Source organism: Ostrinia furnacalis, unplaced genomic scaffold, assembly GCF_004193835.3.
Source record: "Ostrinia furnacalis isolate ACB-3 unplaced genomic scaffold, ASM419383v2 OfSCF7245, whole genome shotgun sequence".
NCBI lineage: Eukaryota > Metazoa > Arthropoda > Insecta > Lepidoptera > Crambidae > Ostrinia > Ostrinia furnacalis.
The window spans coordinates 496300-568388 of record NW_021137484.1 but is presented as its reverse complement, the minus strand read 5'-3'; the positions used below and the strand labels follow the sequence as shown (position 1 = coordinate 568388).

Here is a 72089-nt window from a genome sequence, read left to right as displayed (position 1 = left end):
CGCCTTACATAATTTTACTTCTTCCTTACTTACGCGTATAATGTGTAATGTAAGATTACGTGTACTATTACACGAATTTTAGGTATGTTCGACACTACGAGCATTACATGTAAAGTGCTGCCCATTTCCATTACACGACGATACATGCCATTACTCATCACACTCATCTGGACCCGGCTTAAGACTATACAGCGACAAGACAATCATAAGAGTCGCATCGCCGCGTTGCATCGTGTGCTTTGGCCCAAGGCAGTCTTTCCCAAAGTGGGCGATAAAGCCCCCTTGTGAGCGCTGCAGGCTTAAAGGGGGGGCGGTAAGAGACCCAGAAAAAAAATCGGGACGTTGTGTAGAGGCTTGGGAGGCGTCATTTACTAGGAGGACTCTTAGACTCGACTGAGCACTCGACACTCGACTACAAATGGGGGCGCTAAAAAGAATTTATCATCAAAGTGGGCAGTAGACAAAATAAGTTTGGGAACCGCTGGCCCAAGGTAAAGAAAAATTTGGCCCTTATGTCGCAGATATGAAGTGCATAATTCATCTGCTTGTTATAACATTGATTTCCTTGTGAAATCTGTTGACATGACCTCCAATATGCATCATATGCCAACAGCATTATGGCCCTTATTTCCTTGTCATTGGGTTAGAGGTATCCCAGCTTACGCTCAGCCTTATACAGACGGCAGCACATCAGCCCACACATTTTTGTAGCAAAAGCGCACCTATTACAACGGCAAAAGATGCCGCAGTGTGAAGCTTGATATGCCGTCTGTACCGAAGCCTACATTAATTAACAAACAAACCTCTACCGTTCGTTCCCAGTCGGTGTACTCGTTGACAATGGTGTAGAATATCTCGCTCAGGTGGTACGTGTATGCATTCCTCACGTAGGTCCTGAAAGAAAATGTATGATAAAAGAAAGACTCAAGACTTCAATGGTTTCAAGTGTAAAGACTCATAGATGCTTCTCATCCTTGACAATGGGAAGTAGGTATATTGTGTATTGTTAATGAAAATTATTTAAGGTAGATACTCTGGAATAGGGACTGGGTTTTTCTTTTCAAGTTGGTGAATAATGGTTCCAGATCCTAAACATATTTTTTCCAGGAATCTTTCCTAGTGTTAAAAAGATTCTTGGGCTGAGTTGTACCATCTTACTTTAATTTTGACAAACGTCAAAAATCTGTCAAACTCCATACAAAATACACCGGTTATCGTCAAAGTTACGGTCAAAGTTAGGTGGTGCAACTCAGCCTTAATCAATTAGGCCTTAGGGAAATAATAACACATTCACTTCAGAAATGGAATTTAATTGTTTTGATATCTATTTTGCAAACCTCGTCACAATCGTGTTTGTAATTGGTTTTTAAGCCAACTCGTAATTTTAAAAGTTTACTAAGTGCAGCTGTTGTGTTATTTGTTTGGCAGTCCAATTAAACTTATCAGCGATAATTACCTCAACATCCTGTCTCTTTTGTCAGGCTCGATTCCATTCTGAATGTCGTGAGCTGAGAACTTCCATAGCGCTTCGCTTGTCACAACTCCGAACAGCAGATCATACTTATTTTGGAACAACCTTCTCCCACTGTCACTTCTTTTCTTATGAATATTGAGATTCAAATTCATGTTATTTAGAGGCCCAAAACTAGGAAAGTCTCCTGTCGAATACATTGTGAGAAAGTCCTTCGCGAAGTCCGTTTTTATAACCACTCCGTCTACAGATGGACCGAATGCTGTCAAAAAGTTAGGAGGCGATATGTCTATTGACAGCAGTTCTTCTATCGTCGCTTCTCTCAGACAGTCTACTATGATCTCGTGGTCTTTTGTGAGGTCGTCTGGTATACTACAGTTCATGTGCTTGGCTAGTTTCAGGGAGTAGTAGACGGGGTCATCTACGATAGCCCAAGAGCTTAGTGCTGATCCTGATAGAAGTATTGCTCTATGGAACAACCCTGTGGAAAAAATATTGATTTTTTTTTCGATTATGATGCCAAAATCACATGATTTCAAAATTCGATTCCTTTAATTATGCTAGTTAAGGTTGTATGTGCTAAAAATATATCAGTGGAATTACTTTGCGAAAGATTATTTAGTATCTCGGAGCAATGAAACTACTTGTAAAAGATCACAATCAATAGGGTAATTACGAGTATGTAGTATTAATTTGACAAAAATAAGAGATCAGGCATTCAGACATTTTAAGGCTCACTTATTTACTAAGTGACGTTAAAACTAAAGCTCAGGTATAGATTATGATCTTTCTAATTTATTAATTAGTCTAAACAACATTAAAATTCAATCAATGAAAGGCTTGGAATCTATTGGAATTCCGAACGTTTATTCGAAATGCAGGCATTGAAGCAAAGGTATTAAAAACTTCGATGAACAACAACAATACACACCTGGCATCACAGTTGGCGATATCATAAGAAAATTTATACAAGCCGCACCAGACCCGTGGCCCATTAGCGTTATGTTCGTTGGATCGCCTCCAAAGAGAGCTATGTTCTGCTGCACCCAATGCAGCGCGGCTATCTGGTCCATCAGCCCGTAGTTGGCGACGCGCGCTTTTATGTTCGGCGCTGGATTTGCATTTAAAAATCCTGGAATGAACGGCATAATTAGCTTTGCTTTGATTTAAGCGGATTAAAGGGTTGGATATAGGCTGCTTGTTTATTGATGCGCTGTTAACTACAGCTGCCGGACTAGGATGCGCGCCGTCATAAAATCTTATCGATATTTTATCGCATAAAATCGATATAATGGTCCCGATAAAAGCTTCCTAAGCCAAGACTTGCAATTATTTTTCACTCACTAGATTTTGCATTCATGGAAAACTCTAACAACCATCTGAGCTCCCTCATAGGTCATGACTTTACCCTCTGATACCCTTTGATGTATTTGTATTGGAAACTTGAAACGTATAAACGTTCGTAATGATTCATGTTATAAGAGTAGTACCTATTTTTAGAGCTAAAACATTCTTATGATCTTGGAAAAAAGAAACCTTTTCCCTAAAATTTCTTCAGACCTAAATGCTATAGACCTACACAAGTAAACAGTAATAACTCCCAGCCCCAGCTCTCCGAGGTCCTTCGCAGTGCCTGTAAAATTATTTCCAGCGAAATATTTTTCTTTGATTGAATTCTCCGAAGCAAATAGGAATATCGGAAGAAATACTTTCTCAAATGTAAACAACTACAAGTTAAGCATTTGCAGAGGAACGATCATATTAGTTTTGAATTCCGTTTCCAATTTGTTTTTAAACCATCAGCTCAAGTGAGCTCTCTCAAGGGTCTATTTAATTCGAGTAGTGCATTTCTATTTAAATGAATCGGAAGGGAACAAAATACACCCTCGTGGATACAGTTGTTTCGTTGAAAGAGGAATGCTCATTACGAACGGCTGCCTTTTATAAAGTTTTTATGAGATTAATAAAATTTCGAGTCACTTTTATTGCCTATTGCAGAGTCTATTATTTTCGTCTTTTTTGTTTAGACTTCCAGTCGTGGTCTGATTGCATGATTTTCTTTTTTTGTTACTTAGTCTCAAATTTTTAGTATCAAACCTTTATGTATCACATAATATTGAACAGAATATTATCTTAATCCACTTATACAAGGTCTTTGAGCAAATTAAGGTTGAGCATTTCTCATCTTAGCTAATTTAGCTTTCTATACAAAGATAGCCCTTTTAACCAGTGACCTAAATCGATAGTTGCCTTTGAGTATAAATTGTTTCCACGTGCGAAACACACGCGTAGCATATCGCTCCAGGCGAGGCATTTTCTTTAGAAGCTGTCACAGGTTTATTAATATATTTAGAGCGTTCCCAAACTTTTTGGCTTTTGAAATATTTCGGAACGGGAATTATGGAAAAAGGGAGTTTCGGAAAGCGTTTTAATTGCATACCTCGAGTGGAGAACTCCAACTTTTCTGTTTGTGAAGATGATAAAGAGGGTTCCCGTAATTATTCATTAACCCTTAAATTGGCACTCATTGAACCCTTGCTTCAAAAATGGTCAAATTTGGGATTTAGGTATTGTTTTGATAGATTAAGAAAAAAATATTTACTTTTTGAAAAAATTTCAATTGGTATAGAAGTTATGACATGTCACTCAAAACGGACATTGCCAATTATTTAGCATTAGAACCATGTCACTTAGGGCGGACATTGCCAGTTTAGAAAAACAAACGTAAAACAACTTTTCTTAATAACAATACAGGAATCCCTGATAATCATCCTCTGGCTAATCCAGCGCCTTTTGCAATCCATCTGGACTATTTACTGTTTATTTTACATAAATTTATCAAATATACCCTGACATATAAAAACAGAAAGTGGCTGCCTGATTTATCAACCTAAATCCCAAACCGGTGGGTATAAAGACACAAAGTTTGGCATGTAGGTTCCTTATTAGGGTCTAGGGGTGTTATCAGAAAGGATTTTTTCAAAATTACCCCCTAAGGGGGTGAAATGGGGGTCCAAAATTTGTAGGGCGAAACAAAATTAGTTACACTATTTAATTCGAAACTTTACAGGATACATTCCTATCGATAAATGAATAAACACGTGTTTCAGGTTATTTCAGAATTCAACCCCTAAAAGGGGGAAATTGGGTAAAAATGTCTAAAAATCAGCATGAGTATTTATTACTGATACATGGCATTGTCCGTTTTAAGTGACATAACATTTGTAACCTTGAAATGAATGGAAAAAAAACGATATTTTTTTACATTTTTGGCAATAACCGTCAGTTTTATTCGTTAATATTCTAAAATCAATCAATAAAGCACAAGAACAAGTACAATACCTACAGTATTGCCACATTTATCAAGAGTGAAAACTTGACATTGCTATTGAATTTATTCAACTGTCTTTATTTTTAAAATTCGCGGCTTTTTATTGAACTACAGCCCCGTGTTTCACATAAAATATCATGCTTTTTATAAAATATCCCTTGAAAGTCGATAAATTGCTTTAATTTAGATTCTGTAAGCAATTATTTGACATGTCCTTTAAAACGGACAAAAACAATTTAAGGGTTAAACTCGCCCAAGTTAGCATCAGTAAAGTCGCATATTAAACGAAGTAAAAGAAAAATTTAGATCACACAAACTTATTATCAGATTAACTGGATACTTTTGTAATCCAATTTTGGAGCTGAGACCGAACAATGAACTGGTGTAAGCTGATTATGCTGTTTTGGTTTGCATTATTTACTATCAAAATATTGGTGATAGTTACTTTTTCGTTTTGTGTGTAACAGAACAGCAAGATTGTAACAGAAATATGTATGTGTAATTATATTTTTATTAATGCAGAAGATTATAGCAGCATTAATTTGTTTTTAATATGCTTGGTTACTTTGTAAAAAATTACCTAGGTAGGGAAGCACTTGTAAGTTTTAATTGCCTGTTACGGATCCTTAAAAACATCAAGTTATCAGATGTTAGATCATTTTGTTATTAGGTACAACATGAGTATACTTGGTAACAAGAAAACTGTATCCCTCTTATACTATTGGGAGCATTTCGTAGTTTAAAGTCAGTGCTATGAGGTTTATTTTAGAAAGACATAAATCTCCAGGAAAAATATTATGAGCACGCGGCGTCGTGACCTCTCTCCGTGGCCTGGATTTAGTATTTGCACTTGCGAATTGCACCGCTAGGAAAAGTAAATATTTACACTTAAAAAAAATGAGAAGTTGTATTCTTTTTTTAAACGCAAACGTGACTGGCAAGTTATGAGATTTCTACGTAATCGGCACAGAATTTAGTCAAAGAATTTTTTAATATTCTATGTCTATAAAATGTTTCTCTAATCTTAAAACTGTCTCTCAATTTGAAAAGGGTACGCAAAATCTTTTTAATTTTAGTCCTAGTTTAGAAGGATGGATGATAGCGAACAGCTTTGTTTAAATTTAGAAGGATAGGCGTACAGGTTTTCCAATGAAAACTTGTGTAAGTACCTACATGACATTATGATGTTGAATTGAGCGGATTCCTTGGCGCCCTTTCGACACAACTCTTATGTTTAGTTTTTGATTTATTCTTCATCATGAGACTGAACCAATGTCCAAGTATTGTTTGTATAAAATTCTTACCTAAAACACCTAGCCTAAAGTTCAAAGTGACAACGATCAAATCCGTGTAGCTGGCCAGAACCGCGCCATCGTAAGGGTTGCTGGAACTCCATGAATAGCTCTCTCCATGGATGTATACTAAGACTGGCAGTGCCAGCTTTGTTTCGTCCACTGAAAGGAAAGTAAACTTTCAAAGATGCAAAGTAAGTTAAAGCTATAGGTTAAAACAATAAGATTCGAAATAATGTGGAAAGTATACAATTTTAACAGAGTTGAATTAATTGAAGGAATGGCTTTGATATAATGTAACTGAAGCGTCATTAAAATTATATCAAATGTAGTTCAGCTATCGTATCGAAAATTAATTAGCTGACATTTTTAAAACCAATTACTAAACTAGTTTTCGCCATTCACAAAAATTACTATAAGGTGTCACAGTGCGCGTTTCTATTTAATGCTGTGCGTTCGATTTGCTGCTTCACATAAGCAAGCATCGTTTGTGAATACGTGCGTTTATTCCTTAAATAGAATGACAGTTACACGTTAAAGGAACATAGGTACAATTATAAGAGCTCATTTTTCCTATCGTAATTAATGTAAAATGTAAAGTGATTTGCTTTTTAAATTAGATGACAAAAACTTTGATGTTGATGACATTATGATTCGGCGATACTTAGAAGTCGACAAAATTTGCTCTTCGGTCTTACGAGGTTAAAAAATAAATATTCATTAATTCCCAAAGAATCCACTTACTTTGCAAAGGTGCGAATATGTTTAAATATAGACAATCTTCACTTTGATTCTTAAGATAAGGCATCAGTCTTTTTAAATACTCTAGTCTGCCTTTAGGCATTTTCTCTAACATGGTCCGCTCATCGTCTAGGTCGGGTAGTTTCTGCGGGCAAGCGGGACCTGGCCTGTCGGAGACCCTGACGCCGTCCCATGGGGAGGGCGTTCTTGTGGGGCTAAACCTAAAATTGCGAACATACATCTAAGACTTCATACAATAATAAAAATAAAAGACTAACAGGCATAGAGCATAACGGTAGGCAGTTGAGGTGACAGGAGTTCACATGTGACGTAAATAGCTGTCTGGGTATACGTTTGAAGTCTCATGGTTATTGACGTACTTAGGGTTAGTAGTAGTTTCGCACGAAATTCGATTGCACGAATGTGCGAAACGTCCCCTTTCAATATTTAATTTTTAGTAGGCGTTCCGCCCGGATGCATTAAAAGTATGAAAATCGCGTGCGAATTGACTCCTTTAAGAACTAGTAATCTCATACTAATAGTTCTCGAAAGAGTCGATTCGCACGCGATATTAATACATCCGGGCGGAACGCCTACTAAAAAAATATTATTCTTGAAAGGAGAAGTTTTGCACGTTCGTGCGAAACTACTACTAACCCAACAAAAACAGACCCCTCCAGCACCGCATTATTAGTGCCACAACCTAATTAATTATGCTATGCCTAATTGTTTTTTGAGTATATTTTCTGCTATAATTCTAAACTATGCTCTAACTAGCAGAGACGACGGCACATCAAGTTAAATATTCTGGTATCGTATGTACTCGTAGAATAACACTAGCCATTAAAAGGCTGTAAATGATCTTAACCTTTAACCAGTGACATGACTATTTTATAACACTATAAGGGACATGACGTCTCACAGGCTACTACTTCGAAATCAAAAAATTGACAAAATTGCATGTGGATTACTTTAAAATTGTATTTGTATATAACTATTGGTATGTCAATAAAACAAAATGTAAATGAATTCAATCATTTTTTTTATAATTACATAGAAAAAAACTATAATTACCAATTAGTGGTAATTTTCAGCCTCAATTGATATGAGCTCCTATTTTAGCATTTTAATAGACTTTATATAAATTCTATGTCAAATTTAATACTTTTTACTAAAAATCTAATAATACAGAAACCGAAAAAACATAAAAGCCACTTCTGAAAAATAAAAATAAAAATTCTGACACCCGCTCAATTTGGCATAAAATCAATGGCAATTTTTGCAGAAAAGGCGAGAACATTGCAAACATATGGGATTGCAACACCCCAACACAAGTGTACTGTGGCAGCGAAGCATGGCTTGGCACCCGGGGCGACCCCTTCCCCCCCCCCCCCCCCCCACCCCTCATAAGACTATAAGTTGGATGTTCATATTGCGGGGGGCTAAGGCACCCCAGAATGGTCTGGTGTCCCCCAGAATTTTCGGGTTACCGATTTGAAGCCGAAAGATTTCAGTACTAAGTCATGAGCTATATTATTATGATGAGATGATACCAATCGCATGCACCCCCTTATCATGACATATCAGATGCGCGATGCAGATGCACCTGTGGGCACTAATCTTCGCGACTGAGTTGTCACTCCGTTGTCACCCCCTGATGCTTGGCACCCTGGGCGGACCCCCCCCCCCCCACGCCGCCACTGTCCGCTGTGTACACTGTCATTTTGTGTAGTTTAGGCAGACAAATACTGCATGCCCTTTGCTTGGCTTGACTTGTTTCAGGATGGAACAGACGGTCCATCGTTTGAACCTTGACGAGGTTCAAAAGGTTCAAACGATTGACTGACCGTTCGTAATATTTTATTCTTTGATGAATTCGTGGGCTGGAGTTATCATTTCCTAGTCTTTTCTGCCATTTTGCACTTAAAATAAAAATTAGAGTGTAAAAGTTTTTGTATGACAACTAGGGACATGTAGCCTCACAGGCTACGATCGATTTTCTAATTCGTATAACTTACGTGCAAAACAACCGATAACACGTCTGCCTTCTTCTGTGGTCGTTTTAGCACTAAAACAAAAGCTACTAAGACGCTGGGTCGCTGCAAGCGAGGGGAAGTGGTCAATTCTAAGAATTTGAAAAACATGAGACGCCTGTGAGACTACGTGTCACTGGTTAAAGGTTAATTTTGAAAATCGTACCAGTCATGAGCATCTTCTAGAATAGAAACAAAAGATGTAATGAAAATAAAAAAGTTCAACAAAAAATGCTTACCTATTGGATCCGACTGGAGGCGTTGCGTATGGAACACCTAAAAAAACTTCTAGAGGACTCAAGTATCTGTGCTCGTCCATAGCCAAAACAATGCCCTGTAATTTCCCATATTTAGTCTGCACTATTCTACTACTAATTTTAAACTTAACACTCGATTTAGGAATTGGATTATTGGGATTCAAGTAAAAGTTTTTGTAGTCCTCGTAGTTACTGTACACATTGTTTTCACTGTTATAAAATTTATTGTGTATAAAATGCTCGCTATTGTAATAAGGATTGTGTTCGAAATTGACTTTTGTATAATCTACGTTTTCACTTCCATGTACTGGGTCATGATCTTCGTAATTATCTTCACTGGGCTGATCACTTTGATGAACATCAGTTATTGATTTGAAATCTTTGCCAGCAACGAATGTTTCACTCAAATGTCGATTCATGTTTGTAGTATTGGAATTAACTGCGCGCAGAGATAAAAATGTCACAACGATAAAACTGTACAAATTGAAACATACTATTTTTTGGGCGGGATATTTGGTTTTTGTATTGTTACGCGAACATTTTTCGTGAACATGCTGACACATGCTCGAATCACAGGGTTTAGTCCGCGCCTTGTGGAACTGTCCGTTTTGAAACATATTTCATCATGTTATCATTTTTAATTCACTGCCATCATTTCGCGCTTCATCATCTTCCGTTTTTCGTTGACTTTCGACTCGGCATCTGTAACAAAGAAAATTGCATTTTAGTTCTCAAGTTCTATTATCAAACTCGTAAATCTGAATGAATAAAAATTTCATCATCATCATCGTTTCAGCCATAGGACGTCCACTGCTGGCTGAATATAGGCCTCCCCCAATGTTATCCATGTTGATAGATTGGTAGCGGCCTGCGAATAAAAAATTACGTTATGTTAAAATATTCTTACAAAAAAGAAACTTAAGAAACACAAAAACTATCAATCCTTATCCAATAATTTTGAAACTAACGTTGACTGTTTTATCAATTGAATTTAAGATTCTAAGAATTCAACATTTACTAAGAATCAGCTTCGGAACTAATTCCAAAACTCTCTTGACTCTGGAAACTTCATTAGGACTGACTAACAAAGCCAATCCTTTGGACAAACATAATCCTATTACTTTTTTTTTTTTTTTTTTTTTTTTATCCACAACGAGGAAGCTCTTGGCCTGTATCTCACCTGATGGTAAGTGACGATCAGGCCGAAGACTGTGATACTATTCAAAGAATTCTAGACTTTTTACCTACTACATTTCCAGCTTACGTCCCTATACAAGCATTCCCTTTATTGAGGGCAGAGAAGGGATATTCCCGTGTAAAACATCGTAAAGTCGAATGTTACTGAATATGGCTGCTCGTTTGAAGGGTTCTAAGACCAAAGTTGCATGTAAAGGACTACTTAAATAAACAGAGTTCAACAAAACTTGAGGTTGGTTTTCTTGAAAAAATAAGCAGTGAATATAATGGGAATGATAATCACAATTTAAATGTACCTACTCTATGATTTTAACATAGCCTGCCTTGTATTCATACACTACGCGAAAAAATACTGCGTTGAGACCTGTGACTCTCTATTTTAATTATAAATATGTAGTAGGTCTTTTTGTAGTCAAATCATAGTTTTATCGATTGATAGCGACTATTTATACCGTATTTTTATCATCTAACTTTACCACAAACAATGGTACTTAATTCAGTAGCTACCTTTTCCATTTATTCAACAATATTTTGAAGCAAATTCTCTTTCAAATGGCATAAAACCTTTCATCTTTAGTCCACTGTCCCGGCCAGTTACATAATTAAGTAGGTATATTATAACATGTTGTTTGCTGACGTCATACCCCTAGCATCAAAGGCCGCTTATGAATTTTCTTGTTTTGGTACAATCAGCACATCAGACTGTACATTTTTTTGTCGCAAAATAGACCGTATTACAATGAGATAAGGTCTTGCTTTGTTATACTTGATGTGATCTCCGTTCACTGTTTTTGTAGAGCAAGGCTGTTTCGCTTAATGAATTATTGTTTGGTTTGGTTTTTCTTTTCTCGGGTAAATATTTTCGGGATTCAATAACGGCGGTGATTTATTGATAGTAATTGCTGAAGAAAATGCCATGCCCACAGCTGGATGTCGATTGGATATTGCCAATATTTTCCATTAAAATCCAAAGAAAATTGAATTATAAATTGTACTCTTGTATCTTTTTGTATTTCTTTCTTTCTTGTTTCGTGGTAAACAATAAAGTGTACATTTAGTATTATACAATTTTATTTATGTAGTGAAGTTTTAGAAAAAGTTTTTTAAGTATCAACTAACATGTCGTAGGTTTCTTCGTGAATAGAACCATTTGTTTTGTAAGATATTCTGGACTCATAAGAATAATAAAAAGCTCAGCAATATTCACATTAAAATGTTTTGCCAAAAGTTTTACTTGCTCTTTTTATTACAGGCCTGATTCGAATGGTACAATAATGTTATCAACGTCGTAAAAGTTTCTATTACGAAGTAGGGTAACTGGAGAAGGTGGGTAATTGTAAAAAAATATTTCGAAACGTATCTAATTTCATTAGAATAACGCCCGTATTCACAAACATTACTATGAGGTCTCATAGTGCACGTGGACGCACAGGTTGACACACGAACCTATCACAGAGCTTTCTCTATTCAACTCTGTGCGTTCGATTTGATGCCTCACTTAAGCAAGTATCGTATGTTAATACGGGCGTAAATGTTATATTTTTTAAGACCTTTAGACTTTTAGAGGCTTCAGATAGTGATTATACAAAAGAGAGATTTGGAAACAAGGCTTGTACCTACAAAAGAGCTGGTAACAGATATTTATCTTCTTACATACAACATGTCTTTCTTGTTTTAATTTTTTAGCAATACTTTAATTGCTTAAAATAGTTTTCTTATTATTTAAAACCGTAATCAAAAAGAAACATTTCATAAAATAGATTCTGTTGATATTGAAATTATATTATTTATTTTTCATCCAGCTTTTTATTTTTCATCCAGTTTAAAATAAAAGGTTACTGAAACCCTCATACACAACACATGTTACACTCCCAAACTCATAACAGTCACACAAAATAATTTTAAAACGTGAAATTTTATTAAGGCCGCAAAATAGAAACATTTGACTGCCTTATTATGACGTCATGATGTTACGGCTCCAACTTGGATGACGTCATTAACGGCATAAACTCAAATTACTGTCAATTTACGCACTCTAGTGCGGGCGCTTATCCGGGCAATTTTTACAAGTGCAAAATTAAGAAGCCAGCAGGGAAATTTTAAGTGGGCCTTTAAAAAATATGGAACGTAAAAGATCCAGTTTCTGTCTTCAGCGAGGGCTATTGCTTTGGTAATAAAAAACTTGAGATGGGTTGTAAAAAGGACTACGAAATTTTAATTATCCTTTTTCTTATTATCAACAAGATTCATAAAAAGTGTATGAGAACAGGCATTCTTAATATTTTACGTAACAATACGAAATGTAGAGGGTTTATAGGACAAGCTGGCTTTAGATAGAGTAAACAATTTTTCTTAATTAATTTTTGAGTCAAATGAATTTGTACATGAGGCGAACTTAATGCCATAAGGCATTCTTTACCAGTTGACTGTCGGAAAAAAACAGAAAAAGATGTGTTTGATAGAAATAGATAGATTTGATAGAAAATACCTACAGTCATCCACATACAGACAGAGTTGTTTTCTCATGAGGCTCCATAATATTAGTATAGTAAGAGTTAGTAGTAGTTAGTTTAGTAAGTAGGTAGATAACGAAATTATTGAAGGATACAAAATTAAATCTTTTCTTATCACGGAGTTGCCGTGGATGATAAATAATTGGAATAAAACAATGACGGTTATATTGCGACAAGGCATTTTGTATTTTGGGAGACATCAATACTTATGTCATCATTATTGCTTACAGTGGTCCGTTAATAAGAGTGACTAATGCCCGTTTTTACCATCAATCCCTAATTTTTAAGTGACCCCTATGAAAATAAAAGGATAAGTGTTACCATAGGGGTCACTTAAAAATTAGGGATTGATGGTGAAAATGGTCATCAAAACTCTAGATGTTTCATGTTCCAGAAACAACTCTAGCTTAAAACAAGACCTCTATCACAGAGTAAAGAAACGGTTTCTTTACACATGTGCCACTATTCCCTCCCCTATTTCTGACTCCCATGATCCCACCAGACATTGCGATCGAATGACTCCAACGCATTCCTATCACGGGCTCGTAATACGTGGAACGAATGCCATTGTTAACACGACACACAACTATCAACTTTAGAGTATGTTATTAGAATTGAGTATGGAAAAACAGGATCATACTTCTTAAAGGTACAAAGGATGTGCGTTCCATGGTTCTCAAAATATTATAAGTAGGTAGGTACGAAAATGCAATTTGCATGTAGTAGTTGTTTACATAGTGACTTTTTACTATTACTTTGTTTCGTATTTGGTCAGTCAGTGTTGGCCAAATCTTCCATTTTCTTTTGTTAAATTAGAGAGGGTCGTACTCCTGCACTGGAGTTTACATCACTTCAGAATATTATTGATGAGAGTAACGCCCGTAATCTCAAACGAAACTTGCTAAATAGAACTCTGTGATTGGTTCATGTGCCACCCTGTGCGTCCACGCGCACTGTGAGAGTCTGTGAGACCTCATAGTAATGTTTGTGAATTATTTTAAAAATCTCAGGTTCAATGTTGAGTCAAATATGGATCCAACAATCATAAAAAAATCACTACATCCTGGCAGATGCTGAATGTAAAAAAAAATAAACTGAAGAAAATAATTCACCTCCAATATTAGGTCGTCAATCTTGTCAGGAATTAAATATAGTAAAATTAATTCTCTCTGTTAGTGACAATTTGCAAACTGATAACATACAATCTCATACACATACCATATTCACAAATACCGACAACCTAAATAATTCTAAAATAATATAAAAAAGTTTGGAAACTAAAGTAAGATATCAAAGGAACTAAAATTGAAGATAAGTAAATGGCAAAATGGCAAGGAGTGCCATTAACGAATATGCATTGAAGATTCTATTCCACTTTGAATCGTTAGCTTTTATAATATTTTTCTACGTAGTCGAGCATAATGTCATGCTTTTCATGTTTATTTCATGAATTTCTCAAACGTTGTCGTTTTAGTAATGTTTCAGCTATACGTTTTCAGTGTGTATTTAAGTAGGTTTACCTGTTTTAGCCACCATAGACCATAATAATGCTTTGTTGTAGCTCACAATCAAGTGGAAACTTAAAATAATAGACAATTAAGTGGATAATAAAATAAAAGTTTTTTCATTTCACTTCACAAGAACCCATTCTGAAGTTCAGTTCGACCATTTCAAAAACCTATTTTCGAGTGCTAAAATAAACTTATAGTTCTCTACTTAACACTGTTTTAATTCTAGCCCAAATATTGTTTTTTTAAAGACAGTGTTTATAACTTGGTGGTCCGCCAATCTGGGTCGTGGCCAAATACTGATCTCTTAAGAATGTCAAGTGGAGCCTTGGAGCCGGATTAAGGACTTATGTTTAGCGCTCTGTGAGTAGTAATAAGTGGATCCAACCTTGAGACCAACTTTACTTTGGTCAGACTAATGTTGGTGCTGAATACGAGTATGTAATGTTTGTGTTTGCTTTGATCTAATCTTTGTTTTTCATTACTTTATTTCTAGCCCTTCAAGTACCAACAAATTGAGACTAGAAATTATTTTCTACCGCCGTGGTCTCATCTTCAGATTATAATATTAGTAGAAATACGGTACTTATGAATGGTTCTTAGCTAGAAATTAAAAATAAACAAACTAGTGTTACTAACATATGAGTAATTTTTACGTGATTTTTATCCCTGAAAATCGAGTTAGTATTCAATTAGAAAATAGAGTCAATCGCAACCTTGTGATGTCAAATGTTTATGAGAGTCACGGTTTTGACAGATCATATAATTTAAGTCAATTGACTGTAGTGTCTACTAATACCTAGTAGGGGGTTGTTGGATTCCGTGGAGGGTAGTTGAACGGGAAGCATGGTCGATCTGTTTTAATGGTTTCAATTTATTATTTAATGGACTTTAGTGTACAAATTTGGTGTTATTTTGTGTTCTAAAGTGCAGTGAAGTGATAAATTATAAAAACATTGAAATACTTTGAATTTGAGCGCGCATCGAGTGTCGAGTGGGTTGTCGTATGAACAACCCGCTTTGGACCCGGTGGCGTCTCGAAACCTGCTTACGGGCATACTTAACTCCACGGAATCCATGAAAAATCAATAGAACTGAAACACCCACGTTCTATTGATAACTATGTCAATATTTTTCACTCGACATTGGCAGAAATAAACCTCCCAGAGAGGTTTGGTTGCCACAAATTCAAAAAAAAAAAAAAAAGGGGGTTGTTAGTAAAACAACAGCTTCAGGTAATATTCAACTTAAATATCGTATATTACTTATCACAAAAACATAAACCTCCTTCTGGCGCAGTCGGGTAAAAACATCACTCGTATCCCTCTTGTATTAGTTCCCCTACAATTATTTTCGATTCACAAAACACGGATGAAAACAGAGCGTGCAAAATAGAAGTTAGCTCGGGTCCAATATAACAAATGCATTTCAATTCGCGCTGATACTTCCTAAGGTTAGAGTGCTATTTACATAGGACGATTTTCTTTCAAATGTGAATAAGTTTAAGAAATGTGATGCAATTGAACCTGAGAAAATAAGGAAATTGTTACTGTGAATATTTAACTTTGCTCAAGTAATAAAAGAAGAACCAACGACCTTTCACTTGCCAGAGCGACATCTAGTTTTTCTTTAAAGTCAATGTCAATCAAAAAGTTTATTTTGGAAGGTCAACTACAAGACCGTAGTCAATAACGACATCTCCTATCGGGCGCCAAGAAACACTGAGCCATTGGAGTAAGTAAGTAGTTAAGTACCTACGTAATGTCAATCAATAACCATAGTGACATGATCAATATGTTTTGAAAATTCCAACTATTCATCGTATAGTGTAAACGTCATTTCACACTAGACTATCTCAGCCACCACGACGAGTTCCGCCTCTTTACCAATTCAAATACACGTCAATTCCACAACAGAATAAATCGTCGGCGTCGTCGAACAACGACGTATCTGCAAAATGTTAAGTTTCCAGGAGAGCGTTTTGAAGTTTTGGAACCGGTTTTTTCTGTCTACAAAAAAAACTACTTGGCTGATCGGTTTCAAATTTGGGGATGTTATAAACATAAAGATGTTATTTTATATAAACTATGTACCCATTTCCAAAAATACTTAGTTTTTTGTAAAAATCACATGCGTCATTGTTCTATGGACAATTTGAGGATGTATGTGATAAACCGTCGTTGTTCTGCGAACTTTTTTAATCAAATATATGACGTATGTCACTTTTAGTCATTATTCTACGGAACTTCTGCCATGAGTACCCGTCGGATGATGAAAAATGTTGGAGGAAATAAATAAAAAACATTGTTTATTAGGTTTCATTATTAATTAATTTATAAATAAAGACAATAGGTATCAAAGAAAATTAACAAAAATCAAGGATAGATAAACCACATCCATATACTGCGGCAGGTTATGCAGAAGATCGAAGAGTATAACTTGCCACTATGCTTGGAGTTCGTGGACTATGAGAAGGCCTTCAATTTGATCGAGATTTAGGCAGTGCTGCAATCTCTCCCTGCACCGCAGCCGTATCGACTCTCGTTACATCGAGGTACTGAAGTACTTCTACATGAACGCACCAATCCGGCCCGAATACAGAAGCAGAGCACGAGCGCGATTCCACTACAGCGAGGCTTAAGGCTGGGAGATTTTATACCTATTTCCAAAACTGTTCACCTCCTGGAATGAAAGGATTTGGCATAAATATCAACGACGAGTACATCACTCACCTTAGGTATGCCGACGATAATATTTTGGTCATGGCAGAATCTTTGGAAGACCTCGACACAATATTAAAGACCTTAATCGAGTATCCCAACGGGGCCTTTGGATGAACATGGAAAAAATGAGCTTATGTCGAATGTCCATGTTGCACCCTACCCAACTTCGGTTAGGATCTCAATTCTTGAGATTGTTGACAAGTAGGATGTCTACCTTGGACAAAAGATTTAGCTAGGTAGGTCCAACTTCGAGAAAGAGGTCAATCGACGAATCTACCTCGACTGGGCAGTATCCATANTATGAAAAATAAAATTATGAAGAGAGATTATTATGAACACAAATCGGTAGTAAGACAAAGAATAGGATTTAGAATTTTATGTGAGCCAATATAGAACCACTTTTTCTATTTCAAAAGTATGTTTAGGCACTTACAGTAGATGCTAATAATGAGTACTAAAAGAGATTCTATCATTTACGATATTATATGACACAGTTTCTAATTGGCATTGGTTTTGCGTAATATTACTTTCTCGTACATTACTAAACCAACAAATAAACGTTGATCAAATTTTTAACTTTTTAACTCAAAGATTTTTTACACACTAGCACGACCAGCTCACAACAACCGCAAGAGTTATCCCAAAAAAAAACACTACATCCTTTTCACACCAACCAAACTTTTTATGTTTCCATCTCTGTCCTTATTAAATCTGAGTCCAATATAATCTGGGAGAAACGATTACTTTTTTCTCCTTTTGCTTCCCAATGTTAGTATTTTTCCTGCTTTAATTAAGAACTGCATTTATTAATTCGGAATTCATCTGACCAAACAGCATTTGTTTGTTCATTTAAGATTTTCGCATAACGGAATGTTGAAGATAAATAATATCGACGCTAATGAAAGTTATTGTATCGAAATGCGCGGGAAAACGTTCGTAAAATAATTGAAAAGCGCGCCAAATATTAAAACAAAGGAATAACGCCCGCAACATAACTTTGCAAGAATGTTCCAGATCTCCGCTTCATTTTAATGTTATGTAAGTCCGCATAATGTGGTCGATTTTTGCATTTAGTTGGTAACACATTGACCTTTATTGTAGTGTTTCTTCGACTGATTTTAAACTGTATATTAAGGATAAAAAGTGCAAATTCCACAAAGCATTTCGTAAAATTGACGTTAAGTCGACTGTAAACATTTTTATTTTTTCAGGATTTAATCCCAACTAATATTATAAATGTGAAAGTAACTCTGTCTGTCTGTCTGTCTGTCTGTCTGTCTGTCTGTCTGTTACGCTTTCCCGCTTAAACCTCGCAACCGATTTTGATGAAATTTGGCATAGAGATAGTTTGAGTCCCGGGAAAGAACATAGGATAGTTTTTATCCCGGTTTTTGAAACAGGGACGCGCGCGATAAAGTTTTTCTGTGACAGACAAAAATCCACGCGGGCGAAGCCGCGGGCGGAAAGCTAGTTAACTAATAAATAATTATGTTTTATGAATTTCCTAGCTTATGCAGTCTCCACCAGACTATACATTTACTGTAAAATAGAGGTAATACCTATTCAATACCGTTTCGGCAGTCCGGAATACTAAAAACGATACACACTGCCTAATTTTACCAGGAAAGTATTAATATCTCACGCGTGTCGCGCTAAGAAGGCAAATGTTTGGTAATTAGCAAGCTTACAGTAATTAGTTGCTTTCACTAATATAATTATCGTTGCAAGTCATGACTGCAAAATCATTTCAAATGAGTCTCTCAATTCCAAAACTAAAGCTGATTTTCCGAGAAAATAACTGGGAATTCGTAACGGTATACCAGTTGGACATCTACCTATTTTTTTTAAATATTTCAAGTAATGCACGTGATATTCAAAATTAATAATTATTCTCGCTAACCAGGGGTTATTAGATCAGGAGATCAGCGTGTAATAAACTTACAAGGCGTTTCAGATTTTTCAGCTTACTTTTCCAAAAATGTGAAACGATCTTCAAGTAAATTGTTGAGTATACTTTTCGTACTGTAAAAGTACAGTTGCAAACAAAACCTACCTACAAAAAAGTATACAATTTACAATGGCCAAATCACACCTACCCCGGGCCTAATCAAATGCAAACTTCACGCGGAAAGCCACAGAGCAGAGTGCGCTATAACTCCGTAATTTACAAGCCAATTAAAATAAAAAATGGGATGCACCCCGCCGCCACCCCTTTAATTATGATTTTTTGCATTTTTTAATGATAATAAATTCGCAGTGCAGCGACATTATGCCCGAGTGACTGTTAACACCTCACACCATGGTGGTTGCGATTACCATCGAAATTGACCCGGTGCGCTCATGGGTTTAGAATGTTGGCGGTGCAAACATTACAGGCTAATGTAAAAGTCAATTAGAAGACCGCAGACTAGTCTATGTTGATCCAGACGGGGGTTTGACAATGCTGTTGACAAATTGACACTGAAGGGGTGAAGTTGCTCTTATTCTGACACATGATTTTAGCAACTAGAATTTTAGGACAGTGAACAAAACGAACAATAGTATTGAGCTACTCGCACAATCTGTGCTTCTAGGGATTTATTTACTCATACAAAATAGAATACCTAATTTCATATCTATTTTTTTATTATGAAGCAAGGCCTTCATTTACTGGGCGATTCATCATTCCTGCATCATTAAGCAAACATCGTTGTACTGAAAAAATATTTCACAGATTACGTTAAACCAGATATTCGTATAAACTGAAAACCAATCAACATTTGCAAAACCCGAACGCATCCCACTAACCGCTAATTAATAATCAAGATCGCAGAACATCAAAAGGAGACGTATAACCATCCAGGCAATCGCATACGAGCGGCGGCTTACAAAAAATCGCCTAGTTAATGAAAAAACTACACGCAGTCAATATTTGATGAGAGGCAATTTGAATGCTTCCACTTGTAGACATCGCATAGTTCGATCCGCTACCGTGTTGCTGGCCGAATACGCGAGTACGTGTCCGCCGCGCCGCCCAAAAAAGAAAAAAGCAAGAAAATAAAAATGGCGAACGCGCGTGTGTGCGTCGAAAAAATGCAGATATAATGCGAGTAATAATAATAATAATAGGCGATCGGCCGCCGCGCCACCCGCCCCCACCCAATTTTCATTCAAATTGTGCTTGGTTTTTTTTAACTAGTTTCCCACCGATATTTTTTCGGGATTCCCATTAGCAATGCGACTGTCGGGATGGCCGGTCGCGTTGTACAGTTTGAATAAGTGCTTTGTGAGCGCTTTTCTCTGCATGTTGTCGCTCTGATTTTATTAAATGTTAAATAGATTTTTCATTGGGTTAACGCTTTCTCTTTTTGAAGATGCATGCAAAACTAATACTGAAAGTTTATTTTCTAAGATGTTCAGTATTTTCTTAAGATCTCTATCTCCTTAACAGATTTCTTTACCTAGATATTATATTATCACAACAATCTCCTTATTTCTAAACATCTAAGACGTCTTTGATGACGTCACAACTATAACTGCAAGAATCTCCTGACGTCACCGGTCCATCGCATCATATCCAGACCCCGGCACTAAAGCCAGCCCGAACTCTTATTTTATTCTTTTCTAAGTCTTGGTTTATTTGCAACTCGGTTCGGTCGAGCGAGCCATCCTCTTTGTAAACGAATTGTGTCAAGGTCCTTACGGTCTCTAATATAGAGCACAAATTCTCAGCGTCGGACTCCGACGAGCTTTCAAAGAAAGTGAAACAAGTCGTTAACCCTAACCTTGCGGGCGGGAAAATTGTTTTCCTAATACCCTAATAATATTCCGAAAGATTAGGGAAATTTCAGCAATTCAAACGTGAGGATCGTTTTATGAAACTTTAATTAGGCCAGCTCGATTAACAAGGCACATGTTTAATTTCGTACACACGAAAAAAGCAAACTCCCAACAACCGAGCGGAATAGAACAGAATAAAAGCGCACGTTTCCACGACACGTACGACATGACATTCAATTTAAACTCGGACGACGGACCACGCGTTCAATAATTAACATAATGTACTTTTTCTCCTTTTTGCACTTTCCGTTTGACACTCCATCACTCATGGAAATTCCATTTTCAATGCTGCTATATGAGGGGTGGGGTGCGCGAGGTGGTCTTTGCATCCGCGCAATGGACATGGCGGTTTTGGGGGAGAGGGGTGGTCGAAAAAAAGATTGTTAAAAAGGCTGGCCCCCGCAGCGGCGGTGTGTGAGTGCGTGTGGGTAAAAAAAGCGTTCACTAATCGATACTATAGATTCTGAGGCAAGTAGGTTGCGGCGGTGCCCCGGCGATTGGTCGGCACCGAATCGTTTCGCGTTTTTTCGCGGAGCTCTAACGAAGCGGCGAATGTTTAGTCTTTCGGCGGAGCGAGGGCCTTTTGAGCCGCTCGTCCTTTTGCCTCTAACTCTACGGCCAACACTTGACATCGAGCGCGCTCATTCGCACTTAACTTTGTCCTCGTTTTTGTTATTTAAATTCTCTATGCCCGTGGTATCTTGAGGGCCCTCTAGAGCATTCCCGCGTTGAAGGGTTAAACTTTAAAACGCTAAATTAAGAGCTAACATTTAAATTCGATATAATTTGATACTATAAACTCGCATTATGTGCAATAAATAGTAACTAGAGACAGACTAATCTCATCTGTAAATTAATAATATTTTGGCTTGACAAATGCTATCATTAGATATCGTCTTAAACATTATTTACTATGGATTTCGGAGAAAATCTGGAATATTATTTAAGCCAGAAATCACTATAGTTGGCGGGTTATAAATCAGGACAAACGAGACTCAACAAATTCTTGATAAAATTCGTTATACTCAATGCTTTCGTATCGTAAGTGTTGGACCTTTTCTTGAGATCATGATTTCTCAAGACTGCATAGCCTCTAAAACGTTACTAACTTTTTTTATTTTCTCGAATATTACCGATACAATTTACTTTATGTTTTAGAGATGACTAGAATGTAGCGTAGGTTTAAAAATAAGTACCCTTCGGCTTAAACTAAAATAGAAAGACACGGGTCTTAACGCTTCAGCTTTTACAAATTTTCAGCTCCACTCTGCGTCACTTCATGAGTCATTGATTTACTCACCCTCAATAGTAAACACTTGAATGAGGGGATGATTGTTTAGAGTTATGATTCACCATCAGGCGAGATGCAAGCCAAGAGCTTCTTCCTTATAGTTAGAAAAATATTTATAAGAAGTTCACAAATGAAATTATAACTAAACAAAATCACTTTGTGCCACGTCTTAGAAGTTTCTTTTGTCTTTGTAAGTCTTCTCACCTCATTCTATAGCATGATGGGCCCTCTGCGGGCGGGTGGGATGACGTAACAACTATATTATTAGGTCAAAAACTCCTTTGTTTTAAATACAGGACAGTATACGAAAGACTGCAGTTTGAAGTTAAAAAGGTAATGTAGTTTCAATAAGTACGATTTTGCATGTAGGTTTTTTTTTGTGCTGGCGATTGTATGTATATTTTACACAATGTTAAACCNATCCCGACTCAGACCTGAGACTCACCTCATTCTTGAGGTTGATGGGCTCTCGCTGCGGCCGGGGCTTCGAGTGCCGGCCCGCCTCTGGCCCTCCAGCATCCGTCTCGCATCCCGACTCAGACCTGAGACTCACCTCATTCTTGAGGTTGATGGGCTCTCTCTGCGGCCGGGGCAGCGAGTGTGGCCCGCCTCCGTTCCTCCAGCATCCGGCCTCACATCCCGACTCAGACCTGAGACTCACCTCATTCTTGAGGTTGATGGGCTCTCTCTTCTCGCTGCGGCCGGGGCGGCGAGTGCCGGCCCGCCTCCGTTCCTCCAGCATCCGTCTCGCATCCCGACTCAGACCTGAGACTCACCTCATTCTTGAGGTTGACGGGCTCTCGCTGCGGCCGGGGCGGCGAGTGCCGGCCCTTCAGCATCCGTCTCGCATCCCGACTCAGACCTGAGACTCACCTCATTCTTGAGGTTGACGGGCTCTCGCTGCGGCCGGAGCGGCGAGTGTCAGCCCGCCTCCGTTCCTTCAGCATCCGTCTCGCATCCCGACTCAGACCTGAGACTCACCTCATTCTTGAGGTTGACGGGCTCTCGCTGCGGCCGGGGCGGCGAGTGCCGGCCCGCCTCCGTTCCTCCAGCATCCGTCTCGCATCCCGACTCAGACCTGAGACCAGCGTTGCCAGTTTTTTTTTTCGCCAAGTCGGGACTTTGGTACTTTTTGAGTGAAAATAGCGGGATTCTTCCGTCAGAAGCGGGACATAGTAAAAAAACGTATATAATCAAAGGTTTTCAAATATTTCTCTTTTTATTTGACATAAAATTACGTTTACGTGACAATAGATAGCAAAAGTAGCCATATAAAATGTATTTTAACAACTTTAGAATAATAAGGCGTTTCAAACAATAGTCTGGTGAAGTGAGTGTCTCTCTCCGAAAATCGGGACCGAGCCTGTCCCACGCGGGACATTTAAATTTGATCTAAAAATCGGGACGTCCCGCCAAAATCGGGACGTCTGGCAACGCTGCCTGAGACTCACCTCATTCTTGAGGTTGATGGGCTCTCGCTGCGGCCGGGGCGGCGAGTGCCGGCCCGCCTCCGGCCCCCCAGCATCCAGTCTCGCATCCCGACTCAGACCTGAGACTCACCTCATTCTTGAGGTTGACGGGCTCTAGCTGCGGCCGGGGCGGCGAGTACCGGCCGCCTCCGGCCCCCCAGCATCCAGTCTCGCATCCCGACTCAGACCTGAGACTCACCTCATTCTTGAGGTTGATGGGCTCTCGCTGCGGCCGGGGCGGCGAGTGCCGGCCGCCTCCGGCCCCCCAGCATCCAGTCTCGCATCCCGACTCAGACCTGAGACTCACCTCATTCTTGAGGTTGATGGGCTCTCGCTGCGGCCGGGGCGGCGAGTGCCGGCCGCCTCCGGCCCCCCAGCATCCGGCCTCACATCCCAACTCAGACTTGAGACTCACCTCATTCTTGAGGTTGATGGGCTCTCGCTGCGGCCGGGGCGGCAAGTATAAGCCCGACTCCAGCCATCCAGCATCCGTCTCGCATCCCGACTCAGACCTGAGACTCACCTCATTCTTGAGGTTGATGGGCTCTCGCTGCGGCCGGGGCGGCGAGTGCCGGCCCGCCTCCGCGCCCTCCAGCATGTCAGCCTCGCATCCCGACTCGTCTGCAACAAACAGAAAGTCTACATAAAAATGGAGCTTATGGAAAGAAACAGTACGTATACATCGATGATATTTTGTATGTAAATAATTCAAAACAAAACTCTTTTTTTCTCTTAACTCCAGGGATAGATTTCAGTGCGCTTCGGTTTACACATTAGTATAGGTCTGAGGAACAAAATGCACTATGGGTTGATTCGGGGCAACACTTGGTCCAGACCCTGGCACTATCCTATAAACCTCAAAGGAATTTTGTTGAACTCAAGAGCGTAATACTCGATTCAAACTGCTTTTGCTATAATAATAACAATCCGAAACCAAACTCATGCATTTAAGTAAAAGCAAAACAACCTACCACATAACACCAAGCAACCCTACGCATCTAAATGTGCCTCTATAACACGATTTGCTGCTAACGACACCTAAACAAAAAGTTCAGACGTACGCTCAATAAGCCCAAAGATTACACACGGCGTCAAAACAGAAGGCAAAGGGCCCACCGCAAAAGATGCGAAAGTGGGACCTACCCCAACGCGTCGCTACAAATAGGTCAAGAACGCAGACTGGGGGAAAATTCCGCCTTCTTTGCCGACGGCGGACAGGGCTGGCAAGTGGTATCCTGCAGGAATATGTTTAGGCAAAAAATACGCTTTGGGAACTTGTCTTTCTGATGCATTATTTGGTATACATTTTTCTGGATTTTGCGTATCTCAGTCTTACTTGACGATCAGTGACGCTGAAGTTTTAGATAAAGCATTTTTAAACTTGATTTAAGTACCGGCGCTTGAAGTAAAGGCAGAAGCTGAAAAAGTTGTTTTGTAAAGTTCAACTAGTTGTAAGTAAAAAATATAAACCCGAAATGAATATAAGACAAGAAACAATGAAAAAGGACAGCCATAATAACTATATAATATATATTTTTAAATATAATTATGTGGTTATTTTGTCGCCAAAAACATTTTTATTAGGCTTAGAAAAATACTAAACCACATTTCTGAAAACGATTAATTTTAAACTCGCTCTATGAATCCGTAAAGCGTATCAGTTAACATTCGTAACGCCCACTAAATTATGCAGTCTCAATCTCATTCCAAGTTAAATCGTAATCCGACAAAGCGAGAGGCAAAAAAGATAAACATTTAGCACCAGCCCTAGAGCCCGCGCGGAGCTCGCCTCAAACAAATTTGATATTGAGCGCTACGGTTTGGTTTACCTGTTGTTACCGTGTTTTGTTTTGTTAGCTAATTTTGCAATGAAATGCGTTAAATGACAGTCAATTGTCTTTTTCTTTTGTTTCTTTAGCTTCTGGGGTCTAGCGTTAAGAATGTGGTCTTTGAAGAGGTTCTAGATCTAATGGGACCCCACTCCACTGTGGTCAATGAGAAAATACATTGTGTATTTGTATCCAATTTGTATAGAAGCTTGCAGACTTGAACCGGAAAAAAGATTCAGAACGGTTTCGAGACTGGACTAAGTAATGGACATAATTTAAAAATAGGTAAGAAAGAACCGATGAAAAGTAAATTAATCGGATTCTCGAAAAACGTAGAGTAAGACGCCTTCCTGTGCAACGGACTATCCACTTTATGAAGTAAGCTGTCAATTGATCTAATATTCTAATACATCACGTTAAAAATGCTTAAATTTTACAAAGAAAAAAGCAACAAAAACTTTCAAGTGCGTAAATCGCACAGCGATTTTAGCCGATATCCGGACGATTAATAATTTTCTTAGCGAATAGCATAATTTAATGTTTGATCCAACGATAATAAGTGGGAATAGCCAAAGGTATTAGAAATAGCGATTCTGCGAACAGATCGCAAACTACGCAAGAATCGGTAGCGCTTCCACTTTTATCGAATCTTGTTGGCTTAGTAATATTTGGATTAATTTATTTATGGACTACCATTCTGTTTAATGTAGCTAGTATTTGCACTAATATATTTATAGGCTAGTTTGTGGGTGTGCTGAAGCTAGTTCTATGAAGTATTAATGCGACTGCTCTTACTGCTAAGTTACAGATACATCCTATCTAAATTTTTGAGTGGTTATTATTCTGGGAACTCGAGTTATACTATCATTATATGGAACTTAACTTCTGTCAAATGTATGTTGTTACAAAGTTCGTTCGTTCGTTCGTTTCAGCCGAAAGACGTCCACTGCTGAACAAAGGCCTCCCCCAAGGATTTCCACAAAGACCGGTCCTGCGCCGCTCGCATCCAGGCACCTCCGCGACCTTCACCAGACCTTCACCACCTAGTGGGAGGCCCACACTAGGTCTCCGGCTCTTCACAGAGTATCTATAAATAATTCGACAAAGAAGAATAAGCTTTTCATGGATGCTATGATGACCGTGATATCTATCTAGAATGAAGAAGAAGAGGTAAGTATAGCTTAAAAAAATGTGTTGAGTAACGAATAACGTGGAGACAAAAATGTAGAGCACGTACTAAATTGACTAAGATTACCGCGCCTTGCTTCTTTCACTTTTCTTATAGCGTTTGCATGAACTCTTTACTCATCGGTATGTATGAATATTTCACAAAATATATAAGTTAGAATGATTTAAAAACAGAGAGATTTGTTACAAAGGCTAAACAAACATCCTTAACTTAGAACCATGTTACAGCCCAGATTCGTTGAATTATATGATGCGGATTCATCCAATCCACATATAATATTCGGCGAACTCCATTACGGGCGCTCGCCCGTGTGCATTTTGAACTTTACACCCTGGGGTTAGATCCGGGCTTTACTACTTCAAGGGAAACTCGTCTTTATCGACGTTACAAACTAAGACACCACCAATCATTGTTCCGCAAATAGCCTAGGCGAGCCTAAGCAACAGAACGGATGCCAAAACCTAGCAGCCGTCGAATATGATTGCTCCTAATGCGCCGGGCGTGGGAGGGGGTGGGGCAGGGTGAGGGGGGCACTGCGTCGCGCCGTGTTTCTGACCGAGCAGTAAGTCTGGCTTAATCCTATCGGAAACGCGGGCCCCCATTGAAGATCGGGTAAGGCTCAACGTGAGGTGCCGAAGCGGGGATAGGTCTGAAGATTTTGACCAAAAATCGTTCGGTGATTGTTTTGATGGGATTCTTCGATTCTTTCTTACTTTTAGGTGTCCAAAAACCTGTTTTCTCCGATATCTGATGTAATAAAAACTGATGATAAAAAAAGTTTTATCACATTATCTAACCACAAACTTAGCAGAGCTGGTATCTACTATGAAGACTGAACATTGAATAAGTAAACAACTCATTTATTTTAAAAGTTCAGCTTGTTTTATCTTCCTGATGAGCATTTTAAAGAAACTTAGATTATTCATTAAGGCTGGGTTGCACCATCTTACTTTAAAAGCACCGGTTATCGTTAAAGTTACGGTCAAAGTTAGGTGATGCATCTCAGCCTAAATAAAGATAACCCAGATGTGCACGTGTTAAACACTACTTACATAACCAATCTCAAAAACTAAACTCCACCTCCGATTTCATCCCGAGAACATTAACCCTGGCACGGCCAAATTCATTTAACGTCAACATTCATCTTAGTTACAACGTCTAAACCGGCGAAAATCCAGTAACACTATCCCACTCCATCAAGCAAACACGAGACCAGTCTTCGGGGCTCGGCCCTCGTGCGCCGATGCATCTAGGCAGGGGGACATTACAAATTAATAGCACAAAGACCGGCCACAGATCGCCTGCGAAAATTTACAGACGCCAGACTCTTAGTGCACTGCGGGTTAGGCGAGTTTTCTGGTAAAGATGTTGGCTATAATGGATTAAGTTATTAATAAAAAAGTACTTTGTAATAGTTAATATGGCCCAATGACGGGCAAAGTCAAAAAGTAGACAAAAAATGTTGAAGTTGTATAAACTTAGGAAGGTTGAAACATCACAGCCGTATTTTTTTTCTTTTGTATTTCAAGATGCATCTAAGATGTTTCAATATAGCCTCAACTGTTCCGTCTTAAGCCCTTGTTCCCAACTGCATTAAAGCTCTTTTATTCTATAACCTACATGGGAATTGAAGCCCGAACCTCTGATTTGAGAGACTCTAGCTCTCTAACTACTGAGCCATTGACATTTTTAAGGTTAGACTACTCACAAAAAGTCTACTAAGCCACTGCCTAGGGAACTGGAAATATTGCTGAAACAAAAGGTAACCTATTGTCACTCAGAGGAGTTCGTCAATCCATCAGCGAAAGAAATTTTACAGCTCGTCTATCAGGCGAGTTCCAGAACTTTCTATGAATGAATACTCAATGTATACTTTTAATTTTTTCGATTCTACACTTCAAGCAACATCTGTATAGGTTAACACAGATGTTCTAAAAGAGCTACAACAACATCTAAAAGATCTTTATAAGAACATTTGGGGCTTATAATCAAGCTTGCAGACAGATAGTAGATCTTATGGATCTACTACAGCTAATTTACAACAGCCAAATAAACTTAGGCGCAGATTAGCTCAATGGGGTCAAAGGTCAAGTCCTGCATTTGCAATGAATTAGCAATATCCTATTAAACACCATGATCAGATCATTTATGACCGTCAGTTAAGTACTTAAAGGCTAAGCTATTAATTACATAATAATAAATTGATTTTAATGTTAGAACAAAGGCACAAGGATAAACTTGACGTGCATTTTATTACAGATATCAGACATTTTTATTTTTATTTTATTTATTTATTTATCAGACATTTTATACCATATTCATTGATTTTGAGTCAAGTGCTGCAGAAATTTTATACCTTCTTTACTAAAGCGCGCTGACTAAGTGTAACCCGTTACAGAACATCTACTCTCTCATCTGACAGAAGGTTTTAAAATATCTAAACCACTAAACCAAATTTAAAAAATATAACACTATCTCTACGTAACGCTTCTACAAAGATATTTTATTCAAAAGACACAAAAAAGTGTCCAAAACTGCCGAAAATAACCTAAAAGCTCTAAGATTTTTAAGCCCCAGTGCATGCTATCTGACCCGTTGACTTGCTTCGCCCAGTGGGCCGGGGTGGCAGGGGGAAAGGGGCGAGTCTAATGCGTTAGAGGCTCTCATATCCGCCGCACGCACCCGCCTTAGACGACGGACGAATCCAGATAGATTACAGTACAGTATCATTTCGAATAGTGTTTCTGTTATTGGGAGAGCTTGATTCAGTTTGACTTAATTGGGGGAGGGTGGTTCATATTTTATTAATTAGATGTGTTATATCATTATCTTAATTCCATAGACGGAGATATTTTGATCGACTTTTTTATTAGAGTTCCTAACCCAAAAGGTGCAAAGGGAACCCATTACCAAGACGCCGCCTAGTGGCTTTGTCTCGTGAAGTCGATTGAAATTATCAAAGAATGTGTAGTTCTAATACCGCTATTATATCTCATACTATACTGAATTAGAATGATAATACAAGCGTATTTTACGATTTTCATCAAACTTCAAGAAAGTAGAAAGTTCTTAGTTAAGTGTTTTTACCTGACTGCACCAGAAGGGAGGGTTATGTTTTTCAGTGTGACGTATTAGATTGTAACAATGACAACAGATGTTATAAGAATCTTAATGGTATGAACTACGAAATATTAATCCCTGTTGCCTTTGCGTAGCTTGTCAAAGGGCGTTCGTCGTTGCACCATTATAGGGTTTAGGAAATGCGTATTTTCACGTACTTTCATTTTCCAAATGACTGCACCCTTTTAGAAATAGAAAATAGAAATATGTAGCAGTAGAAGAAAGTAAAGAGTTTAAATTCAAAGTTTTTGCTAGAGATACTAATTGACAAAATATTTTACATAAACATGATATCATGTTAACCAACTATGAATCTAAAACAGACTTTAATAAAAAACTTTTTTCAACTTCTCACAAACATAGATCATTTTATAGGGCTTATGATATCTATCGCATATAATTATGTCAAGCAAGATGCATTGATGATGAAGAAATCAGCTTGTAAATATTGTAATAAATATTTAAATTGCATGCAAAAGTGCTATTTATCGACCCATATAAGGCATTGATTATTAAGAAGAAAGAGGATTTTTTAATTTCTTTAGACAAGAATAGAAAAACCTGAATGGCACACAAAAGGTGCGAAGCTAAAGTGTAACGTGAAACAGAAAATTGGTTGAAGTCGCAGAGTAGAGTCACGATGTAAACGTAACAAATAAAACACAGCACATCCTATTAGGTGCGTCGTTATACAAAACTAAGCGGATTTACATTTTTAGAGAAGATTTTTCAATCGTCTGATAACTTTTAATTGAAGCTTAAGTTTGGCACACTGACAGTTTCGGTATGAAAAAAATATTAAAATGACATGTTTATTCTTCAGTTAAAAGATATCTGACGATTGAAAAATCAAATCAGCCCTTTATTTTATTTTATTTTATTAGGGACAACAAACAATTGTACAAACGGTTTTACAAAAAGTCTTACAGATATATCTTAAATAAATGCACAACCAGCACCGTAAGTTTAAGGTTTAAGTAGGACAATTCTGAAAGCAAACAAAATGATGTAGTGTTATCAGTTGCTAATCTGGTATGAGTGAGGCTGAGGTGATAGGGAGGGGTGAGTCGACATCAAACGGTGTCACAACGCTGCAATATGGTGGATGAAAGATTATTGCCAATCTTATGTCGCGGAGTCGATTATTGTACTGTACTACGTTCATAGTTTTTTTTTCTAAATATTATTTCGGGTGAATTGTCACTACACTAACGATGTCGACCCTTATCGAGGAAACTTATTTAAAAAAAACGTCTGAATAAAATAATTTTAATTATGTCTTCAGAAGTAAATTCAGATGACAATCGTGAATTCCAACTATGGTAGTAGCTTGACTTGGTGTGAGGCCGGGTGAAAGGGGTGAGTCAAATGCGTTAGAGGGTCTCATATCCGCCACGCACCGAGCCGTGGCTCAGACCCAGGACGAATCGACCTGGCTACTTTACAGTATCGTTGCGAATGAATTTGCAATTGGAGAGGTTAATTTGGCCTGCACTAGACGAAAATTCGATTACAAATTGCAGGGGACGCTGCAGTTAGGTGAACCGTCATCTTAGGACTAATTTGATTTAACCAGTTACATAATTGGTTTGATAAGTCAGTATTATCTGGGCTGATTGGATTCTGCTTGTAGTAAAAGATTAAGGTAAGTACAGATATTTTCAATTCAATAGAAAAACTCTACCTAGGTTTTTTTTTCTTCAAAGTTATTCAATCCTTTGGTTTTTTCTCATTTTATTTACGTGGGGCCGATAAAATAACACGCATTCATTCGCTTTCAATCGAATTATTTTCGCAAATTTCAGCCGGCGTTCAACCGAGTCCGAGTCGAAGCAGAACCCTTTGTTTTATGTTTTTCCTATTCGAATATCATTCGTGAGGCTTTAACGACTGCCTCTCTACAAAAGTAAGCGGACAAATTGCTTCTAAAACAACAAAAGCCGACCGGAAAAATTCACAATCGCACCGAATCATTAATCTCAGAAACAAATGGAAATCGGCCGACATCTGCTATACTCGGGGAAAAAAATGGCGGCCATAGCCGACAGTTGTCACGTTATTCTCGACGGGATTAATTAGAAATGCGATTAAAAGCAAACAAAACAGGGAATGGTGAACTTAAATTAATGAAAAATTACCACCCTCTGCGAGCCACTCGTCAACTCTTTTTTAACGGGTCGCTCCCGTGCATTAAGCGGCTTTAATTTGAATTCGAAATTAGAATTACGCGCGCTTTATAATTATTGTTTTTTTTTTTGCTTTTTTTTCGGCCAGTGACGCCTGATTTCTGATTCCGAGGGTTGATTATTCATTTTAGGAGCGTGCGAGTTTTGGAATTGGGTATTTGACACCATTTCCCAATAATTCTAAAGCACAACTTTTATAAAAAGACACTTCTTTCTGGTCTTAAAAACTTAATTAATTTTTAATTACCTGTAAATTACGATTTTTGGTTGCATTATAATTGAAAAAAGTATTTTCATTGAGTTGATAAAATTGTGACGTCACATGCTAGTATTGCCGTACAAAATCTATGGGAGAGTGTCGTTTTGACAGTTTTAAAAAGTACGTCAATTGATTGGTGGTGTCAAATACCCTATTCCTATTCAATTTCACGGAATGAAACATGTCATTTTGGCTTTGTTTACTTTTGCGTACTGGATGCGAAACCTCATAATTAAATAGATCACCCAACTGTAGAAGGAAGGATATTCATAAATATGAAAGAAAAAACATAATAATTATGGTCTCCTTTTATGTTAAAATTGCATTTAGTTAGTGCTTACAAAAGGGAACTTGTGAACTTGGAGGTTATACCAAGCAGGTAAAAGATACTAACTTCACAAGTAATATCGATGTAGAGTGATAGTAATAAAATTGAAACAAACTTTCTTTTTGGATGACGATAGTACAAACTTATCTACAAATATCCATGCATTTCGAACTACATAGATAGGCTCCACTTTTACTTTACAATATTCTGTTGCCGAGGTAACGTTGCAAAACCTCTCAAAAAGAAAAACATTTTAGACCTCATTTTCACAAAGAATTAACAATGCAGGATTACAACAAGTAATCGAGACACCCGGAGTGAGAGGGCCGGGAGTGGAGACGAGGGCCCTCCGGAGGAAGCGTTTTGTTGCGTGTATGACGTAAACAATGTGAAGGCAGGCGCGAAGACATGTATGTTATGCTTGTATTAAGTTATAGCTGTAGTCTACATCTATAAAAGCGAGAGGTCTTACGCCCATATTCACAAACATTACTATGAGATCTCATAGTGCGCGTGAATGCACAGGATGACACATGAACCAATCACAGAGCTCTATCCAACGCTGTACTATCGACTTGCTGCTTTAATTGAGCAAGCATCGTTTATGAATACGGGCGACTGTCTCACTCATCACGATATCTCAGAAACTACAAGTGCTAGGGCACTTAACTTTTGCATGAGGGTTCCTTTTAGAACGTAGGTGCTCACTAAGACGGGATTTAGCAAAATTCAAAAACGGGATTCACGCGTACGAAGTCGCGGGCGGCCGCTAGTGTCAGTAAGTATGTTTTCTACTTACAGGAATACACTACACTAGCTGTGCCCGCGTTCGTTTTTCAGCCGAATGACGTCCACTGCTGCACAAAGGCCCAAGGATTTCCACAAAAACCGGTCCTGCACCTTCCGCGACCTTCACCAGATCGTCGGTCTACCAAGCCTTATTTTGTGACCAAGGTGCCCTCGACTACGCATGAAAATCGTATGAATATTTTTTTCCCGTTTTCGCAATGTTTTTCATTGATGCTTTGATTGAAGCGTGATGGTATATAGCCTATAGCCTTCTTCTAAATTGTCTATCCAGTACAAAAATATGTTTTCAAATCGAACCAGTAGTTCTTTTGATTAGCACATTCAACCAAACAAACTCTTCAGGTTGATTGATAACAAAATAGTCTCTTGCTTGGAGAGTTTTAGGCTAAGTTGCACCACCTTATTGAAGCCATAACAATAACAATAACCGGTGCTTTTTGTATGCAGTTCGACAGGTTTTTGACATTTGTTAAAATTAAAGTAAGATGGTGCAAGTCAGCTTTAGTACTATTATCTGCATACGTAGAGTCCACCTGTTATTCACCCTGGCTATGGTCTATAAAGAAATAAAGATTAACGCATGCCATTATTCCTCTGGCGACATATACGCCAAGAATTACAGCAAGCAATAAAGTAGGTAATTTCATTATTCGGTGTGTGTCATTAAATCACACATTATAGGGCATTTTCGCAAACGTTAAGCAAGTACAGAAGATGCACTTCGTACATACTGGTGAAAGCCGCGCGTAATACACAATGGTGTATCAGTCACATTTAGTAGTGTCGAATCTCAATGAAAATACAAGCATGCTGTAGAGTAGTACAATGTAGTAGTACAACGAGTAGTTAATTATTTTTAAATTGGGGACAAAAATTGGCACTATGAGTAAATAAAATGCACGATAAAATTAAAAGGCGTCATAAAGCTTTTTATGTCCCTTGCCTCTTCGTCCCTAATAGCATTCAAGATAATAATTACTTCTTTCAAAGAAAATCACTGAATTCAATTAATTAACGTGATTTGACTCTAGTGGACTGAAAATGAACCATATTCATATTATTGTAAATGGTTTGCAGTAGTTAGCTTAGCCTTTAACAAGCATTTTTTTATTAAACATGTTCATTAGTAGGTACTAAATGGACATAGAGCCATCTGCACTAACATAATCTATGATTTTACACTCCAGAGTTTCCTTGACCATTACGATTGTGTGCCTGTGATGTTTGAGCAATAAACTTTTGTTTCGCTATTACTACCTAGTTCAAAGAACTTGTGTCAACGCTAGTTTTATTCTGGTAGGGAATAATGACAAAGAGAAATTTCTCTTGCTCGTTTTAACCGCGACTATTCTGATGCGGTGATTATTGTTTGTTACAATCCAATTGGACGAACCACACTAGTTGGTGTGGAGTTGGAATGTTGGTGATGCGATTTTGTTTTTCGGACTGTGGTAGATTTCATCCAACTTCTTGGCCTCAACGTCTGTTGATCAAGTTTAGGACCGTGACCTCTTCTGTTTAGTGTCCTTGACAAGACGTCTCTAAGGCTGAGTTGCACCAACTTACTTTGACCGTAAATTTAACAATAGCGGTGCTTTTTGTATGGAGTTTGACAGATATTTGACGTTTATCAAAGTTAAAGTAAGATGGTGCAACTCAGCCTAATTGTCGCGGTAGCAGATCCTTTCATCTTAGCGGTTTTAGGAAGATAGATTCGCTTTATACATACTATGTATGCCTACTCGTATCAAACTACTACTCAACTTTCACTGGTTAGGTTTCATTGGAGGCCAAGCCGTAGATCCTGGCTATAGTTACAGGAGTTTCAATGGTGCGAAAGTGCAGTGGGATATGTCCCGTTACTTTAACTGAGATATTACTAGTTGAGGTGTCTAAAATTTTTGAAAGGATGACGTCTTCATTTTAGCTCTAGCTAACTTTTACCTAGATTTTCAGGATTAGTATAGGTATCCTCACATCACACACTCAAAAAAGCTGGAAGCTTACAGTGCTAAAAAAGTAGCAAAACAGAAACTGACTATCAACTCCAAAATGCCATCGGCAGCCAAAACCGTCAACATTAGGCTTTCACACCCCCGAAATTCCCACGGCACTGCCCGCGAATTACCCGCGCGCATTTACAAATATCGGTCAATTACCTGCAGATAACAATTGAAATCGGTTTCACTCTCGTCGGCAAGCTAAATATAATAATAGAGACAGTTCGGCTTCACTCCGGCGGGGGACGCGACCGGGATCGCACCTATGGCGGGAAACTACTACGCTTTAAAACAGGGGGCGTCGTGTGAGTTTACGTCAAACGCATTTGATGTCGACTGCGTAAAAAAGTGACATTAAATGTATGAAGGATTGTACTACGCCCCTAGCGGAAACTTTCAAAAACTAAAATCATCATCATCATCATCATCATCTCAGCCAAAGGAAGTCCACTGCTGCACATATACCTTGATTTTTTAGAATCCAGCAGAGATGTAAACAAACACTTTCATACACAATTACACCATAATCACTTACGTGTTCATAATATCATACACATTATTTAACAAGCCCATGAAACCAACTTTATTTTCACGTTTATACAAGTTTGAAATCAATCTTTGAAACAAATTATTTTAGCAAAATACGTGGACGATGAAAATTTGTGAAAAAAACTACACTTTTTAAATAATTTTGAAATACTTATGACAAAAAACTGTAGCAAAAAAATTATTTTAGCTAATATAAACATTAACTTACTTCACCGTGTCTATTTTCCGACACTACACCTTTTAAAACTATTTGTCCAATTTCGAATTATTGCAACACTGAAGTTTATTAATAGGTACTTTAGAGATGGTACGATTATACAAACACCACTAGATTAAAGATTACCAATCGTAAATACAATAAATGCTTCTTAAAATTAAGTTATTATTTATTCTACTTTGCTTATACAACCCTGACGCTTGAGCTGCGAGGTAGATCAATTCTGAACACAAAAAATTTGCGCTCTTGTGAGCATAGTAGTAAGGTGCGATTTCGAATGCACCATGTGCGTTGGATATTTTGCATTATTATTATTACCGTTAAAATGTCGGCATCTGATCCTACACAAAGGAGTGCAATTTCTGTTGCTACTATTATGTATTCTGTGGTTAAACTTAATTTGTCAGAACTAAAAATAAAGAACTAAGGTCATTGTTTGCAACCCGATATCAAAAGTATTTTTCCCGGAAATTAAAGCTAAAAGTTTAATGTTCACTTATTTACTTCATCCCTACATACGAGTAGTGTTTTCGTTGAACCTGAGCCGTATAATCAACAATTATTATTTTGTTTTAATCAATAAGGATCTGATAATACAATACCTAACGTACCTGCACAATTTATAACTGGGAAAAATGAAAATTTTCCAAGGTGAGTGCCAGCCCGCCTCCGGCCCTCCAGCATCCGTCTCGCATCCCGACTCAGACCTGAGACTCACCTCATTCTTGAGGTTGACGGGCTCTCTCTGCGGCCGGGGCAGCGAGTGTGGCCCGCCTCCGTTCCTCCAGCATCCGGCCTCACATCCCGACTCAGACCTGAGACTCACCTCATTCTTGAGGTTGATGGGCTCTCGCTGCGGCCGGGGCTTCGAGTGCCGGCCCGCCTCTGGCCCTCCAGCATCCGTCTCGCATCCCGACTCAGACCTGAGACTCACCTCATTCTTGAGGTTGACGGGCTCTCTCTGCGGCCGGGGCAGCGAGTGTGGCCCGCCTACGTTCCTCCAGCATCCGGCCTCACATCCCGACTCAGACCTGAGACTCACCTCATTCTTGAGGTTGATGGGCTCTCTTTTCGCGATTGAAAAATCCGCCAGATGGCAATACGTAGACGCGAGGTCCAAATGCTGCATGATTGGTTATTTTTGACATGACATTGACAGATATGTCAAAATCCACCAATCACGCAGCAAGCAACAGCAAGCAACAGAAGTTTAATAACTTTACGGATATCATTGATTGTTTTACTGTCCAGTGTGTTTTTTGATTACATCTGTGAATACAGTTTGTTTCCTGTTCTCGAAAATTTCATAATCAGTTCACATTCAATGTTGCGACTTTGTTGCATATTTTTAGTAGGTATTTTGACGATTACCCGGCGATGATACGCAAGTACTACAACATTTCACTTCGCGATTAACGAGAGGTTTTGTCGCATCACTAGTTCACAGACTAAAAATATTTTTATGTCAGTTGGCCATATTTGATGACATTTCTGCTGATTTCTAAAAAATTAGACTGTAGGCCTCCCCCAATGCTTTCCATGTTACCCGGTTGGTAGCGGGCTAGCGGCCTGCGTCCAGCGCCTTCCCTCTACACTAAAACTAAAATCAAACAATGAACAAAATCTTCATATATTTTTTAACGCGCTCGCTTGTGTCGACGTTTAATGTAAACTCACACTAAGCCCTCATGACGGTCGACAGCAGTTGGTTTTGTTGGAAAATGATATGTATGACAACTGCTTATGGTCTGTTTAACTATTTTCAGACTAAATCATGCTAGATCCTTCTGTAGGTACCATAATGCTGAATCGCACCTAACGCGGATTCGCGTACACCTGTACAGTTTTACAGCATGTCAGACTGTTTTGCTGGGAAATGACACCAATGAATAGTCCTTGACTAGTTAGTAAGTTAGACTGTACTGACTAGTTTATGATAGATCATTCTGGACCACTAAGTTGAACTCTTATCATGTTCAATTCGCCAGTAGTTGAACTCCGAAACCTTTCTCAGTGGTAGACTTTGACTTTATTTTTAGTTCGATACTTAACACACTACATGATCCCTTGCTTAACGTAGAACTACTATTTTTTCATAATTGACGCCGCATGATACAGAGAGCCCACGTAACGGGAATGGATGCAAAAGAGCAAAGAAGTTGCATATTTAACTTTTACTTTCTCAGGCAACAGTATTTTAGGCAGGTGGTGCACCTAAAAACATGACAAGTGACCCCTCTGTCAAATGCAAGCTGCACTTAACACGGCTCAATACAATCTGGCACCAAGGACGACTACTTGACCTTAGTTACCAACCACCTGGTCAGATGTCGTCGGCCTTGATACCAACCCTTTCATAATTCCACGATTCAAGACTTTGTCACGTGACTCGACTTTCCATAGTTTATTTCTTAACCCTTCACTCTCCCAGTTAAATCGAGACTTACCAGTTGGATACACCGTGTCTACGTCTAGTACGTCTACCAACCTTTTCATACAAGTTCCACGATTCTAACACATAAAAAACACTCATTCATTATCTGTATTAGATACTTACTTTAGTTTTCACCTTCAATGCTGAGACCAGTGCTGAGAAGCAGCGCAAGAAACTCAGTAACTTTTTGATTCAAGACTTTTTGTCACATGACTCAACCTTTTACGTTTATTCCTTAACCCTTCACACCCAAGTCGAGACGCTAGTCAAACGATTATGTACGAACGACAGCACGTCAAGCAAGCATCTTACGTAGAAGTATTAGGGGAGATATTTCATATCATAAAAGTTTTACGACTCAAGACAGTATAAGGAATAAGGAATAAGGACAGTACAAGGAATAAACAGTGGAAGGTTGAATCACGTGACAACGTGATTCAACCTTCCACTGTTTATTCCTTAACCCTTAACAACCCAAGTTGAGTCGAGTCGAGACGGTAACCAGACGGTTACACCATACCTACGTCGCGGTGTACAGTCGATCCCGAATTCCAGGCGCGTTAATAATGTACCGTCATTTGCGGGCGTTACCGGGTTAACAATATTTTCGCCGGTTGAATCGGCCCGTGTCGTGTGGCGCTCCACACGTGTACAGACAGCGACAGAAGTCGATGTGGATTTAAGGGATTGGTAGGGTTGATTATAACGTGCATGGAGAAAATTAATTGAATCTGAAACTCAATGTTAAAAAGGTAGCGTAAGAGTACATAAATTCAGAACGGGTTCAGAACGGACTACTATGCCGAGAGGCCCCAGGTTCGATTCCCGGCCGGGCAGAAATTGAAATGATGAATTTTAATTTCTGTGACGGATCTGGGTGTGACTATGTATAATATGTATGTATTTAAAAAAAAAGTATATAAGTAGTATATCCGTTAAGCTAGCACCCATAACACAAGCATTAAGTTGCTTACTTTGGGGCTAGCTGGCGTTGTGTGAAATTGTCCAAAGATTTATTTATTTATTTATTTATTTATAAATAGCGCCTGTTAGCACTTTATAAGATGCTAATAATGTTTGTAATAATGTGTCTGATAAGTCCTACCTAATGTAAGCTTTTTACTATTGTGAATTATGCAAACAAAATTTGTAGACCCTTAGGATTTTATGGATGAAGATTTTTAATTGTTAAAGAATACAATAATATAAAAAATAAAATAACTAAAAGAAAAACAGCAATAAACATCATAAAATTGTCGGCTTCTAGAGATTATATAGCTAAAACTTTTATTCCTCAGTTATTAACCAGCAAACAAAATAAAATCATCATTGACCGTCCAATGACGAACAATCCGTAAACCTTTTCCCACTGACTGTACACCCATTGATAATGGACCTATTTGGGTGCTGATGATGATACTCGCTTTCGTTTAATGAATGTGCGATGACTCCGTCACAACTGGCGGCGACTGTACGGAATCAATGCGTTCATTGATGCCGCGGTTTAAATACTACAAGTTGCGATAGTTTTTGGCGGGCACAGTTAGGGTTGAATGCAGTGGGCGTAATGCGAATTCGTAATATAGCCACTGTTTTAGTCACATAGAAACTATTGTAATAATAAGTAATGCGAAGAGTTAGTTACTTTTCTTATTTATTGGGGTCTTTTATTAATGACTAATGTCGTAAAAGTCATTTATTTTCCGCTAATAGGTTTTTAAAAAGCGTTTTTACGTTTGTCATCCCATTCCTCTTCTAAATATAAAATAGACCCAGATAAAATAGACCTCTTACTGAAATATGACTTGTTTCGACAAGTGGCATCTTCCCAAGTCTCAATACGCTACCATCCAGTGCTCTAGCACGAAAAACTTTCGACTTCGAATCGTTTGCGTATTTGAATCGCCATCAAAAGATTTAGTATGAAAACTTAAACAGAGCCCCTCTGAAAGTGACGAAAAGTGAACTCAGTATGAGAAATGGTAGCACGAAACTAATTTTAACAATGAAAATTGTCACGTAATCGTTGAATTCGAAGGCTGAGTATCGAATTTTATCGAATACGCAAACGATTCGAAGACGAAAGTTGTTCATGCTAGAGGTGCAGAACTGCTGCCACATTCCCAGGTGTGACGTGTTTCGGCCGAAATCAATGTCCATTGACGCCGGATAGTGCGTGCCGGGTAATTCGCGTAAAACTACGTACGCAAATATGATGACTATTAAGGGCATTCCGCACGCAATATTTGCAATCAATTGTTATTGTGACGTCATCGATATGAATGGGGTGTTTATTGTTATCGGTTTTGGGACAATATCTGTATGTATTTACATCCGGACATCTGATTTTATATTGTTATAGGCTGCGATTACATTACATTCATAAAGTGTCTGTTATTTGTAACTTTTACTAAATATCACCGTGACCAAGCTATGCAGAGTAGAGTGTTATTATTTCTTTGTAGTTCTTTAAGTCTTCTATAAGAGTAAAGTAAAGCCTCCAATCATAAATCAGCGTTGTCTTTTGCTGAAGTCAGTGTCTTTATTGTACACATTTTATTACACTAATAAAGCATAACCTTTAATGCACTGTCTTAAAGCCCAAAACACTCAAACTTTAAAATACCCACATACATACATCCAGCAAAACCCAAACAAAAACAGAAACACCTGCAAAACTGAAACCGCGAGTAGTAATGGCGATCATCGCACACACACAGCGATGACGATTGACGATCAATGACTTTCATTGATGACGCGGCGCGGTGTGCGTGCACTATCCTGGATATGTGATAGTAGCCACTATCGAGTAGTTTTACGCCGATTTCGGTCGTCAGTTTTTATGCCGCAGGTGTATGAAAGTTTTTTCTATACCTATATCTATGAAAGCGAAAGATCACTGATTGACTGATCACGAAATCTCAGAAACTGCAAGTGCTAGGAGTCTCAAATTTTGCATGGGGGTTCCTTTTATAACGTAGGTGCTCACTAAGACGGGAATTCGCAAAATTCAACCCCTAAGGGGGTAAAACAGGATCCACGCGTTCGAAGTCGCGGGAGGGCCGCTAGTTATTTATATTAAGAGGAAACACAAGGGCCGTTTTCCACACAAACATGGTCCCTGGTTTCTCTCTGGATAATACCTATAGTATAGTCAGTCATATTAGAAAAAATATTATTTCACCATTAGAATCCTACATTACGTTTGATGAACATAGGCGGTATCTTTTATAATATTAGCTGATAAATACTATAATACTAGCGAGAAACATAGTTAATAACTTTATCTGTTTCTAGAAATTAACTCTACATTAGGCTGTTAGGTTTGTTTCACACACAAGGGATGTGTGAGACTCACAATCATTCAACTGCTAAATCGTTTAAGCCCTTTTCTAAATAATCATTCATCGTTAACCATTAAAGCACTTTGGCAAGAACAAAAAAGATTTCACGAATCGTGACTATAAATATACACAAAAGATTTCAACCTTTCCCTACTAATATAAGCTACTATTCGTTTCAATACAATCATAAAAATTGCTCATCCATAAAATTCTTAATAATAATGTATATTAACTGTACTTGACAGGCGAATATAGACTCTATGAGAGTACTTATAAAGGTGATACTAGCGTGATAAAGTTTACTATTCATTAGTAACTTGATCAAAGGGTTGGCAAATCCAGCTCCTATTGTGAATGGTCACGCGTCAACTTAGTATTACGTGTAATTATGTGTTTTTATGTTTCCGTTGCCATAGAAATTAATACCGCGCTTAAATAAAGGATTTAATAAGTCATGCATATGTCTCAAAGGATGGGAGGTCCTAGCTATTGATCATCATGTTTTGTATACAGTTTTGTGACAAGTTTTTTTCTATTGTGTTCTGTCTTTGTATATTATGAAACGACAAAAATAATTTTGGGATGTACTTTTTATTTGAACATTGATTTGTGACGTTACTGTACATTGCGAAATTTGTATTTTTTTATAGTCAACGTGCTACAATTAATTTTAACCATTAAGATACTATAACGTTGATTCAATTTGGATTAAGAGATCCAACAATTAAAATCGTAAAATATGTTTATGAAACTTTTAATCAAAATATCCGAACGAGCATGTTAATAGTTCAAAGTGTATTGGACTGTACAGTAAATAATACTTAAATAGTTTGCCAATTTTATTATTTTAATTAATTTTGTTTCGGGACTTAATAACTCTCTTATATCGTGTTATCGGGAGAAAGTAAATATGCTTGCTAATATTACAAAAATAACAATAAATTGAGCTGATCTCATGCTAGCATATAACTTAAGATGGAAACGTGCAAAACATATTATACGAGTAGGAGATTCAGTCAGCATCAAATAGTTCGTGACGCCAAAAGTGACCAAAAAGTTGATAACACAACCTAGTGAACTTTTCCTAGCTATTTTGGATGTCACAAACTATAATTATTTTGACGCTGACTATAGGTTACTACTAGCGTCTGTTCGGAGTCAAAATTCTGTAACACAAACATAATTACCATTAACCCAAAAAACGCCGAAAATGAAACGCCAAAACCAACCCCGGACAGATCAAAAAGGCCAGCGGTGACATCTCGTAATACCAATTCTAATTACGCTTAATGTCCACTGTTATTTTTTCGACTTTTAATGCTCCGCCATAAAAAGATAATCACAAAAATAATTGAAACGAAATAATAAAGGAGGAGGGAGAGCGGGCGGCGATTAATGACGTGGGGGGGGAGGGGGATAGTCGGCACATTACGACCTAAATAATCAACATAATTACACTTTTTACCTCGCTTCCCCCTTTTTACCCTAATAAGTGGCGGTGAAAAGATTCTCTATTCAGATCGTTCGTAAAAGGATAGTTAATGCTCGGTTCAAGTTTTTAATGCCTTTTAGGTGACGGTGGGTTATTTATCTTTTATTGTCGACACAATTTGCGGGAGTTGAAATAGTTTGCGTTATCATTGCACGTCAAAAGCAGAACCATAGATAGCACTGGGCTTTCGGTGCGTGTTGACATTTAGGCAGTAGGTACCTTCTTGGCAAATGAAATAAAACAAATGCCCAGACCTTTGCTGAAATTAAATGTACTGTAGACAGAGCGGATGCATGTTACTAAAACCTAAATTGATTTTTTTAATCAATGAAAAGGTAATAAAAAATAAGTTGACAGTAGTAATTAAAGCTACAGTAATTGCCATTTTTCATGAATTAATTATATCTACATAATTGCAGAATAAAAGATCCTTGAGTATGTTGCAAATAATAGAAATGTTCATTTTCAAACAAGAATAAAACACAATTCCTCACCACATTCACATTTAATCGCTTTTGTAATCAATACGTCGTAATTACAAATATCATGCAATCATGTTCGAGCAAAGGGTTAACTCCACCGGCCTACAAGGCTGCGTCGAGCGGAGTTAGCGCCCTTCTGTCTAAGAATCGGTATATAATTAGAGATAATGAGACCCTATTCAAATGTCCGTCTGGATCCTTCGATGCGCGCGGATGGGCGAAGAATGGATGTGACAGTTAAACAAAAATTTTCTTGCCCGATCTAAGGGTTAACCTTAGATCGGCCAAGCAATTTTTTTTTATTGGATCTTTTTACGGTGCAGAATAATGTTGTAATGGGATAAATATTTTAAGACTGAAACTCATACGAGAGTTAGCAGAACCTACTTTGTTTAAAAATGACACAACTGAATGCAATGTGATTAATGTAGAGATGCAAATATTTTGATAGGAATAAGAGTATTTTGGCCAGATTAATGGTTTGAAATTTTCAATGCAATGTGTCATTGGTCATAATAGCGTCATCATGCAAAGAAACATCATAATATTATCAAAATCATCAAAATTTAATATCAAAAAATATCATCGTAATTAAAGATGAATTGGTAGATGTCACCAACACCTGCTACGTACAAATTAAGTCATTAAAAAGTGTTTTGCATTTTCCAATCATTTATTGTATAGTTGTTGCAACTCACGATGGCGAGTGAGCTTTACTTGTGTGTGTACGTGTACATACATGCACATAAGCCCACCACACATATAAAGCTCACTCGCCTTCTTGAATTGCAACAAATATATTATTACCTACAAATACCGCATCAACTCGCTTCGTGACTCCACGGCCATCGCTCAACCGACGAAAATAGGACTCGAAGTGAATGAAGGGGTTCTTAATTCGGTGAAATTGTAATTATTTGCCTTTGAGATACTAAAAAAAGTTAATTTATTCCCAAATTATAATGCAGCGCTGTGAATGCGATGCAATAATTTTAGCTGGAGATAATTAGTTTAAGTCTGTTTCTGACTGTGGCAGTTTCAATATTATAATCCGGGCCTTTTCAAGGCGAGACTGAATAGGCACTTACAGGGCAAATATGTATCCTAGGCTGCATCCCACTTGACATCAGATGCGATTACGGTTGGATACGTGCCTTGTTCTGCATAAAAAATGATTTTGTAGACTGTTACAGTGATGTCAGATGTTATGAGCTTGTAGATGTCTGACACGCCTCGATCATGAAGCTAACGAACCTACAGCTTGAGATCATGTTTCTTATCGGAAAACCAGGTCGATCCAAGCCTAGAGTATTCTGAACAAACTGTAGTATAACTACTAGTACTTAACAGTCAACAATACAAAAGACAAGCAAATTTTTGTTGCAAATTCGCTCTTATTACGTTTACAGAAGATTAGCTTAATGTGCCTTTAAGCTTACTACAATATTTTTAGTACTCGGTAATATCCTACTTGGTAGAGTTTTCTGAGAAATAGCCTGCATAAAAATGTTCGCTTTATAGATTCAAGTATTTTAATGCCAAATATAATTAAACTAACATTTGCAAAAATATTCCAAGCCAAGTTAATTTAACCCTTAATTTATCTCTTAGTTTATTTATGAACTGCGCGCAAGAAGTCACTTAAGCATTCTTAATAATTAAGCAACATCTCAATTACCGCCTTATCTTTCCCATTCCTGATCAGTCGTTTTTGTATGTACGGCAATTTACTTTTTGGCACCATACTTATAAGATTGCATTCTGGAGTTCTGTTATTCTGTTATTTTATCGTGTCAATTACATTTGACACATTGATAAACAAAATCCTTCCAGAAACAGAAATGTAACGCACGCAATTGCAAGACTCCGTCGTAACCAGCGCCGGAGAAAAACAAAACAAAACGCAAAATGAGACCGACCACTTCTAATTAAAATGATTAACTTAATGGTCTTAGTCATTAGCGATTTTAATTATGAATCGTCTGTTTGTTTTTTCGTTGAAATTATAAGTTGCTACCATTTTACGATTGGTACCGAGTTTTGGTTTTATGGCCGATCGGGTTGCCGCCATTGTTTGCAAGGCTGGGCTCTGACAGGCGAGAAAATACTGTGTTCCAATTATTTTAGTTTTAACATGAATAAGCCAAGGTTAAGACAGATGGTTTTTATAAAAATCTGCCTATAAAAGACTAGGGTGTCTAACACTAGGGTTGTATTATTATGACCTCAGATTTTACAAAACCCACACAATAGACGGTGAAGACTTAATTTTTATTTGATCCTATTTATTTGAAACTTGCCATAGGTATAGCGATCAGAAACAATAGTTACCTAGCTACTCCTAAACGAAATACCTAACAGTTAAATAATATTTAATGACATCAAAATTCCGAAAACTCCGACCTTGGACATTACCAATTAAGAGATAAATCTTAATTTCATAATTATTTCCCACTTAAAACAACCGCGAATGGAGAATCCTATTATTTCCTAATTCAGTCATTATCGGACGTCACAAATCAGCAATTAATTAGTAATTAACCCTATCGAGTTGTAAACACTTAATGAGGCATTGTGATGAAATGAAACTGCGCAGATCTAAACAGGTGACATGTCACCTCTGTGTTGCACGAAATGCGAATAAAGGCGGATTTCTATTTGTTTGGTGTGTTATGTCGTGCGTGACGCATCAGAACGGATTCGGTTACAGACTTTTAAAGAGTGTTGTGTCGTGGGGCTTCTAACGGGTCGTATATTAAATTCCACCTTGAACCTGATTTTTCCAAAAGGTCTCAATTGTTTATAAACTTGTTAAATAGTTATACATTCTATCTCCAATTAGTACCTAATGAGACAGAACAGATAGTGCACTACATAATATTATTTTTGAGCTTAACAGAAGTGACTACAGCGTAATCAGCCAATAGCTAAGATTATCCTTGTCTGGTCGAAGTTGCGCTGTAATAAGTTATGTCCTATCTATAAAATGTAAAATAAATTTTGTTATTACTAGTATTTTAACTTTGCAAAGTCTTTTGTTCTTATCAGGAACAATCATTGTCGTTTGGAATAAAAAAAAAGTAAAATGCTGTGATTATCACAATAAAATTGGCCCCAGTGGGATTCAAACCAGCAGCCGCAGAAGTAAAGATTGGCAACCATCGATCTTTAAATTGACCTTCATCTCAACAAAATAGACCTCTTGATTACCAATCACGATTTCCTCATTATAATGTTGGCATCATTAACCAATTGGTAAAAACAATCTTGACTATTAAATGTAGAGGGATACGACTACTTATTCCCTGCACAATTACTGGACGGTTTACCCATTGTGTATGGAGTGGTCACTTCCGTGGTATACTGTATGATGATTGGCTCTAAGTATTTTTAATCATTTTTTGATTTTTTTTGACCTGCATAAAAACTATCGAGAGGCGACTTAGGGACTACACATCGAACTGAGAACAGGCAGCAGCGCTCTCTGAAAAACCAATCTTTTAAACTGCGCCTGCCATGCGTGGGGATTATGGCAAAACCCTCCACTATAGTAGAAGAGGCTCATAGTCCAGTAGTGGACTGTAAAGGGCTGTTGATGATGATGATAAAAAAAGACTACAGGAATAGTGACACTTAAAAAATCATGTCCACATTTCAGCGCTATCAAAACTCAGAGGAATGTGACAAAAAATAAGTTTTTTATTACATTTTATTACAAACAGACACATTAAATTAAATGATATCTTGTAAAAGACTACTAAGGCCTAGTTTGGGGACTACTAGTAAGCTGTAAGAAATTGTAATTTTGGTAACAAATGTTTTTATTTATTATTTATTTATTTATGTCACGATTCTGATAATATAACGTATAATTTGAAATACTTATTAGGCAAGTAAATCACATATTCTTTCTTGTTAGTCTGTGTTTTTGCGGCTGCATTAATTGAATCTTCTTAATACATAACGACATTACTGTGTAAACGTCACCACAACGTATAATTATTGCTTTATCGAAATGTTTTTTCTTGTGTGGTCGCATATTACTGCTAGGGATGTCAATTTATAATTTAATGAGATCATTATCTATCCTAATTTTAATAGATGTTTTTCTGCTAAAAGGAACGTAGATTATACCTAGTCTAGTGTAGAGAAAATATAGATTTATAAAAAATAAGTAATAATACATAAGATCGCGAAATAATAAGCCAATCATTTACTCTTGCCAAATGCAGTTGAAAAAAAAACTATTGTTTTAGTTTTTTTTTACTAAGATTACTAAGATTTTTTACTACATTTTGTCTTTTACGTATAATAGTCGTATGAAATAAATCACTCACATGGAACTGCTTAGAAGATATAAAAAGAAGTTTTTCTTTTAGAGTTATTTTTATTAATTTTGTGAAACCGTGAAGTGACAGCCCTGCGATGACTCCAGGCGATGCGTGGCTTTTCAAAGATGAACATTTAATTGTATGATTTAAAAGAAATTATTATCTGAGCGTTTCTTGTATAATTATCGCATATAAATATGATTGCAATTAGCTTTGGACTTGTTTTATAGCAAGCTAGTTAGTTATTTCTAGTTTATTTTCAATACATTATTAAGATAATATGATTACTTTAATTGTTCTTTTCAAATAAATATCGAGTCATAATTTCAGGCACATAAAGGTTTTATATTATGGGGCACACTGAAAATAAGGGCCACGGCGTATGCTGAGTGGAATCCCATTGCTATAGGCATCGCTTTTGCAACAGGGTGGCACTGTTCTGTTCACTTTATATTTCCTTATAATATTTATGTGCTATTTCTGTCTTTTTCCGTATACTTTTTTTGTTCTCTAAGTGATGTTCATCGTAAAAAATATTTCTTTCTTACTATATTTTACTACCTCTCCTTTTGGCTTAATCTGCGTTCATTTGGTTTACCATAGAAATACGTACTATCATACCGTATCTTTAAGTAGTTAAAAAGGATCGATTCATTTTGTCAAACTCGAGAAATTAAATCGTTAACACTGGACATAGAGATAGTGTATGATACCTTGTGGATAAAAAATGGATTGTAGAATACTCAAGGATTCTAAAGTATTTCCCGTAATAAAATTACATATGATATTCATTTTATATGCCATCATATCGTCCTTAAGGTGTCGTGGCCAATCAAGTTCTCACAACAGATAATCAAAATGAAAAAAGCTTCAATGAACGGATCGATAATTTAAACTTAAACGCGGCCATAAAGCGCTCCCAAAGCTGTAATCACAAAAATATTTAATTTACAAGCACCCTAATTTCGCGAAAACCACGCAAAATTATGCACAGCTTAGATACTACATCCATCAATGTCATGCAAAACGCTATTACATACGAACATAAACGATACCTCGCGAATCGCCGCGATCCTCCTAATAACGAACCAAATAAAGGGTTGTAAACCAGCTTGAATTTTAATGAAATATTTGATTTATGCCCACCAACAGCATCAGGTAGCTTATTATAAGAATATATCATTAACCATTACCTATATAATTAAAGGCAAGTTTTGCCTCGAGCCACCCCAATTTGAGCCGCTCTCCGCATTATAATTTTAATAAAATTGCCCGTTCACCAATAAAAGATGATAAAAAAATTCAAAATTATAACACATCTGATTGATGTATTATTTGGTAATTTATTGGCTGTAATTACATCGTGTAATAATGCCGGATAATGCTGGAGTGCTGGAACGATTTATTAGTATTTATTAAAGTATGAATTATTGTATAATTACTGGGATGGGAGCTTCCAAACTAAACAGAGAGGTTGTTTTAGGGTTGAATTTATGGGCAGTTTTGGAGCGATCTAATCGACCGATGCGGGACGCGCGGGCGGGACTAGACGCACAGGTAGCGAACGGGTTAAGAGACTCAATAATGTTAAGAAGTAATGAGCCTTTCGCAGTGGCAAGTTAACACTGCAGTCTTGTGGGTCGTTTTCTTCTCGTGTCAAAATAAAGTGCCGGATGATATGAAATGTGTATTTTTTGCGTAATTACACGCACAGTAGTTAACATGAGCTTATTGGCAATCGTTTTAAATGTTTGCCTTTGAGTTAGTGAGGTGGAATTTTATTTATATCTATATTTTAATCTTACCAATATCAGCCCATCACGGAATAAAATATTAAAGGCGTAAATCTCAACACAAGAACATTATTGGTCACTCTACATTGGCGTTTTGTTTAGTAAAAACTCATTTCATCATTTTCAAAGCATTCTTTAAGACAAAATCAAATCGCGCAATCGATCAATCGCCGCGATATTTTAGTCGAACCTAAATCGATATCACGTGGCGCATCGATTGTGGGTTTTTTCAATAAACATAGCGCCGTAATCACTCGCCCATAAACAAATAAACATCAGTTTTAATAGTTTTTATAGGGCCTTAAGCCCAACTCTATAACGGGAGATCCAAAGATAAAGTACTTTACAGATGCGCTCAACGAAAGCTGTTATTATGTATTATTATGTATTACTCATAATTTATGCATTGACGTTGTTATTACCTAAAGCATCTGTTAGTTGGTTTTCTTAAAACGGACGAATGAGTTTTTTAATCTTGTGTGATAATTAGTATCATTTTGGCTTTCAGGAGAACAAGAAAGAAGTATTTGTAATTATGTGGTATGATTTACGAGGAAAGATGTAAAAGAGTTTGGATGATGCTGCATTCCTGAAGTTTTAAGGGCGTCGATTATTACATATAGTTTAAAAGAAAAAATAACTAACTTGTTTCGCCCATAAGTTGGATATTCAAGCCATCCTTTAAAGATATCAAAATTTAGTCTCTACTTTATTTCACTTTATACAATCAGTCTCTTTTTTCAGACTTTCTGTTACTTCTGCCCTGGGCTAAAATCCATTCCATTTGACCTAACTATCAGAAGTATGCTTCACACCTCGTCTACACATTTGACCAAGGAACTGAGCTGTCTCGTCGTTTTGTTTATTGACAACTAGCGACCTGCCCCGGCTTCGCACGGATGTTAAATATACATGTAAACCTTCCTCTTGAATCACTCTATCTATTAAGAAAAACCGCATCAAAATCCATTGCGTAGTTTTAAAGATCTAAGTATACATAGGGACAGATAGTGCCGCGGAAAGAGACTTTGTTTTGTACATATACAAAATGAAGATATTTTTGCGTTGTTTACTTGTTAATTGGTGTAAGACTTCAAAGCTTATATTTCTACGAATACCATTTACGTATTTGCTAGTAGGCATGCAATTTTTTTTGGTTTATCTTCATACTTATTTTTCTTTTCTGTCTCGGCTATTGCATTGGTGGTTTTGCGAAATATTTTTGAAGCGTTGTACTTACGCCCGTAATTTACAAATAATGCTTGCTTAAGTGAAGCAGCAAATCGAACGCACAGCGTTGAATAGAGCACTATGATTGGTTCGTGTGTCCCCTGTGCGTCCACGCGCACTGTGAGACCTCATAGTAATATTTGTGAATACGGGCGTATTTTTCTTTTCTGTCTGTGCTAGTGTTACTGTAAAAGCTCGAACTACGGTTAATCTTAAGATTTAAGTGTAAGTCTTAGGATTTACCGACATGAGTTGGTAAATGTAAGTATTTCTACGATTTTTTCGAGCTTTTACCATTCGAATTCAGTATATGCTAAGTTTTACCTCTGTCAGCTGGTAGATGTTGGTTTTAGGAATAAAACAATGAGTAATTCTTAATGGGGAATTATACAACGATCGACTAAAAAATAACTTAGCGATTGATGATGGCATACTTACTGTTTTAATAACTTGAGCGGTATGAATTTGAGTAAGCGAAAAATTAACTGAACTAACGACGAATGTTGATTAATACTATAATCAAATGCAGAACGAGCTTACAAAAAGTGGGTTATGTTTAATCCATTTTAGATATTAAAATTCTGTCCGTGCGACTAAATTACTAAGTGAGCGACTAGAAATACAAAGAGGGAAACTTCAATATTAAGATAGATTCGATTTTTTCCAATTGAAGTAATTTCTGATGATGATGATGATGATGAGATGCGCTGAGCACATTATGACATGTTTTGTTTTTCAACATTTACCGTGCCATTAATGTAAATCCTAAGATTTACCAACGAAATGGTGGTAAGAGTTCGAATCGCAAACCTTTTGGGACATTTACCATTAGAATTTGGTAGATCTTAGGTTGTACTGGAATATCTTAGGATTTTTACAGGAACACTAGCACTGGTGGTTTTGCGAAATATTTTTGAAGCGTTGATTTTCTTAGCCATTCCAAACAGCATGCTCTATATCTTCATCAACATGCTTGTTAAAACATTAAATAAGCATCACATTTTTATGCTACACGTAAAATTTAAGTAAACCCGACCTGATTAAAAGTCACTTAAACTCAAGCTACGGTTGCGACTGGACGTGCACCGTGCATGCAGGAAAAATTAAAATAATCCCGACCTGATTAAAAGTCACTTAAACTCAAGCTGCGGTTGCGACTGGACGTGCACCGTGCATGCGTTACTATGCAGCAGAAGCATTAGCATGTACAGCCGGCAAATCATCCGACCATTGCAATATAACTCTTATCACAACTGCTTAAGATGGAAGGGTAAACCTTGATGTGCTGCTAGCTGTATCACTAAGAGTACCTACCGGATCCACTCGCAAACAGGAAATCCCTGTGGAGGGAGGACGTCTTCAGATAGGGGTAAAACAGCTTGCCGGCGGGCCGGACCCTCACCAGACTGGAACAAAGCCTAGGGTTAAGCAAGGTAATGTCATCGAAGTAGACTTGTGCCCGTTTTCACCATCAATCCCTAATTTTTAAGTGACCCCTATAACACATCGCCCTCTGCCCCATCTAGGAGACATAAGACATTAAGTAAGGGTGGATTCGACCAAACAAGAGTAAATATTAATCTCAGAATAAATCGTTAGTTATTCGACATTTTGACATATTTCCCAGGAGTTATTCTTGGATAAAAGTATGGCCGAATCAGGCCTAAATCATGGTATGGTAACACATATTATATTTTGTTTTCATAGGGGTCACTTAAAAATTAGGGATTGATGGTGAAAACGGGCATTAGGTAAATTCATTTTTATCAGCTAAATAAGGGCTGTTTCCCACGAATACATCCCGTTTTTCGCGGGACCCGAAGAATTTGGAGTTCGAATTTCAAAAACACACGTGTGTTCACATGACAATCCAGTTTTACGGGATCCTACATTATACTAAATTGCTGTGGGAAAGGGCCCTCAAATAGTTCACTTTGCATGCGCTATGCGGTCTGCGGTCAAAGTGAACGCAGTCCGCATGTCTGAACAATATTGTCGGTTTCTTTAAATGACATTCGCGAGAGATAGAATTTCGCGATCGTTGCTATGTCTAGAGGGGCAGGTGAAGATGATCAAAATCAGTAATTATTTTACGTAATTGTTATGTAAAATGTCAAGATTCTTATTTTGTGCGATGTGATTTTATTGTTGCGTAAATTGACAAGTTTCATAAAGTGCCTAAAATAGATGCAAATCTATGCTTGCTTGAAGAGTTTAGACGGTACAGTGGTGTTAATCACGCCAGTTTTTGTTCTTGACAGTCAACAAGTTAACTAAATATTCTTATTTGGAAACTTTGTAATCATAAAATAGGTTTTTAAAAGACTCTTATATTTTTATGTAATGTTAGCTAGTAACTACCTATTAAGTAAGAATGTTATGAATGAATCGAAAGAAATTAATCTTAAATTCGCAACATTTTAACACCGTCTCTATCACCAAGCGAACCCACACACACATACCGGTCCTTATTCTCGCTCCATTCACAAAAAGCGTCGCGTACGGATCCGTATCTTCCCGCTTAGGAGTCCTGCAGGGGTGGGGTAAGGAATGCGCGGGCTGCGCGATTTTTCACCAAGACCACGTGTTAGACACGTGCGTGGAAACTTTTTGGAGAAGTTTTTCTGCGCGCAGACAACTTTTCTCGCGTTTTGCGGCCAGTGTGAATGGAAGGTTTTCTTTTTCTATTCGCTCGTGGCTTCTTTTCGTTTTCTTTGTGGAAAGTTTTGTTTTATTTTTTCTGTGTGAAGGATTGATGTATGGTATTTATGTTTTTAATAGGTACTTATTCTAGATTCTTGAGTGCCAGTGCTTACTTTTTTTTATTTCAAGAACTGTTAATGTAGAGTCGCCACCACGTGAGTTTATAAGTTTTGTTAAAGAATAGCACGTATTATACAACTACTATCTATCTACTACTTTAATATGATGTCATCTATTGTGAACTGTAAGGAGGTATACAACATTTCAGCTTTCTTAAGGCTGAGTTGCACCACCTAACTTTGACCGTAACTAGAACTATACCCGGTGTTTTTTGTGTGGAGTTTGATAGATTTTTGACATTTGTCAGAGTTAAACTAAGATGGTGCAACCCAGCTTAAGAGTTCTGAAGAAGTAGGTCCAGGGCAAATCTGATAATTTAAATAAAGTTATTGCAAAAACCAATCAAGCACTGAGTAAACTTTCGATAGTAGTTTAAAAGTGTAATTTGCAAAACAAATCTTTATGAAAATATGTAAAATGTGTAATTATTTGTTGATAACGAGTATAGGTATGAGACCATAAATAAGAACGGAGGATAAAATGTAAGTATACCTGAATTAAAATTTGAAAAGATAATTTGTTGTCAAATTATTAATCAAAAACTAAAATAATAGGTAGTCAATTATTTGGAACCTCTTACATCAGTCTATCAAAAGTATTCGACCTGAATAAAATCCTTTTACTTTCATAATCAACTAGCATTCCTCTAGCAAGTTACGAAGTAATTTTTATACAATATATATACCTACCTATTAATATAATTTTGTATAATAAATGCTAAGAATTGATCAACTAATGACCGCTAAAAACAGACCACACAGCTAACGTTTATTTTCGAATTCCAAATTCAAACCCGTTCGTCCGTTGCCCAGACCATAGACTAGACCTTTTGTCCGAACTATTTATTGCTGTGCTTACATTAAGCATCACTCGTTCGTAACTTATGGACATTAAAAATTAAAATACATCGATTAGTTCCAAATTTCGGTATGATCATTAATATTGATTGATATGAGCCGTGCCTAACACTCATAAAATTTATAGGCTATCGACAACGGATTTCACCCATAGACAAGGGAATTATTAATAACGTAATAGTAATAAAAATGCCGCTTTCTAACACAATGCATCTCAGAGCAGAGCGATTTGCAATCAACATATCAAGTAAACCGTATCTAGAAAATTCTTAATTGAACTAATGAGAAGTAATTACAATTTTTATTGCAGCCATAATGATTACGATGCCTTAAAATAATAAAAGCAATTAGACATTGACGGGCGTAGCGAAGCGAGTGGCGTCGTCTCGCTCGCTCGTATTGGATCTATTGGGTGTGAAGAGAACAATATGATTAGATCTAATTGTTTGAACGGTTATAAAAGTTGATGTCGGAGACGATGTTCTGTTTGTCGTAAAACCGAAATGTTTCCATCTCCACGACGCTGTAAAATAAAAAACGGGGGGTGTGTCGCTATCCGCGAGGTTTTCTGTTGATGTTTTTTTATTGCTAATGAAACATGGAAGTAACAGAAGTAACAAGGAAGCACTTGGTGCGAGGAGAGAAATTAAGCGGTAATACAATTTGCTGGCAGGCCTCCTACTAGGTGGACCGACGATCTGGTAAAGGTCGCGGGAAGAACCTGGAAGCGGGCAGCGCAGGACCGTTCATTGTGAAAAACCTTGGGGGAGGCCTTTGTCCAGCAGTGGACGTCATTTAGCTAAAACGAACGAACGAACGAACATTTGCTAAGGAAAAATCTGGTTCTATATTGGCTCACATAAAATTCTAAATCCTATTCTTTGTCTTACTACCGATTTGTGTTCATAATAATCTCTCTTCATAATTTTATTTTTCATACTTTTTTTATTCATACATTTTTATTACTACCAACGGAGCTCATAACAGTTAGTAATCATAATTTTTTTATCAATACTGTTACTGCCAAGAACCATTTAAAATACATAATTTTTATTTTCAGATCTTTTTCTTCATAACATTCATTGATCATATTGTTTTAATTAATAATGTTGTTACTAAGAACATACTTCAACTCATAATGTTGTTGTTCAGAATAATTTACTTTATAACAGACATACTCGTATCTTTAAAAAAATCATATATAATTTAATAGAGTAGATAAGCATGCAGAGCATGCAGCATGAAAGCAAGCATGCAGCATGCATTGGTATCTCCTCGTCTCCGGCGCTGCGGGATGTGCAGCCCTTCCGCCCTTGCGTAACGAGGCTCAGGCACCCACGCTTGCTTCCGCAGCTTCGGCTTTTTGGATCGCCATCGGCGCCTTCGGCGCCTCGGCGACCAGCCTCAGCCGCTCCAGCTCACCCGGGCGCCTGAGCCTTGTTACAGTGGGCGAGGGCTGCCCTCCCTCCGCGCCTCCGGCTTTTAAATTACACTCTAGGGGTAGGGCAGACAAGACTACGTAGAGTCGGTTTTGCAGCGATTCGTTTCTGTCACGTTAGTTTTGTGACACAAAATATTGCCTGTTTTGGACCATTTGATAAGAATATAGACATCATGATTTTCAATAATATGGATAAATACACTTATGAGTAATAAATTTATGAAAACAAATATTAGGATACATCACATTTATGAATGTTATATAGTTATTTATTCGAATGATTATGAGTTTCGATCATTAGTATAGAAAAATATATGAAAACAAATATTAGTAAAAACTAAGTGTATGATTAGTGATATTATGAATATCAATGATTATGTTTTTAAATATGTAGGTTTTAAATTTTTTATGAAGAATGATCATTATGGTATCAAATTGTATGAGAAATATTTTCGGACCTCCAATAATAGGAATTGAAAAGTTATGTAAGAAAATGCGCTACCAAAAATCTGCGCTCACACTGGCTTTGAGGAAAGGAACGAAGTGAACGGAACAGGTGAACTACTTCCTAAAGTAAGGGAAGTAAGATTTTGCTTTCCTAGCAACATGATACTGCTAAATGGTTCTATGACATAAGAATGATAAGATCACTGAAAATGAAACCCTTACCAAATTAATCGAAATTTGAGGACCAAACCCTATTGTGGTATGAACCCTAAAACAGCTCTGAAAGCTCAAGAAAAAAATGAATACTTATCGAAAAACTAAATTATTATGTACTTTCTGAATACAAAAGGAGATTGACTCCTAAAATTTCTGAACCATCTGATTGAGTACATATTACGAATATTAGGTATGTATGACTGACGATAACATGATTTCAGCTTTGAAGTCAAGAAATTGTTAACTTCTTTTCCGTGGTTTCCTACAGATTAAATTAACTAAAAGTTAAAGATATTATTATCCTCCTTTAAACAATATCTTAAAGGGACATAATTACTTTAAAATACCATGAACAACTGTTAGTTAATTTACCGATACTGTTAAATGGACTGTAAAATTCAAGAGGCAAATGGTAATATCAATAAGTGCTCTTAGTGATCTCAATGATACTGAAACATAATTACCAAATACTTGATTACATTTTGGTACGAACAATCTGAATTAATCCAGCCCACAGAATGTTAACGACTATTGTACAATTAAAATGACTGATTCATAGGCGCAGGAGTTGGGATACAAATGACTCACTTGAACATTTCTAATTAGCGCAATGAACGGACTACTGGAGTGATGTGATCGGATAGAAATAGCCCAGAAGACCATTGTTCTTGTAAAGCTCCTATAAGAAAGTAAATTACATAATGTACAGCAAGGCAGGAAGTGTATGATCAATAAACTAGTACAGTGAAACTTGCAGGAGATCAGATTTCCTACTTCTCGCAATACTACTTACAGGTATTTTCGTAATTTTTCATCCCTTTAACTCATAGTAAGATGTCACAAACTCACAAGCAACGATGACGATGCGCCCGAAGAAAGGGTGCTTTTAAAAAAATCTGAAGGTGTAAGATTCTTCAGTTCCTGTTGCCAGTAAATTTTGTCTATCTAAGTACATGATAGTGTGATTAAATAGTTTTGAAGATTTGCTCTAATAGAGCCTTTACATGTGTCATTCTTTTTACTCATCTCTTTGAGACGACCAGAATATTATTTTGTCGTAATTACGTTAACCCAAAAACATAAATATTTAAAAATCTTGTATCACCCAAAGCTATAAGTGAAAAATTCTAACCCACCCACTCAAAGTGGCATCACCTCAGCTCCACGTGTTAGCAATATGAGAAATGGCCGTTGACTCACCGTCTGCGCCGAATAAGATACCTAACATCTTCATTAGCACAACTACTTTGCGAATGAGAACAAATTCGCAATTGAGAATGATCATGACAATAAGTGGTGATGGAATTATTTAAGAAGATTTGACTATGACATAGTTCGTACCTACAATATTTAAAAGATTAAATTTTGACTATGACATAGTGCTATATTTTATGATTTTGATTTATGTCTGAAGTTAGATAATACTAGCTGACCCGATGAATTTCGTTCCGCCTATGTTCATCAGAAAAAAATTTGGATTCTAATGGATTTTGGAACCTATCTAATACAAACTATCTAATCTTTCCTCTTTATAACATTAGTGTACCTAGTTATTACTAGTTAAGTTATGAAAAATATTAATTTGTATCTATCCCAAAGTTAATCCTATGATTTTTCTCCCTATTGTAATTTTTTACATACCATATTTGCAGGTCTGTTTTCATCATTCTCCATTACTTTCACTGCCAAAATTATTTTAAAAACACCAATTTTTACAATGTTATCCCAATTTTGTCCCTTATCAACTAATGTTGCCATAAAAGTTCTGTCATCAGTCCATCCTATCTGAATTCCTGTCCTAAAACAGCTGTTCTATTAACTGACAGATGCGACGCTCCCCCAAACCCGTGATGCGCTTTAATTAATAAATTGACCATTCGAACTACTGTTTGTAGTTTTTGTTCGGGACTCGATTGACCCGTCCTTTAGCGTGGAGGATAACTGTTGATATTTTTCCTTTAGATGAAACTAAGGTTCTTTTTATAAAAGTCTGAAGCGAATGTTTTGATGGTTTGAAGTCTGTGATTGGTCTAAAATTTAAAATATTTAATTTGAACTTTATTATCATAACACACAGTTTTAACCCCAAACATCTCTATTTTTAACTAGCTGACCCTACACAGTGTCTCTACCTATTTTATCTATAGCTATTCATAGATATCAATTTCCTGCAACAAAAGGAGGTTGTTTTCCCGAATTCCAAACGTTTCTAAGAACCTTTTTAAATTTTACTTTTCTTGTCTTCTTCAATGTATAATACTTATTTGGTCCAAATGTTTTTTTGCCATTTTCTGCTTAGCAACAAAACGTATAAATTTTTATCGTTAGATAGAAAAGTCATACACCGGAAGAGAATCCCCCTCTTTGCACCGCGTATGGAAACGTACAGTTCACATATCAAATTACCCTTTTTTGCAAGGTAGCTCCTATTACAATCACATAAGATGCGTCGTCGCCTATACAGTCAGCGTCAAATAGTTCGTCTAAAAACATCCAAAGTTGCCAAAAAGTTCGCTACCTACACGTCTTGTTACCATTTGGAATAAGGTTGTGTTGTCAATTTTTTGCCCACTTAGGCTGGGTTCACCATCTTAATTTAACTTTGACAAACGTCAAAATCTGTCAAACTCCAAACAAAAACCACTGGTTATCGTTATAGTTATGGTCAAAGTTAGGTGGTGCAACTCAGCCTTAGGGTGTTTGACACTGACTGTACAAGCAAATCATACATAAGTATAAGTACCTCATACGAATCAGCGGGATACCAATTGTGAAGGGGAGACCCCGTTTGTTGGTTGACTTTGCAGGAAGGATGAAAATTGACTTCAAAATTTGATAGCAACTTAATTATTGGAAAGCTAAACGATGACTCTTTAGAATTATTTTCGCAAAGTATTTTTAATTTAGTTTTTTTTAAAAGGAATTCCTTGATAAATTACGTGATTGTTATTAGAAAAAACTTGTTTAAAATGATTTTAGTGTCAACGTCTGAAATGTTTAAGGCTGAGTTGCACCATCTTATTTTAACCGTGACTATAACCATAACAGGTGTTTTTGTATGGAGTTAAACATTTTAATAATGTCGTTAACTAGTAGAGAATGCCGTTCGTACTAAAAGTAGAAATAAAATACCTCAGTTTCGTAAGTTTTTTGATCCGCGCGTTGCGCAGGAGTAAATTTTCTTATTGAATGTAACCTTTGCATGATTAAGTTTAATGTTCACTAATATTCATGTTGTGTTTTAGCATAATTGTGAGAGTAAACCGAAATAATTAACAGTAAGCTCCTTAAATAACTTATTTTAATTATTTTCAGTATGATGACACCTGTCCTTAAAATATTATAGTAAAAGCCGAAAGGACCGGTCTTTGTGGAAATCCTTGGCGGAGGCCTTTGTCCAGCAGTGGACGTCTTTCAGCTGAAACGACAGAACGAATAAAAAGCCGAAAGAAGAAAGGAACTAATCTTTAATTGCTAATGAATGACATTAAAACATTAGCAAATAAATGATGTGGTATATATTATTATTAACACTTTTGCGATTCATTGTGCAATCGATGAGTTTAGTAAAATCGTGATCTGGTGAATATTTTGGGTTAGTCCCAACGGCCCCGGTGGATCTGCCCCGTCAACGGGGCGGATGGGAAAAAGTGTTTCAACGACCCCGGTAGTCATAGTCTTAGCGTTCAACGGGGTGGATGGAACACATCAAGTGTCAACCACCCCGGTATATCATTTAACGGGGCGGATGGATCAAATCAAGTTTCAACCACCCCGGTATATCACTAAACGTGAAAGATGACACAGATCTAAAAGACTCCACCTCGGTATTGCATACCGAAAATAAAACCTGTTAATAAAATAAAAAAATATGTAAATAATAATCAGATTTATTTAACAGTCACTGTTTAAAAAATCTACAGCATAAAAGTAAGTTTAATTGTCACACAATATAATGGTCATAAACCTATAGATTACGTTTAGAACCACAGATGCGCAGTTGCATTAATCAGTCAATATTATAAAAATCGAATAGTCTAATGTGGTAAAAAGTCACTCTAAAATTGTTACAAAATATTATTATTTTAGAATCACAGATACGTAGTTACATTAATCAGTTATTGATTAACAATAAAAGTAAGTTTAACTGTCACAAAATATTATGGTCATATACTTAAAGATTACTTTTAAAATCACAGATGCACAATTGCATTAATCAATCAATATTAATAGCAATTTAATAGTCTAATGTGATAAAAAGTAACTCTAAAACTCCTCACTAACAAATAATAACAAGGAAATCTAAAATTGTTACAAAATATTATTATTATTTAAGAATCACAGATACGTAGTTACATTAATCAGGTGTTGATTAACAATAGTACTTAAACTACTACTTAAATAAATCATTAATAAGACTCCTGTAAACGATTACACTGCTGAGATGCTGACAGATTTTCTACTTGTTTTGAAATCACTTCATAATAGGAGGCGTCGCTGAGCAGTATGTTTAACAACTCTATGATATTCGGTTGCTTTTTTTAATTGTTTTATTAAGCTTTTTGTGCCACGCCTCAAGCATATAAGTATTCCGGTGTCTCTCTCCGAATACGCACCAGATTGGAATAAACTCGTCTCGTAACCACTGACTGAGCATAAATATTTGCGGAAAAGATACAGCAACCGAATATCATAGAGTTGTTAAACACACTGCACAGCTACGCCTCCTATTATGAAGTGATTTCAAAACATGTAGAAAATCTGTCAGCATCTCAGCAGTGTAATGTTTTACAGGAGTCTTTACTTTGGCACGACTTTATTATAGAAAAAACAAAGGAATTTTTGAATGGCCAAATGACAGTAGGACATTTTCTAAAAAGTTTACGATAGTTGTTACTTGATTAACCAATGAAGACCGATTAACGTACGAATATTAGATTATAGAAGTAATAATCGTACTTATTTACAATTATAATTTGTGTCAATTTTACAAATTATTCTTTTGTTGTTAATGATTTATTTAATAAGATAATAGTTTAAGCACTAGTGTTAATCAACAACTGATTAATGTAAGTAACTACGTCTCTGTGATTCTAAAGTAATTTCTTTCTTATATTCTGTAATAATTTTAGTTTTTTATTGTTGTTATTATTTGTTAGTAATAGTAGTTTAAGAGTTACTTTTAATTACATTAAAGTGTATATTGACTGATTAATGTTATTGCGTGCGTCTGTGATTCTAAAACTAATAGTCATAATTTGTTACCGTAATATTTTATGTCAATTTTAGAATACTTTTTTTCGTTATTCATAATTTATTTAAGTAGTAGTTTAAGTACTATATTATTGTTAATCAACACCTGTAGGCCTAAGATGCGCGCCGCGATAAGCTGTTATCACGCCATTTTATCGATTTTCCTCATACATTTTGACGTCGATAAAAGTTATCACGGCGCCATCTTAGACCTACTGATTTATGTAACTACGTATCTGTGATTCTTAAATAATAATTATATTTTGTAACAATTTTAGATTTTTGTTATTATTTGTTAGTGAGGAGTTTTAGAGTTACTTTTATCACATTCGACTATTAGAATGCTATTAAAATTGACTGATTAATGCAATTGTGCATCTATGATTCTAAAAGTAATCTATAAGTTTATGACCATAATATTTTGTGAAAGTTAAACTTACTTTTATTGTTAATCAACAACTGATTAATGTAACTATGTATCTATAATTCTTAAATAATGATATTTTGTAACAATTTTAGAGTTTGATACTTTTTATTACATTAGACTAATAGAGTGTTATTAAAATTGACTGATTAATGCAATTGCGCATCTGTGATTCTAAAAGTAATCTTTAAGTTTATGACCATAATATTTTGTGACAGTTAAACTTACTTTTATGCTGAAGATTTTTTAAACAGTGACTATTAAATAAAACTGATTATTATTTACATTTTTTTTATTTTATTAACAGGTTTTATTTTCGGTATGCAATACCGAGGTGGAACCTTTTAGATCTGTGTCATCCATCACGTTTAGTGATATACCGGGGTGGTTGAAACTTGATTTGATCCATCCGCCCCGTTAAACGATATACCGGGGTGGTTGACACTTGATGTGTTCCATCCACCCCGTTGAACGCTAAGACTATGACTACCGGGGTCGTTGAAACACTTTTTCCCATCCGCCCCGTTGACGGGGCAGATCCACCGGGGCCGTTGGGACTAACCCAATATTTTTTACTCTAGTCTTGATAGTAACTTAACCAATTTGGTTGTGGTTTTCATTGAATTATTGATAATCTTTCCTACTTTTTGGCCGTTTTTAAAACGGTTGATGGTTGAAATAGAAATGAATAAATCTCTCAAAGATTAATCATTTTGGTCTAGCACTAAAATAATTTTGAATACCTGTGGGAGAATGGCCTGACAGCAACCCATAAGGTAACGGAAGGGTGGTAAGTTGTCTCCCTAAAAAAGGTCATGGGTGCCTTAAGGGCAACAAAACGAGACACATTGTAACATAAACAGTAGTGTAATAGATTCTAATTTGCAACATAAATGTGTATAGGTATAGTTGTTTCAATTCACGAAGGCAAGTTAGCTTTACATGTGCGGTTGCTCGCTACTGTTCGATTTTCAAAAGTTTTAATAGACTATCGTTATGTGCATGTACACGTATACACACAAGTAAAGCTCACTCGCCTTCGGGAGTTGCAAGAACTATAGCTGAATGCGCCGGCGACTGTACATTACTTCACAATTTAATTTTTTAAAAGAAAAAGTATTGAAAGTCAATAGAATTATGATTGCTATTTTAATTATTTGTAGAGTCAAAAGTGAAGTAATCAAAAGTTATTTAGTGAAATCTTGCACAATTTATACACATAGCAAATCAAATTAAGTTTACGTCAATTCTTCTTGTAAGACGTCAGTAAGAAAGTAAATACAATAAAATTAAAATCCGTAACGGCAATTATTTTCCAGATAATTATCCATTTCAATATACAAGTTTATATGTTTGATTATTATTAGTTTCATGATTAAAAAGTTTTATTATTTTTAATACAGCGGGCAAAGTGACCATCAGGGCTGAACTGATACTTACCTATATAATTTTATATCTGTAAGGCCCAATTCGACCAAGCTTTTATCCGAGAATAACTCCTGGTATAACTGGCACATTGACAGTTTCAGTATGATGTCAAAACTGACGATTTATTCTGAGATTAATATTTACTCTTGTTTGGTCGAATCCACCCTAAGGACCGTAAGTAAAACGATAACCGGTGTTTTTTCTATGGAGTTTGACAGATTTTTCACGTTTGTCAAAGTTAAAGTAAGATGGTGCAACCCAGCCTAAGTAGTCAAGACGCTTTCAAAACATCTTGTTTAGGATTATTGTGCTTCAAAATTAAAATCAATATTATTGATTTCTTTATTCCGACTAAATTAATAAAATTAATTAGTAGTAACAAATCGTGAAATGTTGCTCAAGGAGATTTTCTTAACCTAAAGAATTTTAATTTTTTATAAAAAAGAAAACTTTTTGAGAAAACCTTTTTTTATTATACATAGTTCCCGTTTTATTTTGATGGGTGACTTTTATTTAGGCTTCCCCCAAGTAGGGTTGAAGTTAACAGTTGGACAAGTAGCGCCCTCTAGTGACGGTGTCAAATTTTCATTTTTATTTCAGGGGTTTCGTCGTAATTATTTGTATTTCTAATTCAGTCTAAACTCTTGTGAAATGTATGAAAGTTTTATAGGATTATTATTTTTTAAATACTTAATTTCAAAATACATTTAAAACAACTTATTTTTTTACTGTTGGAGTAAACAACTTGTAATATGACGAACCTTTGAAGTTTAAAACCATTTCTTTAATATTTCTATAATCCTGAAAATTGAAATTGAATTGAACATTGAATAGCATCCGTATTTAAGTAGGGTAGTCGATATTGTCTTTGAATAAATATCATTTTTATTTTGAAATGTATGATGACACCGGCGTTTTTACCTACCAAATATAATATGAAATTAATTACAATTCAAATAATTACTGTCTTAATAATTTATATTTGAAGAGAGTCATTCACACACATTACTGTGACAATTAAAAACATATCAAATAATAATAACACATCCTTATACATATTTGCATTTATAGAATCGGTTAATTTGTTAGACATTAGATGATGATATTATTAGTGGTGACTTTATTAGCCTTTGTTTAAATTTTCAGTTACTAACTTCCTTTCATCGTATTTATAATTCCAAAACATTTCTACAATCCGTAAAAAAGTTATAGATGACGTGCAAAGGCGAACAAATAATATTGCATTAATTAAAATTTGTTTTGTTCATTTCTACGAAAAAAGACTCCATCCATTAAAAAAACTGAACACAGATTAATAGCGCGCGTTTCATTAAGCAAAATAGTGCTGCCGAAATGTATCGATACGAAGAAAAAAAGTTGACAAATAAATTTTTCTGCGCGTCCAAGTTAAAAAGTAAAAAAATACCTACAAAAGTGCAACTCTCGGTCTGAACCAATCGGCAGTTTGTTGTCTCGTATGCCCCGCCCCACTGCCACTTTTCCTCTTCGACACATCAAAAACATAATAAGCTATTTCAACGTTTTTCCAACGCACACGTAAAACACGTTTTACCGGCAATTCTTCGGGAAATTGTCCGTCTCATTCTTCGGCAACGAAACTTCGCCGGTTCAGATTATACGTAAATAAAGTACGTAATTAATTACAAAATTATGTTTAATTATCAAGAAATTAATTTCGAAATAATAACTTTATGAGCTTATTTTTTTCCGTAATTTAAAAACAGAAGTAAGCAATCAACAAAATAAAATAAAAAAATACGCAAAATTATTCGAACCACGAAATCATAACAGATCTTGCAACTAAAAGAGTGTAACAAGTAACAAAGTAACTTCCAAAAAACTTTTTTTTAAACTTAATTGATAAGATACTTACAATATCCCCGAAGCTGAATAGCAGATAGAGGTTTAGATTTGTTTTCGTAGCAGTGACGTTGTTAATTAGCCGGCGCTCGCTGATTCATCACTTTATAGCGTCTCAACGGCCAGTTCGAGCCGATACAATTACACTGCAATTATCTTATCCAGTTTATCCAAACAAATAATCCAACAAACAACACTATTTTATACAGTTCAAATTTCGAACGCACTCAAAAAGTTTCAAGCTTGACAGAAGACGCGCGAGTTTTTTTTTCAGTAGCTGTCAAACGGAGCGCAAACGAACACAAATGCGGCCGGCCACGTCAGAACGCTGACGTTCACTAGTCGCGACTCGGCGTAAGTCGAGGAGAAGAAGGCAGCGGTCTCTGGCAACCCGCCTTTCGTTCGTCTCGCTCTCGCGCGGCAATGCCCGCCCGCACCATTTTTACGGTTTAACCGACTCAATTCAATTCAACTCAACTCAATTGTCGTGGCGCGAATGCCTTCGCACTGGACGCTAGAGTGAGACGTATAGCGTTTGCCTCATTTCAGGCACCGTACATTTTTCCTAATGCAACTTACCAGTCCCGTGATAACTTGTGAAACTATTTCTCGGCCCAAATAATGTTAGATGAGCGAGCGTTGACGTTCCGTGCATTTAAATCAAGAATCTGCGTTCGGAAAAGCGGAATAGAGCCTTAATCTTGGTTTAAGACGCAGCAGTGGCCACGGATACGTGTGTTTCTCTCGCGCCACTATCGTCCGGCGCAGGCTGGCGGCGGGTGCGAGTGAGAGGTCCGAGCGCCGAGAGGCGTTACCGCGTCTGTCGGTTCGTACTGCTGGGTGTGTAAAGTTTTAGGCCGAAACATGTAAAAATGCATCTTGAAAAAAAGTTATGTATTAAAAAAAGAAGCTTAGTGCGCGGTGGGGGGACATTAATGCTAGCGGGAGGTAGTGAGGATGGCTTTTTTCGCATGCTGTATTTTTGGGGGTCCGTGCAACTGGACAATGCATTATCGGGCAGTTCGGGCAGTTCCGACGCATCACCTTAGTGGGCCATTTGAACTCAAAAACCATTACATTTGACTGACGTGTCGCAGTTTTTCACGTAAATTGTTGCAGGCACGAATATCGAGTCGAATCTTCAGGAATATATTGCTGAAACGTTAGAAAAGAAGTTATGCGAAAGCGAATATTTTACTGCAAAAGTATTTTAAAAATACTTTGAGAACTTTTTTACTACTTTATTGATTTTATGCAACTTCTGAAAGTTTTTCCGGAGAACTCAATGTATTTTTTAAAGTTCACCCGATATCCAAAGTTCCACAAAACAACCCAAAACTCGAAATTTTCTAATACGAAACGCTGAAATACTATTTTCAGTTCCGTGATTATGTAATTTAGTTACATTTTCGGGTATAGTTAATAAAAAAAACTGGATTTTTTTTTATTTAGAAGGAAAAAATTGCTTGAATTTTATTCCAATAAAAAGATATTATGTGTCTTTGATCGACTTTTATTCTCGACTTATCAAAATAAAATAAAAAACAACTTTTGAATGCTAGATCCCATCATTTTTATCTTAGCTGTTAAAACTGCACTCTTAACTTAAAGTATAAGGAATTTATTTATTCTTCGACCAATAGGCGAAGTTTTTAATAAGTCATCGGGCTTCAGCTTTTTTTCAATAGCATCTAGCATCAAGTTAATCTTGCATACGTCTTGTCATTTAGAAACAGATACTTAATGTATTTTCGTGTAAAAACACTTTACTATGAGAACTTCAAAAAATCTTGCAATGACGCACAGCAAGGAAAATTGTACCATATAAATATGGTACAATTTTCATATTCTATTTTTCTAGTTTACTGGTTATATATATACTTTATATAACTGAGCAAAAGCTATTAGAACTGAATCATATGTGATGCATTATAGTTACGAGTATTTCCACAGCTTTACATTTGTTTTCGTAAAGATGTATCTTTGCTGAAAACCTCACGCTGAGTTTGACTGATATTTCATCGTATTTTGTTTCATTTGCTTAAACTTAACAAAACAGGTACAAATATTGATAGTAACGAAAGATTTAATCAGCTTCAAAGAAATCGGTAAGATCGTCAAATTGAATCATAAAATTATGAAAATTCAGTTACCTGATTCACTTTATCGAAATTTCTTACAAAAGTATCAACCGTTGAAAAGGACTGAATTTCGTGCCTGAAATAAGTAACTTTTTAGAAGTTAGAAATAAACTATAAACCCTGAAATTATAATATCACTTCATTTAAATAATGATATTTTGTACCTATTACAAAAGATACACTTAAACTTTGATTTAAACAATATTCTTAGTTAAGCCCTTGAAATCGTAAATTGAACCCAATGATTTGATTTGCCCACTAGCTAGGCCATTCTAGAAATTAACGCACAAACCGTAAGTGAACATCTGAGTAAATCGATTAAAGTCAAATCGATTTGATTTTATTAGTCATGGGAACTCGATCATTGATTCAGGATCATAAATGCAACGTGTAATCATTTACGTGTAATTTTCGTATCGATAAAATAAAAAGTCATTAGGAACACCACTAAATAAAAATAGGGTAGTTATAGGTATTTAGGATGTGTTTAATTATCCTGAAAATAGCCTACAAACTAATTTAAAGATTTTGAATTTGAAATCATGTTTATTTTTTAAACTCGCAAAAGGGTGTCATCGAAAAGGTTTATTTTTGACAATAGATATTTTACCAATTTACAAAACTAATTAATAAGCATTACAAATCTTAAATATGAATACCGATTGATATTAGTGAGATCTTTCGATTATAAGATAATACAAGCCTCTGAAGTGTTTTTTCAATGGTATTAAGATTCACACCAGTGCTTTGAAATTATTTTACTAAAATCGAGAGCTTAACAGAGTATAACTTTTTGTTAGTAAATATCACCTTACTAGCTAACCCGGCGAACTTTGCATCACTTATGTTCATCAAAAATAATAAAGAATTCTAATGGTAAAATATTTTTTCAAATAAGTCCAGTAGTTTTGAAGCTAATTCAACACAAACAATCGAAAATGTTTCCTCTTTATAATATTAGTGTAGATTATAATCATCTTGGTATATTATGACCACAGTCTTTACATTGCATTGGTGGTGGTATCGTCCTTCAATCATTTTCAGGGAATTCGTGATGCGCTGGAGGTTTTCTGTGACACACCAAAGGCCAAATAGTATTCTTGTTAAGTTCTAAATAAGTTAACTTAGTGATTGACTTTACCTTAGCCATTTCATCATACTTTTTCCTTACTTAACTCAAAAAGTTAAGTCCACTTCAGAATTTGTCAAAAGCCATCGAAAAGGGAAGAAAATTATTTACTTAGATTATTTAAACGATGCAATGAAAGGGTTGACATTTCGATCTGAAAACTTAAGAAAAACTAATTTAGTAATGTATCCAGGGCAGCATTGATTAAACACCTAATCGAGTAATAGCCATAAAGGTCTAGATCGATTATTAGGAAGTGAGATCAGAGGCGCTCTAATCGCATTCGATGACGTTCGTGGTGTAACTCCATTAATTACGGAGCTCTTATGCGCTTACCTTGATGGGACGCAAATGTGTACATGCACCTTAATAACAACTGAAGACTAGCATAAACAAGTGAATCATGATTCTTTTCAGCAAAACAGATTGATTCAAGACTTCAAGAATATCAGTTAGATCCTAACTGAACTGGAAGGAAATGCACACAGTGATTTAAAATTATATCCAAGGATTAGCCCACATTTAATAATATGATTTACATACATACTTAATCATACTCATTATAATAACATAATCATTAAACTACTTTCCATCAGGTGAAATTCATGCCAAGAGCTTCCTTGTTGTAGATAAAAATAGAAAATCAACTTCGGAAAATCAACTTGACTTCATATTATGGAGACACCAAGACAGGTGAAGCTACAAAAGCTAAATTTAAAAGTGTAATAATATTGACAATGCTGTACAGATAAATCAAATGTCGGTAATCCGTTTACAAATATTTTAAAAGTTATGTGTAAAATCTAGACGTGTTTTACATGAGAAACATCAGGAAAGTCTGAAAAAATTCGACTAACAGCAACAAAAAGCACTGGAATACATGTTTCCAGACACTGGAACTGGCATATCATGATACATTCTTAACACATTCTGAATTTCAGAATATTCGGCCAGTATCGATTCCTTATCGAGTGAAGGTAAGTGCTATCAGTTATCGAAGGGCGAGATCGCATCACCGATGACGTGTGTCCTCCCGTCAGTAGGGCGGCCACTGTAACTCTATTAATCAGCCAGATCTTAACGTGATGACGTAGAGATGTGTGTGAGGGTTATTGTAGGTGAAATGGATTCAAAGTTAAAAAGAAATAGTTATGAAGTTTACTTTGAAATTTATGGTCAAAATGACTCTACCTATATTGGATAGAAATGACATTGTAAAAATACTTATAGAATGAAAGCAAACTACACACCAAACTAAGCAGAGTTAGACTATCGCGAGTTCGCGATTCGATTTCTTTCCTATATGTACTCGTAGTAATATTTCTAGATTTACATATATGTAGCTCTACCTTTATGTCATATACTACATTTATGAACATTTTTTGTATACATTCGAAACTCGAGGTTCAGTAGGTACTCGTATTTTTATTTCAAACATGTATGTATTTATTTTCATGCCAACTACCATACTCGTACACGAGGCGGACTTTCCAAATAAAGTCTTTAAATTTATCAAACCACACAAAAAGTTTACTTAAAAGCTTGCCAGAGCTTATGGCAGTCTTGCTCGTGGCTTAATTTTGGTATACCTACTTACTTTTTATAATTTTTCAAATTTACGTTAATATGGACAGCAAAAAGTCATATGTGCCTCTTCAAGGCGAGAATAAATACCCGTAGGTAGGCACAAAAAGGCACTTACAGGGCAGGCATGCACCATTCTACACTGCATCTCACTTAATATCAGGTGCGATTGTAGTGAAATACCTGCTTTGTGTGTGCTGCTTAAAAAAGTAATCGACAAAATCTATCTAAATATATAAAAGGAGAAACTGACTGACTGACTGACAGATCAACGCACAGCCTAAACGGCTAAACGTAGGCACTTGAAATTTGGAAGGGACGTAGCTTAGGTACCGTAGAGGTGCACTAAGAAAGGAATTCCCGAAATTCCCACGGGAACGGGAATTAGCGGGAAAAACGGGATTCACGCGTACGAAGTCGCGGGCGGCCGCTAGTCTGTTATAGAACCAAAGTCCCAAATACTCAATAGGATTCTAATTTCCCAGGTAGAGAAACTAGCTTTAGAATTTATCAGTATAAACAAACAGCCTCCTACCTTGTCATAGAAGTAAGATTCGCTACGAATCACAACCCATTCACTCACAGTGATTTTCTTAGAGTAATTGCACCGATCGAGTTCAAGGTGCAGTCGCACATCAGTCTATGCATTACTGACGCAAAATAGAGCCTATTACAACTGAGCAAGATGGTACAGGGTCAAGCTTGATGTGCCTTGATGCAATTGGCACGAGTGGCCGTCATGCGACGTGTCCGGTCCGGACAGTAGGACTTGTGTTTGTTTTCAATTACGTCCGTGATAATCTGAGACTTTGAAGTGAGTTAGATAAAGTATTTGATATTGTTTATAAATATTCCAAGGTATACATTTTCTGGAAGAACACTAACTTGAAACTTGTAGGTTTCATTCCCACTTAAGGCAATCAAAGGTTTTAAACCTTTGTTTGTCACCTGTCATCCGCTTTGCAATGGATGGAAGTCGAACCTTGATTTCGAACTCCTCTTATGTTCTTCTGATTAATTTCGTTGCGGGTCCAATGACAGTTTAACTTTCCCCCGGGACAAACTTAACCTTCATTAGTTGGGTTTTTATGGCGGTCAAGCTGTAAATCCTGGCTACACAGGAGTTGCAGTGGTGGGAACGAGAGGTGGAAATAGTCCCGTTTTTTGAGGCAATCATCAAATCGACTCTTATAAATTTGACATACATTTCCATAGACCCGGTTACGT

The 72089-nt window shown here is 36.7% G+C and overlaps 1 protein-coding gene and 1 long non-coding RNA gene across 2 annotated transcripts in view; both read right to left on the bottom strand.

The window, feature by feature from the left end:
* Positions 1 to 9821, bottom strand: part of LOC114363731 (neuroligin-4, Y-linked) — a 24560-nt gene extending 14739 nt beyond the window's left edge. Inside the window, exons 1-6 of the mRNA XM_028319545.1 lie at positions 9108 to 9821; positions 6839 to 7056; positions 6107 to 6256; positions 2403 to 2603; positions 1457 to 1952; positions 804 to 894 (exon numbers count right to left, since the gene is read on the bottom strand). Of these exons, the coding sequence (XP_028175346.1) occupies positions 804 to 894; positions 1457 to 1952; positions 2403 to 2603; positions 6107 to 6256; positions 6839 to 7056; positions 9108 to 9742 (1791 nt within the window). The 5' untranslated portion in view covers positions 9743 to 9821. The remainder of the gene's footprint in view (positions 1 to 803; positions 895 to 1456; positions 1953 to 2402; positions 2604 to 6106; positions 6257 to 6838; positions 7057 to 9107) is intronic.
* Positions 9822 to 24166: 14345 nt separating this feature from the next.
* Positions 24167 to 66398, bottom strand: LOC114363740 (uncharacterized). The gene is made up of 3 exons (XR_003656799.1): positions 66022 to 66398; positions 52553 to 52644; positions 24167 to 24266 (listed from the first exon to the last, which is right to left on the bottom strand). It is a non-coding gene; the product is annotated as an uncharacterized LOC114363740 (long non-coding RNA).
* Between the last annotated feature and the right edge of the window lie 5691 nt (positions 66399 to 72089).